The following is a 71,653-nucleotide window of genomic DNA, read 5'->3' as shown; positions in this document are numbered from 1 at the left end:
ACACACACCACACACACACACATGTGTACATTACACAGTGTCCCTTGGTTTTCCTTTTCGTTTGCTCAGCAGAGCCCTGCCATGTTGTATGTCTAACTCTGTTGAACTGGACACAGAGATGCCAACATACACCTGAGCTCAGAGCCAACTCAGCATGCCAGCAGGGTCACAGGGTCATAATGTGCAGAAAGCAGCTAGAGACCCCACGAAACTGCCACTCTCAGCTCCTTGGCCAGTGGCTTGTTGGCCACATGCCTGGTCCAATGGGCCATCTTGTCTGTGGCTTTGCTGGGGGGAGGTAGGGTCCCCTTCCTACCTACATGTGCCCCCACTCCCCATTGCGGGACCCTCTCCTCTAAGTTGCACCCTGAGTCTGGCCCTGTCTGGCTGTGAAACTTGGGCAAGGCACAGAACCATACTAAGCCACTGCCTGAACTGTGACGTGGGTGAAAGCAATAGAAGAAACTGGACATGGTGGTCCAGGAGTGTCACCCCATCTACTCCACAGGCTGAGGCAGAAGAATTGCTATTTGGGGAATGGCCTGAGTGAGTTCAAGATCAACTTGAACAAGTTAATTGAGTCAAATATAAAAGTGGGCCATAATTCAGTGGCTGAGCACCCCTCAGGATACACAAAGCCCGGGGTTCAATTCCCAAGAAAGGGGCATTCTGTTAAGGCATTGGGGGTTCACTGTAGCCACGTGCTGGGTCCCAGGGACTCTCCTGGGGAAACTGCCTTTGTCACTACCTATTTAAGGATTTCATGGATTCCAGCACCGTCATTCCTGGTTACAGGAAATACAGTCTGCACAGCTGCACTCAGCCTGGATGAACCCCGGATGAGCCCTGGCATGGCTGCCCCAATCTTGACATTTCTAGGCCATTACTTAGACATGAGAGAGCACTGTGCTGAGCAGAGGAGACCACCAAGGATTTCTGCACTTCACAGAATGGAGACTCCTTGCACCAGAACCACATTTTACAAGTGCCCTTGCAGCTAGGTGGTGTCATGTGATTATCTCTGGCCAATAGACTAAGAGGGAACAGTGTGCATAACTTCTTGTCGTGGTTGATAAGCAAGTTGAACTTCTCCATCTCTTTCTCATTCCTCCAGTCAGGTGAGGACACCCTAAGGCATGTACTGGGGACTGCAGAGCTCGAAGATGAACACATCCAGGTGCCTGGTGGCTGCAGGCCAGCCAGAGGCTGTTGTATTAATGGAAAGTCCATGATATGCAACATCCAGTGTGGACTGGGACAAGTTCCGCTGTGATTTTCCCACTTTACAATGGTGCCAACAGGAGTCCCTATCGTACACATAGAACTCGCATCCTTCCCTGGGCCAATGGGATATAGGGTCTTCTCTGCCAACAGTGGACTACAGCAGTGGGCTGCAACACAGCCAGCCCCACCGACCTGCACTGAGCATGTGCTGGGTGACCAGTATCTTGGATAAAGCTGTTCCAAGAATTGCATGAGCTTTCCAACACTTCAGTCGAAAATTGGCTTTGTTGGAAATGTTCTGTGAGCTAAAGTGAGCATCCTACAATGTAGGGGAGGGGTTTAAGCTATAAATATTTTACATCACCTCAACTTAGAATACTCTGAGCATTTTACCAGGGGCAACCCCATCATAAACCTTAAGGTTTTCCAGCTGTGTAGGCATTATCCCATTCAGCAATGAGATAACATTCAGCAGCTCCTAAGGCCAGCCATACAAACTGCTCCCTACGGACACTCGCATGTGCCAAGCCCTTAGCTGAGTCTTGTTCATACTCGATTTACACAGCCCCAGTTCCATCTGCTAAGCTGCTGGATGATGTTGAAGACCATGGTTCAGAAGTGTGGGATGGATCGGGAACACTCAAGCATTCAAAGTGGTGGTAAAGCCTACAGTTCAGGAGCAGCAGTCAAGTATCCTGCCGGGTCCCAAGCTAGTGAGGGGAAGTGGCAAGATCAGAGCCCAATCAAATTTTTCTCTTTGTTTTTGCAGTTTTGAAACTGGGTCTTACTGTATAGTCCTGTCTGGCCTCAAACTCATAATCCTCCTGCTTCAGTTTTCTGAGTGGTGGAATTAGCAGACTACACCACAGTGTCTGGTGGCTCTGAGAAGCACTACACCGTGGCCATGGCTAGGATTACTATTAGTGCAGTAAGCAGCAATAGCTGGCCTAGGGCTCAGGGTTGCCCAGCACCTGGCCCGCTGCCTCAGTTTCTCTGACCCTGCTTCTGTCCCCAGTCCTATAAACAAGCTTGATATTCCCAGGCCTGATATGATGCTAAATACATCTTCTTGACAGCCCTGTATCTTATGCACCTTCAGGGTGGCTTCGGCTTTTTGCCATCCAAAACACTCCTACTTAGTATTGAGGAAAAAGACATCTTTCCCTAGAGGTGAAAAAAACAAAGACAACTGAGAAGTGAGAGTTAAATAAATTGCAGTGCCTCCCTGCGGAGGAATACTGTGCAGCAGTAAAAAGAACAGTTGGATCCAGGCATGGTGGTGCACACCTTTAATCCTAGTACTGGGGAGGCAGAAGCAGGTGACCTCTATGAATTCCAGCTCAGCCAATGCTGCCTAGTGAAACCCTAGCCAAGAAAGCAAGGAAGGGAGGGAGGGAGGGAGGGAGGGAGGGAGGGAGGGAGGGAGGGAGGGAGGGAGGGAGGGAGGAATAGGAAAAAGGGAAGGAAGGCATGATGACTTGGGCTGATAACTGTAAACAGGTTTCTCTGTCCTGCCTCATCCCTCAGCCACTTCTAAATAATCACTCAGGGGCTTTAATATTAATTATGAACTGCTTGTCCTATTAGTTTTGGATTATTGCTAACTAGTTCTTATATTTAAATTAACCCATTTCTATAAATCTATGTATCGCCACATAGTCATGGATTTTACTGGTTCACTGGCATGTTGTTTCTTGGGCAGCTGGCTTACATCTCTCTCGACTTTACCTTCTTTCTCCCTGTATTCAGTTTGGCTTTCCCACCTAGCTATAATCTGCCTTACTATAGGCCAAAGAAACTTTTATTATGAACCAATGAGAGCAACATATATTCACAGTGTACAGAAGAGTTATCCTACAGTAAATATCAAAATCATAACCCTGATGCCCAGAGAGTGTGTTTCTCTCAGTTGATCTCAGATTCAAACAAATTGACAACCAAGATCAACTGTCACACCCAGGGTATTAGTCAGGGTCAGAACTGATGGAATGAATTTCATGTGATATATATGGGGTTATTAAATTGGATTACAAGTTGTGGTTCAGTTAGTCCAATAGTGTCTCCTGACAAGGATCCAGTTGTTCAGCCCCCAAGGTGAGGCGACTCAGCTGTCTTCAGTCTACACTGGGATCCTGAAGAAGTGGGCTCAATGCCAGTGAAGGAAATGCCTCAACAGGACAGGTAAGCTTCCCAGTGAAAGGACAAGCAGGCAAAAAGCAAAAGCTTCTTTTTTCCATGTCCTTTATACAGGTTGCCACCAGATGTTATGACCCAAATTTATAATGAGTCTTCTCACCTCAAATGATCCGTTCAAGAAAATCCTCCCAGGCATGCCTAGGTACTGGGGTTTGAGTTAATCCCAGATTTGGTCGAGCTGACAACCAAAGTTAGACATCCAACTCAGGGAGTCTGGAAGTCACAGATGCCCACCTAAGCCTGGCATCATGATGGGTAGCTCTCAAGGTCTTGAAAACAAGTGACCGTGTAGTATGGGAAGTCAGGAGCTGTCTAGGAGTCAAGAGGTTAGGACCTAGCAGACTTACAGGGACAGCAAAGCCACAGAGTGGAGTGGGATGAGAGCCTCTGCTTAAGACCACACTCTCAAGGCTGACATTCTCAAGGACAGAAAAAGATAGGGCAATGTAGGTGTGTGTGGTGACCCATACCTGGGACCCCAGCAGGGGAGAAGAAGAGGCAGAAAAGAAACCAGGAGTTCAAGGTCATCCTTAACCATACAGCAGGTCTGAGACCAACCTGGGTTGCATGAGGCCCTATGTCGAGGGCTGTTTTTAAAGACAGAAAGAAGGCAAAAAGCAGTAGCCAAGAATTGTGTGTGTCACACTATAGGATGAGAAAACTTTCCCTTAAAACTGAATAAGTGGACCTCCACCAGAGCAGGCCCAAGGCAGCAACCTCTGCTGGAGCAGGCCTGAACCAGTGACCTCCACAGGAGCAGGTAGGTACAAGGGAGCAACCTCTGAAGGAACAAAGTACAGACGGGGCATGAGTCAGGGATCTCCGAGGGAGCAGGCCTGAGCCAGTAACCTCTGGGATTGCAGAGCTATCCCCAGGAGCTCCAAGCAACCTCTGAGAACAGAGCGACCTCCAGAGTGATTGGAACCATGACTTTGACTGAACCATGAGGAGCAACCATCTGAGCCTTGGATCTACTGGCACCTGCAAGATTGATCACCAAAGACACATCCCCAACTACACCAATCAGAGGAAAAGATGGGTAGACAAGGTAAGAACACACTCAACACCACAAAGAGCAACACAACACCAACAAAAACAGGTGGCTCTACAAAGGCAAAATTTGAACACCCAAATATAGATGAATCAGAAGAAAAATGACCTAAAAAATAACTTTAGGAGAATGTTTGAGGCCCTTAAAAAGGAAATTAAAAATTTCCTCAAAGAAATGGAGGAAAAGACAGACAAAAAATTGGAAGAAATCAACAAATCCATTAAAGAAAACCAAGAAAAAGAAATCAAACAGATGAAAGAAATGATTCAAGACTTGAAAACTGAAATAGAGACAATAAAGAAAACACAAACCACAGGAATTCTGGAAATGGAAATTATGGGCAAATGATCAGGAACCACAAATGCAAGCCCTAAACAGCAGAATACAAGAGATGGAAGAGAGAATCTCAAGCACTGAAGATACAATAGAGGAAATAGACTCTTTGATCAAAGAAAACATTAGATTTAATGTTAATGTTAAACAAAAGTTTAACACAAAATATCCAGGAAATATGGGACACCATGAAAAGACCAAACCTAAGAATAATAGGGATAAAAGAAGAAGAAGAACTCCAGCTCAAAGGCACAGGAAACATATTCAACAAAATCATAGAAGAAAACTTTCCCAACCTAAAGAAATATATGCCTATGAAGATACAAGTAGCTTACAGAACACCAAAGAAACTTGATCAAAAAAAGTGCCTTTGCCACATAATAATCAAAACACTAAGTACACAGAATAAAGAAAGAATATTAAGAGCTGCAAGGAAAAAAGGCCAAGAAACTTATAAAGGCAGACCTGTCAGAATAATACTTGACTTCTCAATGGAAAGAATGAAAGACAGAAGATCCCGGTCAAGTGTTATGCAGACATTAAGAGACCATGGATGCCAGTCCAGACTACTATACCCAGAAAAGCTTTCAATCACCATGGATGGACAAAATAAGATATTCCATGACAGAACCAGATTTAACCAATACCTAGTCACAAACCCAGCCCTACAGAAAGTACTAGAAGGAAAACTCCAACCCAAGGAAGTTAGCTACATCCATAAAAACACAGACAATTGATGATCTCACAGCAGCAAATCACAAAGAAGGGTAAAACACATAAAATAACATCACCAACTAAAATAACAGGAGATAGCAATCACTGGTCATTAATATTCCTGAATATAAATGTACTCAACTCACCTATAAAAAGACACAGCCTAACAGATTGGATATGAAAAAAGAATCCATCCTTCTGCTGCATACAAGAATACCTCAACCTCAAAGACAGACATCACCTCAGAGTAAAGGGGTGGGAAAAAATTTTCCAATCAAATGGACTAAGAAACAAGCTGGTGTAGCTATCCTAACATCTAACAGTTCAGACTTCAAACTAAAATCAATCAAAAGAGACAAAGAAGGACATTTCATATTTGTCACAGGAAAAATCCATCAAGAGTAAATCTCAATACTGAATGTATATGCCGCAAATACAAGGGCACCCTCATATGTAAAAGAAACACATCTAATGCTTAAATCACACATTAAACCCCACACACTAATAGTGAGAGACTTTAACACCTTATTCTCACCACTGCATAGGTATGCCAGACAGAAACATAACAGAGAAATAAGGGAACTAACAGATATTATGACTCAAATGATCTTAACAGACATCTATAGAACATTCCATCCAAACATGAAAGGTATATTACCTTCTTCTCAGCACCTCATGAAACCCTCTCAAAAACTGACCACAATCTAGGTTAACAAAACAAACCTCAACAGACACACAAAAAATGGAATAACCCCATGTATCTTATCATTTCACCATGTCTTAAAATTAGAATTCAGGGGCAACACTAATTCCAGAAAGCCCACAAACACATGGGAATTAAACAATGCTCACCTGAATCATCAATGGGTCAAGGAAGAAATAAAGGAAGAAATTAAAGACTTCCTAAAATCCCTTCAATGAAAATGGCCACACAACATACCCAAATTTATGGGATACAATGAAAGCAGTGCTAAGAGGAAAGTTTATAGCACTAAATGCCTACATAAAGAAGCTGGAAAAATCCCACACTAGTGCGTTAACAGAACACTTGAAAAGTCTAGAAGAAAAGAAGCAAACTCACCCAGGAGGACTAGATTCCAGGAAATAATCAATTTGAGAGCTGAAATCAACAAAGTAGAAACAAAGAAAACAACATAAAGAATCAATGAGACCAAGAGTTGGTTCTTCGAGAAAATCAACAAAATAGACCTTTATCCAAACTAACCAAAACGCAGAGAGAGAATATCCAAATTAACAAAACCAGAAATGAAAATGGGGACATAACAACAGACATGGAGGAAATCCAGAGAATCATTAGATCATATTTCAAAAACCTGTACTCCACAAAATTTGAAAACTTAAAGGAAATAGACAATTTTCTCAATAAATATCACTTACCAACATTAAACCAAGACCAGATAAGCAAATTAAATAAACGTATAACTGCTAAAGAAATAGAAACAGCCATCAAAAGTCTCTAAACCAAAAAGATGGTTTGAGCACATTCTACAAGAATTGTAGAATTCCACAAGATTTTCAAAGAAGAACTAATGCCAATACCCCTCAAATTGTTCCATATAATAGAAACAGAAGGAACATTGCCAAACTCTTTTTATGAGGCTACAATTACCCTGATAACCAAACCACATAAAGACATTACTAAGAAAGAGAATTACAGACCAATCTCACTCATGATCATTGATGCAAAAATACTCAATAAAATGCTAGCAAATCAAATCCAAGAACACATCAGAAAAATCATCCACCATGATCAAGTAGGCTTCATCCCAGAGATGCAGGAATGGTTCAACATACGAAAATCTGTCTATGTAATCCACCATATAAACAAATTGGAAAAAAAAACACATGATCATCTCACTAGATTCTGAAAAAGCCTTAGACAAAAAACAATATCCCTTCATGATAAAGGTTTTGGAGGAAGCAGGGATACAAGGAACATGCCTAAACATAATAAAGACAAGATACAGCAAGCCAACAAATAACGTCAAACTAAATGGGGAGAAACTTACAGCGATCCCACTGAAATCAGGAACAAGACAAGGTTGTCCACTCTCTCCATATTTATTCAGTATAGTACTTGAGGTTCTAGCTACAGCAATAAGACAACAAAAGGAGATCTAGGGTATAGAAATAGGAAAAGAAGAAGTCAAACTTTGCTATGTAGTGGGAGCTGCGGGCCTGCTTTTTGTCCTGCCCAGCTCCCACATGGTTAGCTTTATACCCGAAATAACAACACACAAACTATTTTTTTAAACACTGCTTGGCCCATTTCTATTCATGTGTGTAGCACCCCAAGGTGCGCTTACCGGGAAGATTCTAGCCTATGTCCATCCTGGGTCGGAGCTTCATCGTGCCTGCCCTGGGGAGCAGCTGCATGGCATCTAAGCTCACTTCCTCTTCCTCCCAGCATTCTGTTCTGTTTACTCCACCCACCTATGTTTTAACCTATGAGGGCCAAGCAGTTTCTTTATTTTTTAACCAATGACCTTCCTCCATCATTGCTATTTGCTGATGATATGATAGTTTATATAAGTGACCCCCAAAATTCTACCAAGGAACTTCTACAACTCATAAACACCTTCAGTAATGTAGCAGGATACAAGATTAACTCAAAAAATCAGAAAAAAAATAAAATAAAATAAAATCAGTAGCCCTTCTTTACACAGATGATAAATGGACTGGGGAAGAAATCAGAAAAACATCACCCTTCACAATAGTCAGAAATAACATAAAATAACTTAAAGGAACTCTAACCAAACAAGTGGAAGACTTGTATGACAAAAAGTTTAAATCTTTGAATAAAGAAATTGAAGAAGATACCAGAAAATGGAAAGATCTTCCATGCTCATGGGTAGGTAAAATTAACATAGTAAAATGGCAATCTTACCAAAAACAATCTACAGATTCAATGAAATGCCCAGCAAAATTCTTCACAGACCTCGAAAGAACAATACTCAACTTCATATGGAAAATAAAATAAATAAATAAATAAATAAATAAATAAACCAGCATAGCTAAAACAATTCTGTACAATTAAAGAACTTCTGAAGGCATCACAAATCCCTGACTTCAAATCTACTACAGAGCTACAGGACAAAAATCAGCCTGGTATTGGCATAAAAACAGACAGGAGGACCAATGGAACCAAACTGAAGACCCGGATATAAATCCACACACCAACGAACACCTGATTTTTGACAAAGAAGCAACAAATATAAAATGGAAAAACGAAAGCATATTCAACAGATGGTTCTGGCACATAGAAGAATGTAAATAGATCCATATCTATCACCATGCACAAAACTCAGTCCACACAGACCAAAGACCTCAACATAAAACCAACCAACTGAACTTCATAGAAGAGAAAGTGGGAAGTACACTTGAATGCATTGGCACAGAAGACCACTTCCTAAAAATAACCCCAGCAGCACAGACACTGAGAAAAACAATTAATAAATGGCACGTCCTGAAACTGAGAAGCTTCTGTAAAACAAAGGACACAGTCAACATGACAAAGCGACAGCCTACAGAATGGGAAAAGATCTTCACTAACCCCACATCAGACAGAGGTCTGATCTCCAAAATATACAAAGAACTCAAGAAATTTGTCATCAAAAGAACAAACAATCCAGCCGGGCAAAAGTGGCGCACGCTTTTAATCCCAGCACTCTGGAGGCAGAGGCAGGCAGATTTTTGTGAGTTCGAGGCCAGCCTGGTCTACAAGAGCTAGTTCCAGGACAGGAACCAAAAGCTACAGAAAAACCTGTCTCGAAAATTAAAAAAAAAAAAAAAAAAAAAAAGAACAGACAATCCAATAAAAAAATTGGGCACAGATCTAAAGAGAGAACTCTCAACAAAGGAATCTAAAATGGCTGAAAGACACCTAAGGAAATGTTCAGCATCCTTAGCCATCAGAGAAATGTGAATCAAAACAACTCTGAGATTTTCTCTTACACCTGTAAGAACGGCCAAGATCAAAAACACTGATGACAACTCATGCTGGAGAGGATGTGGGGAAAAGGGAACACTTCTGCATTGCTGGTGAGTGCAACCTGGTACAGCCGCTTTGGATGTCAGTGTGGCGATTTCTTAGAAAATTAGGAAACAACCTTCCTCAAGACCCAGCAATACCACTTTTGGGTATATATCAAAAGGATGCTCAATCATGCCACAAGGACTTGTGCCAAACTATGTTCAGAGCAGCATTATTTGTTATATCCAGAACCTGGAAACAACCTAAATCCCCATCTATTGAAGAATGGGTAAGCAAAACATGGAACATTTATGCAGTGGAGTACTACATGGAGCAGAAAAAAAAAATGACATCTTGAAATTTGCAAACAAATGGATGGATCATATTGAGTGAGGTAACCCAGACCCAGAAAGACAATTGTCATATGCACTCACCCATAAGTGATTGTTAGACATAAAGCATAGAAAAACTATCCTACAATTCACAATGCCAGAGAACCTAGACAACAATGAGGACCCTAAGAGAGACATACATGGATCTAATCTACATGGAAAGTAAAAAAAGACAAGATCTCCTGAGTAAATTGGGAGCATGGGGACCATGGGAGAGGGCAGAAGGGAAGGGGAGAGTAAGGAAGGGAAGTAAAGAAAAATATATAGCTCAATAAAAATAATTGAAAATTAAAAAAAAAAAAAACAAATAAAAAAAATGAGAAAAAAAACCCTGAGTAAGCATGGACCCGTTTTCACTTAAGTTTGGTGTTTTAACCTGTACTGTTTTAGTAGAAATGAGGTACTAAATGAAGCTGTCCTCTATCTCTGCAAACGAATGCCCACTCTCTTGCTAAGGCAGACACTTGCCGACCACAGCTCCAGTCCCCCAGAGATACAGCCACACCACCTATTGAGCTTGCGTGTGGACATCAGAAGACATGTGGGAAACCAAGCTGCCGTAAAAATTCCTGCAAAGGCTCAGGACAGACTGTCAGAGTGAGAGTGACCACCTCTGCAGAGGAAGAGGCTCTGGAGTAGGGCAAAACTGTAGTTATTCACATTTTTAAAAGACTCATGTATTTTTATTTTATGTGTATGGGTGTTTGACCTGTACATTTGTCTGGGCACCACATGGGTACAGTGCCCATGGAGGCCAGAAGATGTTAGATCCTCTGGAACTAGAGTTATAGATGGTTGTGAGCCACCACGTGGGTGCTGGGAATAGAACCCAGGTGTTCTGCAAGAGTAGCCACTGCTCTTAACCCGGGAGTCATCTCTCCAGCCCCTCTCAAATATTTTTACACAGCTAACTATGGTAGTTTAAACAAGTCCACACTTCCTTCTTTAGTGGTAAAATGAAAAATACCTGAAAAGGAAAAAAAAATAAAACAGAAGGAGAGGGAGCAAGAAGGGGGAAAAGGAAGAAAGCTGGTTTCTGTAGCCTCAGTGGCCCCCACACTGCCCCCACTCAACCCTGGCCACAAGCTGTAGGGTACTTCATGGACAGGACTTGACCCTGACTTCTGACGGCCAGGGGCATTTCTCATAGAGAGTTATCAGGTGCTCTCTCTGTCCAAACACCTTTGCTTGCATAATTTTGGTTTTAATGTGTACTATGTGCATAGAAAGGTTGGGGGGGGCACATGGGGTGGATGAACTGGACGGAGAAGACTGGAAGAGGCCACCCACTTATTCTGTAGGAAGGGGCTACAGCATTGCCCTATGTTCTGGTCCAGGTCAGCAAGGTTTTTCCATAAGGTTCTTCTCAGCAGGGAACTGATGATCTGACTCCCTGGCACATGGTGTCTACACCAGACTTTTTCTGCCCAAATCCCTTGGCTGGTTACGGGGCTTCTCTCCCTGTGTCTAGTGAGCTTGTCCTCTCTCCTCTCCAGCCCCATGTGTATCTGACTCTGTCCTGTCATCCTGAGCGCCGCTTCCCCCACTGGACTGGAAGGCTCCTGTGGGTAGGGATTGGGTGTCATATACTAGCCAATGTGCCAGCCATCAGTACCAGGGAGTCTTATGGAGTCTCCTCCTGTGGGGAGGCATCAAGAACTATGAAGGGGCCCAGAGTGCTTAGCTCTCTCTTGCAGCAGGCCTGGGGACAGCACAGTGTCAGCCCCCTTCCAGAGCATCATAGGAAGAAGCAGTAGACAGAAGGGAGACCAAAAAACATTCACTCCCTACAGCTCAAAGTCGCCTTCCCCTCCTGACTGCCACCCCATAGAGGGAGCTGTCCTTGCTAGAACCTGTCTCCCAGCCAAGGCAGCTGCCCACCTAGGGGCCGTAAGGTTCCAGCCATGGGAAAGGCTTTTATCACCTCCTCTCATTGTCCTGTGGCCAGGCCTGCAGCTCCTGCACTCAGTTGCCATCTATGCAGCTGCTGGTGAGTCAGGTGCAGGACACAGGCCAGACAGACTCTGCTGTGTCCAGGGCAGGGGGCACAGTCACTGAGTCTCAGTGGATCCCCTGGCCATAGCCGGTATATCCATAAAGCAGCCAGAAGGGCCTCCTTCAAAAAGTGACCCTGAGCTGAGAGCAGGAGATGAGAAGGCGGCAAGGGTATGGAAAAGTGCAGGAGAGCCCAGTGAAAGCAGCTGACTCTCTCCATGACCTTCTTTGGCTTTAAGCCAGGGTCTCACGATGTGACCCAAGCTAGCCTCAAACTTCCGATCTTCCTGCCTCTGTCTGGCAAGTGTTGGGATGGTGCACACCTGGCTACCAGGTTACTCCTGACATGGTTAGACATGTCTGGACTAGGGTGATGGATTATCTGGGGCAGGGTCTTCTCTTCCCCTCCCCCACATTCTCCAGCTCATGCCTGGTTTAGCATTTGTGTGTTGCTGAGTGTTTTACATCTGCCTCCAGGACAAGGACCTGGAGACTCAGAGAAGCTTAGAGAGAAAAAGGTCATCCAAGGTCACACAGTCAGCCCAGATCCCCTGCCTCCCCAGGAGTCCTTCCCCTCCCCTCCCAGGCCTATGGACACCTCAGGAGAGGGAGGGTAGACAGCCTCGCTCCCTACCAGCCCATATATAACCCTTGCTGCACACCTTCCCCACGTTAATAAATGGGGAACGGAGGGCTCATAAATCCTGGGGCTGCCAATGTCCCCAGGACCACAGCGCTTTCTCCGGCCACGCACTAGTACTCTTTACAACCCATTAATTAGTCCCTCTAATAAAGTTTGACAAAATGATAACTTGCCCATGAAAAGCGTAATAAATACATTTTCCCTAACTTTTGACCATTCAAGCATGGCCACCTCATAAACCCTCTGCCATGGTTCACTGCTTGATTGTCTCAGTATTTCTCCATCAGTGTAGAAGTTGGGGGCCTGGGGCCTACTGGACCCAAGATAGGCCTGAAGGAGGGACCCCAGCACCTCCAGGGAGGCAGCCAAGGTCAGCACCTTCCTGTTCACAGACCTTCAATGGTTCTCAATACTCACCAGATCAGAGGCTTCTAAATGCTCGTATACCTCCCAGCAACTATAGTCCCAGGCTTTAGCCACAGGGTCCTGAAGGATCCATTTCTGGGCATTATGACTTCTTCAGACCTATTCCCTTTTAAAGGTTTTGTTTGTTTGCTTGCTTGCTTGCTTTTTACAATAAAGCTTAATATCACTACAGAGAAACAGAGAAGCCATCCAATAAGCCCCGTAAAGAGAATAAACGTGAGAGGCTGGGGTGGGGCTCAGTGAGTGGAATGCTTCCTGTATGCCTGCAGCCCTGAGTGCTTCAATCCTTAGTTCTCCAGGTAGCACACACCTGTAACCCCAGGACTCAGGAGGTGGAGACAGGAGGATCAGAAGTTCAAGATCGTCCTGGACTACACAGTGAGTTAGAGGCCAGCTGGGCTATATGAAACCCTGTCAAAAAAGAAAGGAAGGAAGGAAGGAAGGAAGGAAGGAAGGAAGGAAGGAAGGAAGGAAGGAAGGAAGGAAGGAAGGAAGGAAGGAAGGAAGAGAGGAGGGAGGAAGGGAGGGACGGAGAGAGGGAAGGTGAGAGGGAGGAAGATAAAAATGAAAATAAAAGCAAGTAACAAAGTCCTGCACAGCCCAGCCCCGCACTTCCCTGGTGAGCTGTGCCTTAAGCAGCTCCCTCCCCTCTCCGTCTTCCTTAAAGAGAAATTTGGACCCGATAAAAAGCCTTTAAAAACATTAGCACTGGGGCTGGAGAGATGGCTCAGAGGTTAAGAGCATTGCCTGCTCTTCCAAAGGTCTTGAGTTCAATTCCCAGCAACCACATGGTGGCTCACAACCATCTGTAATGGGGTCTTCTGGCCTTCAGTCATACACACAGACAGAATATAGTATACATAATAAATAAATAAATAAATAAATAAATAAATATTAAAAAAAATTAGCACCCTGCTGACTTTGTAGAACAGGGTCTGGAATCAAGTCTATAGGGGGATTTCCTGTGAGTGGCAGGTGGGCCTGGGATGCGGGTCTGGTTGGAGGAGGAGCACAGGGTGTGTTAGCAGCTCACTGTGTCCTTCAGACCAGATGGACCCAAGCCCCTCCCACTGTCCATAGATGTCAAAGGACTCTAGCTCATCAGCCAGTGGGAGCATGGTAGTGCTGAGGAAAGGCAGGCTGTAGGCAAGTGTGATGTGAACCCCAACGTCATCTCCACCCCATGTCCAGAGAGAGCCACTTCTCCCTTCCACTCTCCCTCAGCTTGGAAGCCTGACCAGGATCCAGACCCAATCTAGAGTTATCTGTGCCTCTGTCCCATCCCAGTGACTTGCATGGGACTCCTGGCCTCTGCCCCTCTCTCATATCACTTTCCTTATAGAACTGTCTGGGGCACTGTTTCAGAACAGGTGGCTCCAAACATCTGAAACCAAAATCTACCACAAACAACTCCTTCATAATGTTTAAGTCAGTTTATGATTTTGCATTGGATGGCATTTCTGGCTATCTGCGTCCACATGAGGCCCATGCCTGGAGGTTGGGCATGTCTGCTGGGGGTCTCATTCCTTAGTCTGCATCCCAGCATATGGCCCTATACAGAGAACTCAGCCAGTACCAACTGAATGTGTGAGTCGGTGGGAATCAGGGCAGCCAATAGTCCATCACGCCATTTCACGGATGAGGCCTGAGAATAAAAGATTAGAGGGTCTGGGAGGCCTGATGAGAGGCAAGACCCTGGACTAGAACCCCTGAATCACCTCAGGGCTTCTGTTCTGCAGCCATTAAATCTGTCCACTTGACAAATCCATTCAGCACCAGGGCACCCATCCTGCAGCCTCCCAGTCACTCTAGGCTGTGCAAACGGGTGTCTTGCCTCTTGCGTCTTCTGGTCCTCCTGTCTTGTGTTGTGACTGCTTGACTCCAGTCTTAGCCTGTTTGTTCCCTTTCCTTTGTCCTTTAAGCTCTACCTTCAGATCCCATTCTAATTCAGTCATTGCAACACTCAGATTCCCTGATTGTATTTCTTCTGGGAACTTCCAAATAATCACTTTCTTAGAGAGGGCTGCCGTGCACCCAGCAGCAGTGCTATAGGCAGATTCCAGCGGAAGCCCTACTCATCTCCCTGCACACAGGAACACCCAGAGCCCACTCCCTGCTGCCCACACTCACACTCTCAGGAAGGGACAGAGATGCCTCCAGGCCCCAAGCTGGCTTGCTGTCCCCTTTAATTCCAGCAGAAGTGTGAACTACCTTCAGCAACACTGGCATCAACCCCCCACAGGCCTGGGGATCCATCTCTTTGAAGGAATTTATGACCATAATTTAAGAGTGAATTATACCGGCTGGCACTGGGGCAGTGAGAATTGCTGGGCACATTAAACCCACCCCAGACGCCCCTCAGTGCTGAAGCTGCCCTTTCAGAGCCTGTATATAGATTAACAGAGAGCAAACCGGGGGCTGCGGTCAACACGAGGGCCACTCTCCGGGAAGCTGGGGCAGGTCCAGGGCCATTCTGGTGCCAGCAGCTCCACTCAGGTAGACAGGAACTCAAAAACCTGTGTCCAACCCAGACCTCCCACCCAGAAGCGTATAACCATAGTCAGATTAGAGATGCTCAGACTGATATGAAGAAGACTCAAGCTGGGATTTGAAAAACAAGGGAAAATTGTTACACACGCTGGTGGCCCAGAGTCCAAGTTTAAGGTGACGCAGATACCGGCTGAGAACCCCCCTCCTTGTTCACAGAGACTGTACCCACTGGGCCTGCATGATGGAAGGCAGAAGAGCCCTTCCTCCAAGCACCTCTGGAAGGACACTGACCTATCTCCAGACCTGCCCACAGCCTGACAAAACCCAGCCCCTGTCACTCCTCACCCACTCTGCCCTCACCATTTGCTGACTCCTGGAAATGTGCTCCCCAGGAGGCACCCACATGGTGTCATGCATGCACACACATGCATGTATATGCATATATACAGTCACACATGCATACACATACACTCAATTGCACACACTCACACATGTGCACACACTCCCATGCACATATACACATATTCCTGCACACACACACACTCAGGCCCACACACACTCTGATGCACACATGTACACACTCACATGTGTGCACACACTTGCATGCAGTCACGTATACACATGCACACACACACACACACACACACATAGTCCCTGTCCTGATGTTTCTTGTCTCACTGTTGGTGAGTTTTTGTCACTTGAGAAAGTTTCCCTTTGTAAGTTCATTCAGGGAATGCGTACCAACCAAAGCAGGGCTGGTGCCAGGAGATTCGCAGGCACCAGGGTTTGGAGGCGGAAACTGATGCAGGGCTGTGGAGAGGTGCCGCTCCTGGGATTGCCTCTCATGGCTTGGCCAACCTGCTTTCTAAGAGAACCCAGGACCTCCAGCCCAGGGCTGGCACCACCCATAATGGACTGAACCCAACTATATCCATCATTAAGAAAAGCAGCACAGTTTTCCCTCAAGTGAGGTTCCCTCCCACCGAATGACTCTACTCCACCTTGCGTCAAGGTGACATCAAACTAGCTAGGACAGATGGCCCAGCTGAGAGCTGGGCAGCCCGACTCTGGCTATGTCTCAGAATGAGCCACTGTGAATGGAGGCTGAAGAACCACAGACAAGTGTTATCTCAGGCTGCCGAGTCCAAGATTAAAGCTCTGGAAGTCCCAGGTACAGCCGCTTCCTCGCAGTTGCTGGCCTGCTGTGTCCTTGCAAGTCAGAAGGGTCAAAGGTACTCTGGGGCACTGGTTCCACCTGGAGGCTCACCTTCCCGACCCTGTCACCTCCAAAGACCCCACCTCCTGGACCTCACTCTTGGCTTCTGGGTCCATGTTCAGCTGTAATCGTCTACAGCATGCAGAAGAGGGTGTGACCCAAGTGGAGTGTGAGGGTGGCTGCAGATGTGCTGTGTGCAGAGGTGTGGCAGATGCCAGAGTGCCTGTAAGGATAGGGGTGTGGCTCTGCATAGAACTGTGCAGCCATGAGGTCCCTATGCAGAGCTTACAGATCCCATGTGTGGGTCACACAGGAAGTAAAAGACAAGAGAAAGATGAGAGTGAGGGAGTGGGTCCAGAGTGTGGGCAGGAACAAGCCCCAGTGGCTGAGCTGTGCTGAGGTCTGGGGCTGCTTGTTACTGAGGCACGGCACATCCTGTACTGACTGAAAGATCAAGTGAGGAGACGAGGGAGTGGGAGAAAGAGCAAATAAGACAGAGTAGACAGAGCCTGAATGAAACTCTTCCTGCTGTGCACTGCTGTGTGGGTACTTTTGTTACTGTAGCATGACCCATCCTGTGCTGACTGATGTGGGACTGTGAGTTCCTGTGGATGAGGGAAGGCTGAAGGTAAGTGTGAGTGTAAGTGTGCATAAGAGTGTGAATGAGGATGTGAGTGGAGGTAAGGGAGGTCTGAGGGAAGGATTAAGAGCTCCAGGAGGACCCTTGCCCCAATCCTGATGATTCTAGGGCCCTGGACAGTGGTTGTGCTTGACTAACACACACACATTCACACACACACACACACACATGTACACACACTGGACACCACAGGTGTGCTCCTCCTCATATTTCTTGACTGCTCCTCCCTGCCCACACCACCTCCCTCCTATACCACATAATCTCTACCCGGATGGTCAGCTGTGGCACCTCAAACTATACACATTACACGTGACCAGACTTCTCTCCAGTCACCTGAAGGCTCTTCCTAAACCTCCATAGGGCCCTGCAGGAAAAACCCTGGGAGATGACAGAATTGCTCAGGCCAGCAATGCTGGGGCTGGGGCTTGTGTAAGAGACAGAGCCTGCAGATTGTGGGGCTGATATTTGCTGACTAGAAGAGATCAAGGGAAAGAAATGATGCTCAAGGTCCCAGCACCAGTGGTCAGCTGTCCTCTTCCTCCTCTAAAAGGGGCTTGTCAGTGTCACACTGCAGCACTCAGAGGGTCACAATGAACACCAAGTAGGCGATGATAGGAAAATACGTGGAAAAGGATAAAGCAGGATCAACAAAACCCTTTTGAAGGGAAGATGTCCATGCACTGGGCCTGGGGACCCTATGTTCTCTCTTGCTCAGGGCTCTAAGCTCTGCCAGGGTGGGCTTGGTTCTGTGTTAGTTTGGTCAGTTTTGAGACACGATCTCACTGTGTGGCCCAGGCCGGCCTCCAACTCAGCCTCCTGAGCACTGGGGTCTAAGATAACTGACATGTGTCGCATGGCCAGTATTTAATAACTGCATTCATGGAGCTGTGTTTATCAGCCCCTGGATTGTGACTTGGGGCAACTGACAAGTGTCAAGGCCTTATTACCACCCCTGATATGTCCTCACTTGACTGCAGATTTTTTTTTTATTTTGTCTCAAATAATAGCAGAACCAAGAGAAGGAAAGCAGCTAGTTCTTCACGGTTCTGACTTGTACTGAAAGGGTTAATCTCGAATGGACTATACCTTGAGGTATAGATGGGTTTTCTACTCCCTGGGTAAATACAGCATTTGCTCAGTGCTAGGTATGGAAAGCCACCTAGATGGGGAGGGTATGTAGGGGCCACAAGCCCACATACAGGGTATTCCATAAGGAAATTGAAGACCTGCAGATTTGGTTGTCTACAGGGGTCCTAATCCAATCCTAGACAACATGACACAGCAATCCACAGATAGTATTCTTGCCTGCATGCCCAATCCCGCACTTGTCTCAGACATTGCTAATCAACCCCTGCATGCTTTTCCAAAGAGCACTGATTTCAGGCCCAAATTCTCAGAGCAACATTCCAGTCAATCACTCTCCCCTGGCACTGTCTACCCACAAAAGAAATGGAAGTTACTTTGGTCTGTTCCATAGAAGAAGCTAAGGATGCCCTGTCTGGGGGAGCCCATGAGGCCTGACACGTCTGACAGCTCCAGAAGAGCCTTGCTGCAACGGTGGGAGGGGGAGCCATGGGGCACAGCTGGGCAGCTGGCACAGGGCACCCCATGTCCCCTGCCCTTGCTGACTGAGCTCTGCCTACCGCTCCCCACAGCTGCTCTTTTGAAAGCCTTGTATGGGAAGCCATAGATGCAGCTCCCCATTTCCTTTTCAGGCCATTGTCCCCTTACTGGCGCCAGCCAAGCTCCCCTCTTGGTTACTTAATTAACAGTATTATTAACGCCAAGAGGGAAGTCATTGATCCTCCATGGGGCAATCCCAGCTCTGAGGATGAGTCCAGCCACAGGCCTCCAGGAAGCAAGGTTGGTGCCAGATGATGCCCCTCCCCATCTCTGGGGCCAGCCCTCTGCCAATGCTCAGCTATTCTTCTTGGCTCCACCCCTTTGAGTGCCACTGAGGCCAGGAAGGCCTAACTGGCAGCAGCAGAGCTGGCCCATCAGCAGTGCTCTGAGCAATAGGTGCGGGGCAAGGATTGAGGAGGACAACAGAGCCAGCCTGTGGTGGGCTCGGAACCCGGTGATCTACCTCGCCCACACAGAAGCAGCAGGACGTGGGCTACGTGTTCGATGCTGTGTGAGCTTGGAACTACACACTGCTGTCTCTGTGCTTCAGTGTCTCCTTGGCAGTGGGGACACTGTCTGTTCCCTGCCTTGGTGCAGCCTAAGGCACACTGATGGTAGTCTGCGTTCATGCAGGGCCCTGTGCCCCAGGGTCAAGGTGAAGGAACTTGGGCTCCAAGGGAGGGAGCTTCAGTGTTCTATAAGGCAGTGCAGATGGAATATATTGCTGTGGGCATATTCAAAGACATAGTCTACCATGTTCTTCATTCAAATCAGGAGTGAGGGGAGTTGATTATCACTCCCATTTGATCAGGGATGCTCAGAGAAGGTAAGTCATTTACCCAAAGTCACACAGTAAAGTGACTGAAAAGCACACAGGAGTCCGGCTGCACTGTGTAGCTGTCTCCAGACTTATTTTGTAGCTGTAACATCTCCCAACACAGTCTCCACTGCAGACTGAAGGCAGCGAGAACAGGCAAAGCAATGGGGCCCTGCCCTGCTCCTAGGTTCTCTCCAGAATTCAAATTTCCAAGGAGTGATTGAAAGCCCAGAGGAAAACTTCCCTGAGCACCTCACCAAGTGAATGGGTTAGTGTTTTCCTCTCTAGCCCATGTGCCCTGGTGCCTTGTCTCATGGTCCTCTGACCAGTACATGTTGCTGTGGCCTTGACCCATCCCAGCCCCAGTTCTGCCTGGAGATGTTTAAGACGAGAAAGGCTGATGCGCAGTGTGGTGGATCTAACCAAGTGACTCTCACACAGGACCATGAGCAGGAACAGTGGACGCCTGAATGGGATGACAGGAGTCAGCAAGAACAAAGTTGGGGTGAGGGAAGGGGGCTCATTCTGAGGAGGAAGGAGGGTATCAACTTTGAGAACACCATAACCAGATATGATCTGTGTGCCTGTATACATGTATGTATGTAAGCATGTATGTATGTATGTATACATGAGTGTGTGTGTGCATATGTGCATGCAGGTGTCTATGTGTGTGTGCATGTGCACGTGTGTATGTATGTGTGTATTGTGTGCATGTGTGTGCATGTATGTGTATCCATTTGTGTGCACATGGGAACAAGTATGGAGACCAGAAAACAGCCTTGGCATAATTGCTCAAATACTGAAGGTTCCATCACAGGCTAGGGCAGCGAGCCCAAGGGCTGTCCTCTTCAGTGCTGAGGCTATAGCTCAGCCACACCAGCTTCTTAAATGTGGGTTTCAGGGATCAAACTCAGGTCCTCTGGCTTCAAGGTTGTCTCCCCAGCAGATTTAACCTTTTGAAAAGGAGTGCCCCCAGCCTTGGTGGCAGTGGGTCTAGGGGCATGTGAGATTATGAGGTTCAGTCACTGAAGCAAGGGGGCAGTCAGTTCTTACCCCCCCGCCCAGGGAACTCTGAGGAGCGCAGTGAAGGTGGCTGTGACTCGGGAGCCCGACATCACTCGCCTGAGCGTCATTCCTCAGAATCTGCTTTGGTGACTATGACATGAGCATGTTTCAACTATAAAAAGCAGGGTTAAAAATAGGTAGCTTGACATGAGGCTCAGGGAAGAGAGACTCCCCCGCTCCACGCACAGGAGTGACGTGGAGTCACCCAGGCTTCCAGAACTGTGCCCATCACTGTCATTGCTGCCTCCTCCTCCCAGCCACAAGGACCTCAGCTTCGTGGATTTGCTGACACCCGCTCAGAAGCCCTTCTACCTCTTTGTCAGTCATCTCCGTGAGGCAGTATAGCAGAGGTGTCTCCCAGCTGCCATCTCCCTCCCCACGAGGCTCCTCCAGGCTAAGGAAAGCATGATGCTGGCCTGAGGGTCAGGGTGGTAACCCATGAGGGTCCAGGGGACATTGTTCACAGCCTGGTTCTGGACACTTGCATGTGTATGCTCAAATTCTGTCTCTTTCTCTCTTGCTGTGTGATTTTGAATAAATAGTTAACTTCTCTGGGCCTCCATTTCCGTATTCATTAAAAGTGGGGTTCAGAACAAAGAAATGTTGAATACCCTGGTAGGGAACATCACCTGGCAGGATGGTTTTGGAATCCCTGTGGCTGCCACACAGGTCCGTGAGTACCTTCTACCCGCCACTGAGATACTTAACAGAGAGTGGAGCCAGTGGGGAACAGCCAGGATCCTTCAGGATGACTGATTGGTGATCCACTTAGTGTAATAAAACACATGACTCAGTTCCTGTACACGGCATGGTGAGGGGCTGTAGGGGTGGACACTGAAACAGCCTCCCTCAGTGGTACAACATCAGGGTTACACACTCGCCTGCCAGAACTGGGTGTAGGGACTAAGATGGCCTCTCTGGTCCTCCACGGTGACTCCTGCAGACACCAATGCATGTCAGATGACTGAGACCGCACATGCTCTCACTGCCCTTTGTCCTTGTCATCTGAATGAAAAGCAATGCAACATCCTCAGGTGCCCGGTACCAGATACAGCTGGCAGCTTAGCTAAGCATTGGCCAGGAAGCACTGAGCTGGGTTCCATCCCATGCCCAGGGCCATGCTGATGCCCGGTGATCTGAACAAACCATGGCAGCACTGAGTCCTCTCCCATCTGCCTCCACTCTCAGCAAGTCCTTCTTCAGAGATGGTAAAGTCAGAGTAGAGATAGAACTTCACAGATGGGCTTTCTGAGACACATCTTACCGTAGCTCATGAGTACCCAGGATGTTATGCCCAGGAGAATAAATGTGAGTCTACTTAAAATAGGGGTTCTCCCCAATAAAATCATCTCAAGTTGAAAAGTTTGGAAGGAGCACAGCCATTGTGGAAAACCTGGACCATCTCACTTCAGGGTGTCCCCAGAGACTAGAACTGCATGCTAAGTTCTTCACATGCTCTTTATGAGCTGAGACACCTCAGTGTCCACCAGCAGACAACCGCAAGAAGCCAGTGTCGTGCCGATACAATGTGGAGGACTGCTCAGCCATAGAAAAGAATGAAATCCTGCCATTGTGAAAGTGTGGATAGAAGTGGCAGTCCTCAGGTGAAATTGAGTAAGCTAGACACCAGAAGAGACATGTCATGTGACCTCATTCATGTGATGTGTGCTATGTCAAAGTTGATCGAGAGTAGAACCGTGGCCCCAAAGACGAAAAAGAGAGTGGGGAGGGAGGGTAGAGAAACGCTGCTGTTTGCTTGGGGGGGGTCACTCCATACCTTGCTAATCTCCACACACATGTGTTTATGTATCAGGTAAAAATAAATATAATGCAGGGGCTGGGAAGATGACGCAGCTTGTAAAGACTTGCCTTGCAACATGAGGTCCTAAGTTTGTCCCCAGAATCCAGGTGAAAAAGCAGGGCATGGCCGCACGTACTTGCAATCCCAATGCTGAGGCAGAGATGGACAGATCCCGGGGCTCACTGGCCAGCCAGCCCGGTCAAATCATCAGGCTCCAGGCCAGCAAGAGACCCTGTCTCAAGCAGAAGATAGGCAGTGCCTGAGGAACAACGTGCACAGCTGAGTTGACCTCTAGCCTACATGTGCCCAAACATAAGTTAAATTCAACTAAAGAGACAATTTTTTTAGGAGCAAAAAGCAACAGAAATGGAAATTTGTGGATGGTACCTAAGCCACAGAGCACCCCAGTTCAGCAGCTCTATGATGGCTGGCATGTCCCCGAAGGGTCACCTCCTAGGCCAAGGCCAAAGTCAAGACACAACCCGACTGTCCCAGTCATGGTGTCTCAGAGCACTAGGTGGAACATTTGCAACCAAGCCCTGGTACATCGAGGGCCATTTTCTCCGAGCTAGCAGAAGGGCCATTATTATAGTCATGTCCTGACCCCCCAGCAACAACTGCTGGCCCCACATGTGACCCTGGGGAGGAAGAATGAGTGTCACAAGCCTCCCAGAAAGAAGTAATTGACAGCCCAAGGCCCAGGACAAGCAAAAGGGAGAAAAAAAAGTTTCTTATCCACTCACCCACCCAGTAGCACTGAGATCTCTCCCATCCAAGTACTAACCAGGCCCGACCCTGCTTAACTTCCGAGATCAGACGAGATTGGGCTCATTCAGGGTGGTATGACTGTAGACAGCACTGAGATTTCTATCCAAGGGTTCCAGGCAGGAGGAAGCCAACAGCCCACTAGGACCTTGTTCTCTGGGCCCCCTTTCTGGAGTGCCTAGGTGCGTGCTGCCATGCACCATCCGTGGAGGAGACCGCACCTCTGCTAGAATGTGAGTGATCAGTGTGGTCCCAGGGCAGTCATGCAAACTGGGACTCCAGCTACCTCTGCAAGGACTCCAAGGCAAAGAGGAGCTCCCTGAATGCACAACAGAGTGGTGGCATCGCTTCTCTTGCCTTGATAAAACTGAAGCCACGATGGCAGCTGGATCTAAGCCCAAGTAGTGGATGCTGGGATCTCCCCAGAGTGTCTGGGGCTTCCGTGATAAGCAGATGAATGGAAACACAGGTATCTTGCTCTGTCCCCTGCAGGGTCCCACATCCACACACTCAATCAAACAGCCTGGCTCAGTGCTCAGAGCTGAATGGACACCTCTCCTCCCTGCTGTCTTCACTGCTTTTTACCTGGAGAGCTCAATCAGGTGGCCTGCACTCTGGGTCACAATCAGTTACTTCCCTCACGGCTGAGAGGAACACCTGTGTTTGGCTCACAGTGTGAGGATGTGGTTCACCAAGACAGGGCAGCATCTGCAGTCCAGAAGGAGATGGGTGAGCGCTGGTCCTCAGCTTGCTTTCTCCTTTGTACTCAGTCCTGGACCCCAGCCCATGGACGCCGCTGCCTATGTTCTGGGTGGGTCTTCCCATCTCAATTAACAATCTAGAAACACCCTTACAGACACACCCGAGGCTTGTGGCTTTGAGGAACCCTGATCTTGCCAAGTTGAGCATCTATAGTAACATCACAACCACTACATAGTTCAGGCTCACCTCCAGCTGGCTGTCCTCATGCCTCTGCTTCCTGAGTGCTGGGATTACCATCCTGCGCCACCAGTCACTATCATTCATCTGATCTGTAGGCCAGAACTGCATGTCACTGTGGCTGTACATACTCAGCTTTGCACCTCAAGTTCCTGCCTATCACCTCTCCTTGGCCTGACCCCAGTTGGACCTCTCCCAAGAACATGTGCAAATCTGTGCAACTTTGCTGGACAACAGGCCATCCCCAAACCTCCTGGCTGAGAGCAAAATGTGTTTATTTAGCTCACAATTCTCCTGGGCTGCAGTTGGGCTGGTGGAGGTTGGCCTCCAGCAGTGAGAATCAGCTGAAACGACAAAACCCTCAAGGTCCTGCTTGGAACTGGAACAAGCACACTTCTGCCACATATGACTGGCTAACATACAACCAATCCAGGACTATGCCCTTTCCCTACCCCTTCGACAAAAGTTGTGTGTTAAAGGGTTAAGCTTCAGGGGGTTATCTGGGGATACATGGTTAGAAGGTAAAGGTCAATGAGGTCATAAGGGTTGAGCCCTGATTAAATATGGCTGTGGCCTTGGGAGGAGGGACAGATGTTATATCTTTCCCTCAAGGAAGGAATTTTAGCCGCAGGCCCCGTGTGGCATTTCCACAGGCCCTGTGTAGCATTTCCACAGGCACCGTGTGCATTTCCACGGGCCCTGTGTGGCATTTGCATAGGCCCTGTGTGGCATTTCCACAGGCACCATGTGGCATTTCGACGGGCCCTGTATGGTGTTTCCACGGGGACCATGTGGCATTTTCGTGGGCACCGTGTGGCATTTCCACAGGCACAGTGTGGTGTTTCCATGGCAATGTGTGGCATTTCTAGTGCTGTCTGGGTTTCCTGTGGTCTGGGGTTTGTTTGTTTTGTTCTCTATGCACCGATGAGTTGCACTGGGGTTGCTAACAGGAGTATGGACAGCTCACTGGTGGCTGTACCACTGAAAAAGATGTCTCTCCCCAGTTAACATGAACCTCAGCAAGAGCAGAGCTTCACCTTGATCTTGGGGGTGCAGTGCCCCCAAACCAAAGGAAATGTGTTTGTGTTGTTTACACTGCCCTGTCTGTCATGACTGCAGCCTGGGTGTGCCTAGATTTGAGGAACAGAAAGTAGAGGAGCCACCACCCACGATGCAGAACACACACCGGCTTTGAGATAACACAGGAGGGAGGCTCTGTGGTCTTCAAGCCATTTGGCCTTTGGTAAGTCACCTCTCAAACCAAATGGGGATGAAAGCACCAGCTCTGCACTCTGCAAGCCATGAGCAGCTGAGGTGCCTGCTCTTCCATGAGGTGAGTGGTAAATACCTGTGCACCATCAGGGACCCCTGGAGGAGAAGTCATGGCAGGGGATGGCTTCAGTATAAAAGGCAGCCAGGTAACCTAGCGTGGACGCCCGGCAGCATTATACCTCTGTATGTGTGTTTGTAAGCCAGTGGGTGCTAATACGCTCTCCAGAGCTACTGTAGAGGCTACAGCCCTCGGAGCAGTTCTCAACCTGTGGGTCTCAACCCTCCTGCATATTGAATGACGTTTTCACAGGGGTCTCCTATCAGATATCAGATATTACAATTCATAACAGTATCAAAATTACAGTTATGAAGTAGCAACAAAAATAATTTTATGGGTGCGGGTCAGCACAACATGAGGAACTGAGAGCCACTGCCCAGAGGCTTGGCTGTTGCTGCATTGCATGGACCTCGGGGAGACAGCTAGTTCTGATGAGTAGCAAGAGCTGATAGGAATGCTGTCCCAGGCTTTGAGAGTCAAGGAGAGCCACCTAGGTGCTGTGGGAGCAAGAAATACCCTCTGCAGGAGCAGGGTGGACTCCCAGGAGACAGACATGGGGTCAGCCCGCTGAGGAGAAATGGCTGGGAGTGGGCCAAGTGTAACCCCAGATCTCGGAAGCTAAGTCAGAGGGTGGTGAGCCCTAACTGGGTCGCACAAGGGATTCAAATGAGAAAAAAAAAGATGTTATATTTGAGCTATTATCACCAAAATCTCCACATGAAGAGAAGAAGTGGGGCCACTTCCGAGGACATCATCTGTTCCAGACTTGGCTTTTGTCCTCTTCTGTGGCTTTGCCTCGCCCTTCCCTCTTCATCTCCCCGTCACTCAAGGCTCACCTCTGTGGAAGAAAGCTGGTTACACAAGACTCCCAGAGAAGGGCTCTGATTAGCTCATTGTGAATTATGAACCTGCATTAGAACCAATCAGGTTGTTCTCTGAAAAGTGGATAAGGATGCTTCTCGGCTCCGTAAGAAGAGAATGGAAGCCTGGGAGGAAAGGAAGGTGGTCTGGGGCATTCTGGGTAGATAGCGCCCGAGGTTGGGCCTGCTCAGCACCTCCCACATTGCTGGCCTCCTTTAGTTAGTCTTTAGATTTGGCAGGGAGGTGGTCTTGTTGTTGTTTGTTTGGTTTGTTTATTTTGTTTTCAGGCAGAATCTCAGTGTCCCAGGCTGGCCTCTAACTTCCTCCTGCCTCCATCTCCCTCGAGCTGGAGTTATAGGTCCTCCCACAGTTTACTCAGTGCTGGGGCATCCACCCCAGGCTTGGTACTCGCTAGGCAAGTACCCACCAGCTGAGCTGAGTCCACGGCTTTGCTTTTCATGTGATATAAACCTGATCTCCTGAAGGTCTTTACACCCAGCCAGGTCGAGTCCCCCAGCGTCTTCCATCAGCTCATATACTCTGGGCAAACTCAAGGAAGGGCCATGGCGCCTGTTTCCTGCTGCTGGTCAGCACCACCACTCTTTCGGCTGGTTCCGGGAAGCACTGACCATCCAGGAGGCGCTAGTCCTGAGTTTTCAGTCCTGCAAGGCATCCAGCCTTCATCCAGCTCCATTGGCTGTGTGTTCTGGGAGAAACTGGATCTATATGCACCTAATTATCCCATACTTGGCTGCCAGGAATCAGCACTGAGCGCTGTGGGTTGTGGAAAGCCCATTCCTCCTTGGACCAGGGTGTAGTCACAGGCACCAGTAGACGGCAGGACCTAAACACAGTGTATCCATCACCTCCAAAGCCTGGCCCAGGTGGTCAGGGCAGGACAAAGACTGAGCAAAGCTGCACACTGACATCTTTGTGCCCTGGGCATGAGGACACCCTCTGTCATATCAACCCCAGCCTAAGCTCCACTCTGCTTTAGTTTCCACATCTGAAAACGTGGGTTGCTAACGGCAGTGGTCTGTAGGAAAGGGGCCTAGTAACGGGCACAGGGGAGGGTGTGGAGTGTCCACGTGAAGTTCCTGATGCTGGAGTTTACAATGTCACCACCACTGACTCAGTGCAGGATATTTTCCCAATACTATGACAAAATACCTGAGAGCAAAAGAACTGCAGAGAGGAAGGCGTCATTTAGCTCATGGTTTCAGAGGGTACAGCCCGTGGTGGCAGAGGGCATGGTGGAGGAGACACTTACGTCATAGCAACCAAAAAGGAGAGTAAAGTCAGGAATGCAGGCAACATGTGCTGGGATTCCTTCCCATTTCCCTTTGAGTCCATCCATCTCAACCTGTGGAAAGTTGTCACCCACATTCAGGGAAGATCTTTCCCCTCAGTAAATTCTCACAGACATGTGTAGAGGAGAGGTATGCTTTGGTAATCTTCAAAGCTTTTTAGACCAATCAGGTTGATGACTGAGATGAACCAGCACAACCAACACCATCATCACCATCACCACCATCATCACTATCACCATTACCACCACTGTCACAATCATCATCATCATCACCATGATCACCATCACCACACCATCACCATAACCAACACCATCACAATCACCGTCATCACCATCACCACCACTGCCATCAACACCACCACCATTACCACCACCATCGCAATCATCATCCTCATCAACATCACCATCAACACCACTATCATTACCATCACCAGTACCACCATTGCTATACACAAAGCCAACTATGGCAAGCTGGCACTGGTAGCTTCACCTCTATTGCTTACCAAGGACACTGGTGGGCTCTATCTTGCATCTGCCTCTATTCCCTCTCTTCCAGACCATTGCTCCTGCTCACCCTTCCTGGCACCCATACAGTGGACCATAAATATCTTCACGTGGTGCTGAGACTTCCCTCTGCCTTCTTACCCTACACAAGGACTTCCTTTTTCAGACACACCCACCCTCTGGATGATCTCCAGGACACTGTGCCAGCATGCTCTTCCAGCTCCCATAGGTGCTGGCCTCCTGCAGAAGGGTGCCCAAGCTGACTTCTTCTCCCACAGCTGCATGCTAGTGTAGTTGCCCATAGTGGCTTGGATGTGTTAACACAAGAGAGACAAGCAAGTAAAGAGATGTGGTTATAGACCTTAGCACAGGCACAGGATACCAGTCAGGGGCTCCCTTGGGAATTAAAAATTATCACAGTGGCTGGGGTGTGGCCCTATGGAAGGGCAATTGTCTCGCATACACAGGCCCTGGGTTCCATCCCTAGCAGCAAAAAACATACAAAGATAAACACAAAATTCCTCTTGTCCATCCCAGAGGGGAGACACCTTACCCTTCAGGACCCACTGCCCAGGGCCATGTGACAAACAGGTCCCTTGGAAGAGACTCTGAACAGAGAAGCCTGTACTTTCAAGTCTTTTGCCTTTTTATGGTTGAAGTGACATCATTTCTCCTTCTCAAGCAGACATTCCCATGCAGATCCGCCCCCACCCCTTCCTGTCGGTTGGGAGGACCGATTTCCTGGACTAGACAATGGCTGCTTGTATGCACAGACTGTTAGCCAGGAGACGGTAGCCTGCACAGCCAGGAGATCTGTGCCTCCTTCAGCCCAGAACTGGGGACAGGAGCAGCCCTGCACAGGGACACTACAGACCTTGGATCAGGAGCACACGGGCCCTGCGCAAGGCTCTTGGGAAGACGGAAGCAGGCTTTCTAAGCAGGTCATGTGCAGGCAGTCCTGAGGACTGCAGATGCTTCACTGTACAGACTCCTTCCATTTCTTCCTTAGTGGGAGTCCAGCCTGGTGTGTCTGCATGTGGGGAGTTACAGTTCAGAGGTTGCCTTGAATCTCAGAAGAGGCTTTAAACTTCTAAACAGTCTGGAGACTGTGAAAGACTATGGAGACTTTTGAAGTTGGGCTAAATGCCTTTTGCATTACTCTGTGGCTGCAAACCTACAGGGCTAGGCAGAGAAATGTGGTGCTTTGAAGGAGAATGGCTCCTCACATTCATATATCCGAATATTTGGTCCCCAGTAAGCAAAACTATTTGAGAAGGATTAGGAGGTGTGGCTTTGCTGGAGGTGGTGGGCTCTGAGCTTTCCAAATCTATGTCAGGCTCGCTCACTCTCTCTGCTTGTGGATCTAAATGTAAGCTCTCAGCTACTGCTCCAGTACCCTGCTCCCACCATAATGTAATGGTCATGGATTCACCCTCTGAAACTATAAACAAGTCCCCAGTTAAATGCATTCTTTTATAAGCTGCCTAGGTCATGGGTCTCTTCACAGAACAGTGACTAAGATGGGATATTATTGTTCAAAATACTGTGAAATACTACTCAGTAATAAATATAAAAAAAAACTTATTGTGGGTGCAATGACCTCAAAGCATTGTACAGAGGAGAAGGCAGACTTGGATGAGCCCAGGCTGTCCCTGTCCATTTCCATGCCATTAAAGAAACCAGAACAGACTCAGCTGCTCCATGGTGACAGAAGCCACAGTGTTGGTGCTGGAGGTAGTCAGGAAAGAACTTTTTAGAACTCACTGTGGTGGTTTGAAAGAAAATGGCCCCCAAAGGAAGTGACACTAATGGGAGGTGTGGCCTTGCTGGAGGAAGTGTGTCACTGGAGGCGGGCTTTGAGGTCTCATATACGCTCAAGCCACACCTAGTGAGTCCCTGTTGCCTGCATGTCAACACATAGCAGCTCCCTCTCCAGTGCCACATCTGCCTGCATGTCCCCATGCTCCTCACCATGATGGCGATGAACTAAGCCCCGGGAACTGTAAGCTGCCACCTCAGTTGAATACTTTCCTTTATAAGAGTTGCGGTGGTCATGGTGTCTCTGCACAGCAATAGAAACCCTAACTAAGGCATTCATTCTGAAGGAAGTCTGGGCTACACAGGTGTGCCTGCGAAGACAGCATATTACACACTTAGGATCTGGGTGTTTTGCTTTATATAAATTATACCCCAACTTTTTACTCTGGCTTTCCTTTTGAGTGCTGGAATTGAACTCAAATGTGTGCTCTACCACTGACCTACATCCCCAGTCATAGCCCAGATTTAAAATATGACATGGGGCACCACTGTGTTTAACAAACCAACAAACAAACAGAGAGAAACTGGCTTGGGAAAAAGGTGCAAGGTTGACAACCTGACAGGTCCCTTTTCTAATCTTTTAAAAAATAAAAGTGACGTATCTTCTGAGTACGTACCCATCCCTCTGAGGAAAGAGGTTCTGCCCTGGGGCACACTGGGGCGACCACATGCTCAGGTGCCCAGGCCCCTTTCCTGCATGCAGCCCCACCTCCACTCTACATGTTAGGAAAGCTCTCCATCAACACTGCCTACAAGAAGAGAGCATGCACACAGCACTCCTTCACTCTGTATGGATGGAGGCTGCACTAGGTCCTAAAGCAGGTATCGGCTTACCGCAGGGACAAGCAGTTCTCCCCAAAGCAATGCCTGCCACTGCCGTTCCTCCGGATGCTTCCTCATGGCATCCTCACACTGCACCATTTCACAAATGAGAACAAGGAGATGCCCAAGGCTCAGCCACATTCTTGCAGCGTCGCACAGCTGAACACAAGACTCCAGAAAGGTCGCCATCCCACAACCCTCCAGGGTTTCCCACGCCCCTACCCCATCACAGGGGTTCTTGACTGGGGCAGTCCTTCCACATCAGGCAAAACTGGAGGTGTTCTGGTTGTCACTATGGGGAAAAGGAATCCTGATGAGACCCGGTGGGTTGGAACTTGGGGTCTGTGTGGTGTGAGCACCCTGCCCTGTAAAAGTAAAAGTAGTCAGGCCCAGAGGGGATAAGCATCACGGCTGTGAGGCCCTGGGGTAACCTGACTCAGAACACACACACACACACACACACACACACACGTATACATGCATGTGCACAGTGCACACATGCACATACTCACTCAGGATAGCACCTGAACCTCCATTCCAGTGTTCCAGAGAGCATTAAAAGCCAGGGGGCTGGAGAGATGGCTCAGAGAATGAAGTACTTGCTGCATGGGGGTGAGTGGAGGTTGGATGACTAATGTGTAAGGCGGACAGGTGTGAGAGCGGCCAGAGATGGGGATTCTCAGAGCAACCTGGCTAGCCCAACTAGCCAAACTGGTGAGAGCCGGGCTCTGTACGTAATTGAGTGATTGAAGAAGGACACCTGACGTCATTGCCAGGCCTCCCCAAGTGCATGTGCACACGCATGTGAACACACAGGCACACCAAACACAATACATGTGCAGAAAGTAAGGAGCCTATGAAAAGAAGCAAATCCCACCCACAAACATGACCCAGACACCATTAACATTGTATTTATTGTTATTTAAGCCGCTCAGCAAAACATATACACGTATATACAGTATGCGTGAATACGGAAGACTCAACTTTACATATTTTTTTTAAAAAAGAAAGAAAAATACCACTCAGTTTCATGAGCTATTGTCACTGTCTTCCAACCAAGCATTTCAGAAATGGTTTCTTTAAGACTCAAAAAAGCTTACAGGCTCGCGCACGGCACCGCAGGGTTAAGGGTTCATATTTTACATGTGCAATAGCGATTTCCTTCTCTGCTGGAGTTGGCTGCGTACTGATTACAGGGTTCCCAGGCTTTCGCGCTTCAGGCGTGGTTTTCTTCCACTTTTATTCGTTCTACTAAACCAAATTTCATGACGTGACATCCTTTTGCTTAAGGCTGTTTCACCCTGGGGTTGTGGGGAGTGAGACTGGACACTCCTGGGGCTTGGAGATGGCCTGAGCCACACACTGGCGGCTGCACGTGGACTGATGCTGGGAAGTTTGATGATGGACGTTAGGACATTCGTTCCCCAGCCTTAAGCAGTGAAGGAGAAGTCATTCTTGTTTGGGAGTGAAAAACTGGCTCTCTCAGACCTCTAGACGTTGCAAACTCTGAGAGTTAATGTAGAGTCTGGACCCAAACCTGGAGGGTGCTCCTGTGGCCCGCGGAAGGGGAAACCATCCCCTCACTGCTTTGGGCACAGAACAGAGGGCCCTTCCTACTCAGCAGCCTATGTCTCCTATTTATGTCTGCCCTCTGAGCCCCCCACACTGCCCAGGCAACAAGTGCAGACCCTGGGGCTCCAATCTCAGCCAAGAGGAGGAGGAGGACACGAGAGAGAGAGCCAGCTCTTGGCAAGTGGCTCCCACAGTTGAAAGTCCCTTGACACAAATAATGTGGGTGTTTGGAGAGCCCCGAGCCTCAGGCCTCTTGCTAAGAAAAGGAAGGGGATCTGTCAAGTTGGGGTGGGGGCTGAGAAAGGAGCAACTGGGAAGACACACTGATAACTAAGGCTGAGCTAAACTAGAGCTGGCTCTAGTCAGACCCTCCCAGGGACGGACAGTCCCACAGCAGTGGGCACAGAGGTCGGTCAGGTGTAGATCACACCCTGACGTGTCCACATCAGCACTGAGATCTCTGCTCCTCTCTGCTTGGGGGCAGGAACTGCCTCTCGAAGGGACACACTGGGCAGGACTCTGCTTTTATATCAGAAGGGCAGGAAGGGAACATGAGGTCCAGGAATGGACATCATGAAGCCACTCATTTCCTTTTCCTTCCCCTCATCCCTGTGGGAACTGCAGGACCAAAGAGAGTGTCTCAGCCTGAGTGTGGCTGCCTTAATCCCTCCTCCCAGGGATGGACTCCCAGGAGGAGGTGGGAGAGCTGAGGCACCCTGGCTGCCACCTGGGAGAGCAGGGCCAGAAAGTCACTAGGACAACTGACTGCCTCTTCCCTGTCCCCTCTGAGGGTCACAAGGCCACCCTGCTCAGCACAGAGAAGGCAGAGTGTACAACGGTGAAGTCAGTAAAGGAGAAGGGAGTTCATGGCCCTGGCAGACTCCTTCCTCCAAGTGGCTGGACACAGCATCCCAGCATCCAGTACCCAGCCCAGGAGGGACCGAAGAACAGTCCCCAGTGGGAGAAACAGAAGCTAGCTGAAGGCTAAGGGCCAGCGAGGCAGCGGAGAAAGCCCAGTCCCTGGAAGTTCCTCAAGCTGCTCGTGTGTCTTGCTGTGGCAGCCCTGCAGCCTCCACCTGGGAATATTCCAGAACACCACTCTCCAAGATCTCCATCTTAGTGATAAACAAAGCAAAGGGGAAAGAAAAGGGGAAGGGGGAGAATAAAAGAGAATAAAAAAGAAAGGAGGGTAAAAGGTGCACCCCGCCTGGGCTTAAACAAGGCAAGGGCCTTCTAGAACACACTCCAAATACAGAAAACGGGGTTCTCTAGCAGGAAAATGGCTTGAGCCAGTGTTTGCTGTTGGCCGAGGACTGGTACTGGTGTCACAATGTGGCACACAGTTTCTTTAAAATAAACTTTTGAGGTTCTCTTTATCACCTTCCCCAGCCCCTTTCAGTGAACCCTTTCCATTCCGAGTGCCACTAAGCAGGTACCAACCTAGACAAAAACATGAGTCTGCTCAGCCACAGAGGCCCTCATGAGTGGGTAGGGCAGGGGCTCAAGTCAGGGCGGCCACAAATGTCCCGAATCGGTTGGAGATGTCAGAGTGCAGAGACCGCCAGGTGGGTACGGAGGTGCGGGCCTTGGGGTCACCATCTGTGCAGTGGACAGTCAGGCACTGCAGGTGGCTGCCAGGCTGGGTGGCTGAGGCCTTGTTGGTGGGGAGGTCATGGGCTGTGGAGAAAAAAGACACAAGTTAGTGACCACTGGGGACCCGGTAGGGGTGACGGCAGAGGGGTGATGAGAAGTAGCCTCTAGCCCTCCTTCATGGCTGGAGATGGTTGCAGAGGCTTGGCTGTGAAAACGGCATAAGAAAAGCTCACCACACCACACCCACACCACCACTAGGTCTGCTGCTCCCGAGAAGCAGAAAAATGGGATAAAATGACATTGGAGTTTGCCCATCTCTGGTGGACAAAGATTACCAGACACCAGGAGAGCTAAGAGCCCACCTGAAAACACATCGCAGGGTGCACAGGGCTTCACTGATATCCTAAAGGAGTGGAGGACACTACCTCGTCCTCTGGACAGACACGTGCTGTGGGCCTCCTCTACACTCAGAACTTCCTGAAATAGACAGACCGCATAGCACAGCCTAGAGCTAAGGGCAGCCAGGTCCAGAGGGTGGGATGGCCTATCTCAGGGGACGCTGGCGGGATGGAGGAGGGGTCAGTGCCAGTGGAGTGAGAGCGCTGTGTGGTCACCCACCCAGAGGCATCTGCCCTCTTAGGGAACAGAGAACGGGCTCAGAGGAGGTGGCTTGGGGTTGGCTGGAAAGGTGGGGAGCCCATGGCCACCCTACTACATCCCTCACCATCCCAGCCCTGCACTTTAAAGACAGGTATCTGTTGCCCGCATGGACACAGAAACCTGCCTGGAGAATACAGTTCTAGCCTACACAGGAACTCAGTCCCGTCCTCTGGAAACGGGATGATCCAAGGACGCTGGTCTCAGATGCCACAGTGATCAAGGCTAGAACAGCATCCAAGCATTTGTGTAAACTGTAAAGTGCCATGAAGTAAGTGCTCACAGTAGCAGAGCTCCCAGACCATATCAGTAGACAAGCAGAAGAAGGAATTGGGATGGGGGCCCAACTAAGACCTAGGAGGCACACCCAGATACTGACCTCCAGGACCCGCTCATCCCCATCATTACAGCACAAGCTGCCCACCCACCCCGCCCAGTACCTAGGCTTAAGAGGTGTCTTCCACCAGAGCCTGGCCCTAACAGGGTGCTAAGCCCCACCCCCTGGATCAGACAAGCCTCTATGACTTAGGGCTCCACTCCAGGGCTTCAGAACCTGCAAGGTGGAGAGAAACCTGCCTTGGCTTCTGCCCTCACGCACTCAGCTCAATGGACAAGCACTTATCTGGGACCTGTTATATCCTGGCATGGTGGCCCATGGAGCCTCCCGAGTGACACCAGGCAGCAAACAGCACTCTGATCAATCAGGGCGGCGCAGGAGGGGCGGTCTCACTGCTGAGTGGCATAGCTCTACTGCTTTTTCTCTTGGGGCCTTGGAATGGTCCCTGAGAAGGTCACAAGGGAGCCACCCAGAAACCTGTGAAGCCTCTCACTTCCTAAATCTTGATCAGGTGGTCTGCCTCCTACCCACGACATGGACTCTTCACTCATCTTGTAAAAGAAACTGAGGTTTCAAGCTCAGGACAGTTTGGATTTTGCCAGTGGGCCCATCCTCAGTGTGCCTCAGGATGGCAGACAGAGGACCCAGGTCCCTGAGCACATGCAGGCTCCAGCTTACTGTAGCAGTGCAGTCCTGGCTCTGTCTGAGCCACTCACGCTTCACCCCCAGCAGCAGCCCTGCTTCCTGTCCCGTGTTATATTATTCCAGAGTACAATGTCCCATGAGGTCATCCTCTTAAGAGATTCATGCAGCCATGCCTGCATCCCTTACACAGAAAACCAGAGGCTCTGAGGAGCAGAGTCTCATCAAAGCAGAGATGAGTCAGGAGGGGCTCAGGGCAGGAAAGAGCCAGGCCCAGGTCTGACTGCAGGCCCCGGAAGGTGATATGACAGAGGTATTGCTTAAGCATATATGAATGTCAGGCTCGGGTAAATCCATTCCCGGGCCACCCTCTGCTTCTGGCCACTCTCTGCTCCCATACCTAGGCTGACGCTTCTTAAACTATATCTGAATCTCAGAGCCAGGCAGTTGCTGTACCTGGGGTGGAGTCCAGGATTATCTGATTCTATCCCCAACAAACCAAGAATGTGCTGCCCTTCCTCCATTTTGGCAGAAGCACCTGTGCCTCAGAGAGGGTGAGGGGGTGGCCTGATACCACAGATCATAGGTACAGAATTCCCCAGTGTCAGCAGGACCTTGTGAGGCCATCAACCTCAGCCCAGTGTCCACACAGTCCTTTGAGGAGAGAATGCTGTTCTCTGACGATGCAGGCTCAATTGTACTCATCCACCATCAGTGCCATTACAGTGGGGGGAGCCACCGTATCCTAGGATGGTGGCCCTCAGACTGTCGACTCATGGATGACAAATCTATCCCACGGAAGTTGTTCAAGTCCCAGCCTGTCCCAGCCAAGAAGACGCTAAGTTCCCAGGCCTCAGGTGATGAGCACACCCAGGCCTCCATGTCAGCAATCCAGAGATAACACTGTCCCCGCTCACCAAGCCCCTGGGGCTGAGGGACACCTGGGACTCCTGGGTACCCAGTGCTAGCAGATGTCATAGATAGGCTTTCCTGATAGGTGAGGGAACCCCCACACCTCAGCTGCTGGCCTGTCTGCAGTACCTGTTCCCCCACTTGTTACTGGAAGTGCTATTCTAGGTAAGCCAGGCTCACAGCAGCTAAGCGACCACAGAGCAGAAGCACAGGCCTCATGCAAACAGGTGAGAATGGAGGGGGTACCATCGTCTCTATACACCCTGCATGAACCTCATTGACAGCGGCATTCCAGGAGCGAGTGCCCATAGCTGACTGGTCAAGAGAGACCAGGAGAGTTTGGACTGCACTTCTGAGACAAGATAGATTCCTCATGCACATAGCCAGGATCAAGGCTGGCTCTAGGTGGCCCCTGCAAGACCTCTCAAGGCCCTTCCTCACAAGACCAATCCCTGACAGCAACAGATCTTGCCCTGGGTCATCACTGCTGATGGCTTTGCCTCATGGCACTGAGGTCAGAGCCAGCTCGACTCGCTCACTGTAGCCACAAAGACTCAAACAGGCTTCTGTCTCAGGCATCAGACCACAGTGAGACAACAAGACATCAGCCACAAAAGCGAAGGAGGAAGTCCTGCAGTGAGGCCAGGAGACGATGCCGATGTCGCCTTACTTCTCCTGTGGGCCCAACAGCAATGGCAGGCAGCTCCTGTGCAGTAGGGCACCTCTGGGTCTCACCCCTGGACTTCCAGACCCTGGAGTCTAAGAAATGGGGAGCAGTCGTGCAAAGGGACCAGGGAGGTCAGGAATGTGAGGGGCCTGACTTGCCTTGAGCAGCTACTGGAGCAAGCTGGTGGCTGGCTGCCTGTTTTCTTCCCTCTCCATTTCCTCCTTCCTCCTCCCTCCTTCCTCCCCCCTTCTCTTATTCTCCCCTTTGCTTCCTGGGCTTCCTCCTCTATCCTTCCATTCTTCTAGGTCAACACAGCAATCCTGGCTGCACCCTGCTCTGTACTGAAGCCCCAACCAGGATTCAACGTGGGGACCATGCTCAGACATCAGCAGCCTTGTTGGACAGCCATGCTCCTGCCTCAGTGGCTCTCCAGACCCATTCTACCTTGAGTCCTGGGATGGGGAGTCTGGCCTGGCCTTCTGTTCTCTGCCTACCTGAGGGATGACCAAGGTACGGGACATGGGTGGGGTCCAGCTGGTGCCCAGATTGAGGGTAGGCACAGAGGGGTGGTGGATGAACCCACCTCTGGGCAGGCCCACATGATACCCAAGCCCCCCAAAGGCCCAGGACTTGCACTTGCTACTCAACAGCCCAGGATCTGAGGGCACCAGACCTAGAACAACGAGGCTTTCATCTCTTGGGGGCTCCCTACGGCCAGCATGAGGCGGAACGGGTATTTTTAACTCCTGGCTTATGTAAGAGGGAGTGTGGGCCTGACAACAGCTAATGCCGCCCCCCACATTCACCTCGCCGAGTCCCAGAAGGGAAGTGTATTTTGAATTTCCTTTATTTGGACCCTGGAGGGGTAAAGGGAGAGGTGCTGACTTCTGTGACTTCTGCCCTTCACGGGGCCGGATCACTTCCTGTTCTTGAGCAGCCTGCAGCCAATCTGCTCTCCGCATCCACAGGCCTGGACAGACCTCCCTCCTGCTTAACCCTCCAGAGCTTCCCAGACCCAGGACTGAGCTGTGACTTTACACAGCCTCCCGGTCACACTGGCCACTTGGCCTCTGGCACCATCTGTTTCTCTCCTACTGTGTGCAGTCTCTACACAAAGTCCTTCCCCATCACACCCACTCTCTGTCTGTAGCACCCTCCCTCCGCACCCCTGCTGGCTCCCACCTTCCTGCCCAGCTGTCAAACCCATGGGGGGTCTCCAACCCAAGGTCCATGACCTCCAGCCCTGCTGGCACAATTGTGTGAACAGCCCCTCCCCACAGGCTAAAGAGGATCAAACACCTGGAGACAGGGCTCAGGTGGACAAGTTCCCAGCCGCAGAGCCAGCTGCCTGCCTAAGATGGATGATGCCACCCAGCTCTGTAGCAACACCACCAGGTAGAGGTATGTGTGGTGGGGACAGGGGAGTGGCAGGGTGTTGGGTGAGGACGTGCAGGTTTGCACTCCTGAGAGCACACTATGGAGGCCAGAGGAGGATGTCTGGGTCCTGCTCCATCACTCTGCCTTATTCCCTGAGACAGGGTCTCTTGCAGGAGCTGGAGCTAAGCTAGCTGGCAGCAAGGTTCATCCATGCTCCTGTCTCTGCTGTGCATGGTACTCGAGTTGCAGTCTTTGCATACACATGCCTAGCTCTCCACCTGGTGTAGAGACCTGAACTCAGGCCCTCACGTTTGCACATCAAGTTGCTGTGCTGCCTGAGTGTCTCCCTGGCCCAACAATATTCCATCTATCAGGACAAATAAACATGCCCATTTCTTTAGCAATCCAGCCTTATGGCTTCAATTGCAAGTATGGATTTCAGAAAGGGCGGATGTCCGGGTTAAGATCCTTGGGGATGCCTGCTCCTCTGTGAGGGGTACTGCTTCAGGGGGACAGTGGGAATGGAGACTGCCTGCACCCATAGCTCAAATGTTCCCCCAAAGGAGATCTACATGGTAGTCATTCCCATGCTCTGCAGACCAGGCTCTGGGTAACCTACACATAAGTGCCAGACTGTGGGGCTAAGGCCGACACAAATCAGCTCCCTGAATCTCTGCATCCTACCCTGAAAACCAGGATTGGTTATTCCTGACTGACAATGAGGGGACATTAGGTTTTGGCTGCTCCATGGGCTATGCTATGTACAAGAGTCAGGGCTCACGCAGGACTCAGGGTTGTGGGAGGTGTGGGGGCTGATTTAAGGACAAGTACAGAATTTTTCAGGAGAGGAAGAAAAAGGACATTAGAGGCCACTGGGGACTCTTTCTGAAAAAAAAAAAAATCTTCACACAGCCTTGGGCATCCAGAACCGGGAGTGAATTATACTGAGGGGTGGGGATGAGGAAAGCAAAAGCTCAATGGGATCAGTCATGAGGCATCTAGGAAAGAGTCTGGTCCTCCTGGAAGCAACGGGGAGCCAGAGAGGATTCAGAATAAGGGCAGAGTGTTGGGGATATGCCAAAGTAGGTAAGAGTTCACATCTTCCTTACCCCAGTCTTGACACAGGACTCTTGACTTGGAAGAACCCACAATCCCTCGTGTCCTTCAACCCTGAGCAAGCTGGAGACTGGAGTCACTGTCACCACCTGAATGGCACTCTGGAAAAACTCTTGCCTGATTAGGCCAACCAGGAACCCTAGGTGGTTCACACCTGCAGCTCTGATCCCCGAACTTAGGCCAGCTCCCCTGCAGCCACACCAGACCTCCCTGAGCCTCTGCCTCCTCTCTGCATAACAGATGCAATCATCATGGCTTCCACCTCACACCAGCATGTCCTCACTGAAGTTACAGGGAGGGAAACCGGGGCCAGGAAAAGAAGCACTGAGATAATGGTGTATGAACAGGGTGAATCTCAGTGTCCGGTCAGTTTCCCTGTGTGTGCAGGGAGATCAGAGATACGGACAGGGCAGTTAGGAGACACACTCATGCAGATATTAACAATGACAGGCAACAATTGTGGCTAACAGCACCCCAGTCTATTCCTCTGCACCCACTGGGGGCCCTATCTTGTCTCCTCGTTCCCTGGCCCAGTCACAGAGATGCTTGCTTAACCCAGGCTAACTGATCTTGGCCCATACCTGCAAGCCAAGTTTTACTAGCACATGGCCTGGTTTGTGGCTATTTTTCTGTCATTGTGCCATGAGTCTGGGCTTTCCAGAGAAACAATAGTTAACAAAAAAACCTGGGCACCCTGTGACCTAGGCAAAATGAACCACTGCATTATACAACCCGCAAATGTCAGATCTTAACAGACATCTCTACAGAGATGCCAACCTTCAAACCTGAGGCTCAAGTCTATACAAGGGTGAAGTTACCATGTCTACTGGGTGCTTAATACACACTCTAGACATGTGAGGATGTTACACCATGACAATTAGGGGATCTGATATGCCCTTATCGGTCACTGTGGCCCCACCTTTCTTTTGACTGTGAATACTTTCTAACCTCAATCAACCGGAGTTGCTCTAAAAATGTTTTGAATATCTTTTTTTTTAAAAAAAAAAAAAAAAAAAAAAAAAGAAGGAAGAGGAGGACAGAGAGCAGAGAGGGAAGGAGGAAGGGAGAGAATGAGAGGAAGGAAGGACGGACGGAAGGAAGGAAGGAAGGAAGGAAAATCATTATTCCAGGAGTTTCCCTAAAAGAAGAGAAATGGGCTCTTTGAGATGGAGCAAGGCTGCCACGTCCAGCCAGAGAAGCATCCTGGTAGCCCAGCCCCAAACTGACACAGCCAGTGATGACCACCTGGGAGCAGAGCAGACAGGGTCTCACACAGCCCAGGTTAGCCTGGAGCTTTTTTAACTTGACCCCCTAATGCCCACCTCCCCAGGGCTGGGATTATAACTGTATGACCAGGCCTGTTTATGTAGTCCATGGTTTTGTGCATGCGAGGCTGGCATTCTGCCAGCTGAGCCATATCTACAGCCCCAGCCGACCCTCCTGACAGCCTGTGAGAACCAAAGCCACACGGCTAGATGTGAACCCAGGTCTGCGTAGGTCCAGAGCCCTTTGGATGTTTGTGCTGAGAGCACTCGTCCCCAGCTCCCCCTCCCAAGGCTGTGATAGCCAGCCTCTACTGACACTCTGGAACTGAGTGCCTGGTTTGATTTCCTCTCACCAGGGTCTCCCCTCCCATGACCTCAGGGACACTGCTTGCTGTCTCTTAGCTGCTATCCCTTTTCTAAGAGGAAGGTGAGAGTCAGCTGACAGAACTGTGACTCCGTGACCTGCAGAAGCCCCCAGTGGGTGTTTCCCACCCCCAACCGTCCTGTGGACTGCTGGGAAATGTTCCTTAATCTCTCCCTTGGGGTGGGGGAAGGCTTGAAGCCCTGGTGACTGGCTTAGCTCTGAGTTCCCACTGGGCCTGCAACACCCAAGTGCAGCTTCTGGCATCACCCGGGAAGGCGGGGTGTGGGCTCCTAGAGGAGCAGAGGCCCCCGAGGGCAGCGGCAGGTGCAGGGGTGGGGGCCAGCAACTGAGTCAGCCTGTCCTCACCTTGTCAGATTTCCCCCTGGACAAGACAGGTGACACCCACACTCCACCTCAGGAGGGATTTTCTCTGTTTGGCTTATGTCTCTAGGACACACACGCTGGATTAAAGCCCAGAGCAAGGGCAGAGGTCAAAAGTTCCTTGTGCCTGTGACCTTCTAAAGAAGACAGAAAGAGACCCCAGAAGGCAGGGTTGATAGGTGCTGTATCACGTAAGCAAGGGCTAGGCCGTTTAAGTCATGGCAGAAGAGCAACTAGATCCATCAAAGACACGCTGCAGGTGCAATCATGGCCTTCACAGCCCATTGTCACCAAGGAGTGGCACTACACAGGCCTTCATTCACCTGCGGGGGTACTGCTGTCCCCTTTCTCCACCTAACTTACTCTCCTGCATGCCCTTGCCTTAGCAAGGCTGTCCATGCCCCATGTTGCACCTGGCGTCACCTGTACTGTAACCCCAAATTCTCATTCTCACCTGTACAACCCAACAGTGTGACTTTTATACACTGAGGGCCTTGTCTTCTGCTCCCAGGGCTGGCATTAGTGTTGCACACAGTAGGTCTTGTAATTTGCCAATTCCTGAGAAAGCCTTGCCATCACTCAGGGCCTCCAGGTCAACATGAATAGAAACTTGCAGAAGAAGTTACTGCTGTTGGCTGAAGACACAGGACTTCCTGAAGGGCCACCACTGTGCTTCCCCAGGTTTACAGACAGGGGACACCGTGCTTCAGAGCCTGGGCCCTAGAATGCTCCCTGTGAGCTTTCGATACAGAGAGGAAGAAGAGATTAGGCTAGACCTTAGCATGGGCTGACAGGTGCCCTGGAAACACCCTATGTCCACCATGCCTGGCTGTGGCATGGTTCCCTGAGATGATGTTCTCTGAGTGATATTTAAGTTGACTTCAGGCAGGAGAGTTAGTTACCAACAACTCTGCAGCCATCTCTGGACCAGGGGAGTAGAACTGGTGTGTGTGTGGGGGGGGGGGGGGGCTGTTGAAGTGTTGATTCTGAATGACAGAGAGAGGAGAGAATGAAAACAAGAGCTGGAGAGAGACAGAGACAGAGCTCAACTGAGTAGGGAGCTTCCATTTAGCTGACGTTTCCGAGAACGGGTGCCACCTTCCCCATTCCTAAGCATCATGTACACGCACTCCCATTCAGGAGGACAGGACAACTTGTTCAACCCCACACATCTCCATCACACACTGACATGAGACCTGGCCAAGCCCTGGCCAGCATCATCCCCCACCAGAGGCAGGTGAGGGAAAGGGGAGCTGGAAGAGGTCCCGCTGTCCTAACTCCAGGCAGCCTGCATTCCCTCACAACTACCCATTGTACATCTGGAACTAGCAGGCTGTTCCCTGGGGCCTCAGGCAATGAGAGCCTACACACAATCTCTGCCCAGACACTGAGCGTCAGACCCAGGCCGCTGCCCAGTGCAGCTCAGCACTCTGGAAAGTGGCTCTCGGCCCCAGAGAGAAAAGCAGGCCCCAAGCAGGCAGCCATCCACCCAGGAACACATGCAGAGGAGTTGGCTGTTGGGGGCAGAACCAAAGCCACAACTATCTATCTCTGTTGCCAAGCAACAGACTCTCACCTTAGGACTCACCTGAGTTCTTGGATTAACACTAGAAAATGCCGGGTGGTGGTGGCGCACGCCTTTAATCCCAGCACTCGGGAGGCAGAGGCAGAGGATCTCTGTGAGTTCGAGACCAGCCTGGTCTACAAGAGCTAGTGCCAGGACAGGCTCCAAAGCTACAGAGAAACCCTGTCTCGAAAAACTAAAAAAAAAAAAAAAAGAAAAATAGAAAATGACCTTGGAATCAAAAACCCCTAGAGGCCAGAACTGGAGTATCCCAAAGTTACCCTACATGTGTACACACTAACCGTTCTGACATTTCTAAGTTAAATGAAATTTAGAAATGGCAATGGACCTAGCCACACCAGCCTGTCCACGACTACAGGAGGCCCGTGGAGACTACATGGATCGTGGGCCACGCCAGCCTGTCCACAACTGCAGGAGACCCGTGGAGACTACATGGATCGTGGTAGTGAAGACATTTCCACTAATCCAGAATAACCTGCCAAGTCCATTCCAATCTGTGTCAAGGGCATGACAACTATTTTCCCTCAAAGAAGCGCTACTATTTCCTAGCAGGAAGATCCTTCCACTAAGGGCCCACGGGAGTTTCCTAGGGTTATCAGATATCCTTATAAACCACAGCACTGACTCCAATGGACCCCAGACCCAGCTCCGGTTTTTGCCCATCACAACAAAGGAGAACTCGAGTTCCAGAGCAGTAAAATGACCAAGCCAAGGTCAGCTGGTAGAGACGCACTTCATGAGGCAGGTGTCACTGGCAGAGCACGCCTGTAATCCCGGCACTCAGGAAGCTGAGACAGAAGGTCCAAGAATGACCACCCTGGGCCCCATGCTGAGTTTAAACCAGTCTAGGCTTGACAGGACCCTCTCTCAAAGCACACAACCTCACAATTGCCTTCTACTACCCCATCAGGTCTGGGCTGTGAAAGCCTTGGGTGACTTAAATCCACTCAGCAAAGAGCCTTGGAGATGCAGAGGCTGAAGGGTGGTGGTGGTGGTGATGGTGACGACAGTGATGTTTGCAAAGACAATGTCAGAAACAACAACAGACTGCTACTCTTCTCTTCACTCCCTAGCCGTACAACCTTGAACAAACTGACTTTTAGGGGCCTCTGTTTCCTCCTGTGTCAAATAAGAATCAGGATAGCAGATGTCCCCAGTGATTCTGCAGGAGTCACCAATGCTACAGCAGGTGGTTGCCATCATAATGATAATCACTATGACACCAGTATCACGGTCACTGTCGTCATCCCCACCACCGCCGCCATCATCAACACCATCATCGCTGTCATAGTTAGGGTTTCTATTGCTGTGACAAACACTGCGACCAGAATCATAGGGAAAGGGTTTATTTCATTTTACACTTCCACATCACAGCTCATCATCAAAGGAAGTCAGGGCAGGAACTCGAGGCAGGAACCTGAAGGCAGGAGCTGAAACACAGACCATGGAGGAACACTGCTTCCTGGTTTGCTCAACCAGCTTTCTTCTAGCACCCAGGACCAGTTTGCCAAGGGGTGGAACCATTTTTAGTGAGCTGGGCCTTCCTACATCAAACATTAGTTAAGAAAATGTTCTCATATTTGCCTATAGGCCAATCTTATGAAGCCCATTTTCTCAATTAAGATTCCCTCTTCCAAGATATGTCTAGATTTGTGTCACATAGACAAAAACAAACCAGAAGAATCACTACCATTACCACCTAAATTGCTGCCACCACAACCACCACCACCACCACCACATCATCACCACCACCACCACCATCATCATCATCACCATCACCAAGCAGTATAGTTTGTAGGCTGGGGTTTCCTGCCTAACCTGGGCTCAATTTAAGGCTGAATTATGGAAAATCACGAGGAAGGCCTAGCTTTCTCAGTTGGCCCCAGGAGGCCTCACACATAGAGCCACGTAGCCCAAACAAGGCCCCAAACAGGCCGCCCATCCCAAGCTGCAGACCCCTTCTGGCCCTCCAGGAGCTCTATTGGGGAAATAGGCCCCCTGGGGAACCAGGAAGAAAAAGGAGACCCTTGTCCCAAAGCTACTGCTGTTGCCAGCCTACCCCGAGGCCCAAGGGGGGGTCTCGAGACACTCTGAAAGGCTGCTGGGGCTCATTCAGATGCATGCGGGTGGCTGCAATGAGTTCATTTTACCTCAGTAGAATATTAAGCAGCTCCCAGGGAAACGTGCTGAGCTTGATTTCAGAGCAAGTGAGGAGGGAGGGAGAGAGGAAGAGAAAGCATGGACCAGTCAGAGGAGAACTTGATTCTGTCTCAGCCGCTACAGATCCTCCCAGGCTGAAGCAGGCCAGAGACTGTCATGGGAGGGCGTAGGCTGGCCTCTCAACAAGTCAATGCTTCAGTCAGGGTTCCTAGCTTCCTGGAGAGGAAATCCATGGGCCGATTCCATAGGAGGGGAAACCGAGTCAGAAGGGAACAAGTGATTTCCTAGGGGCTTCCTAGGAGAGTGAGAGGATTCAAATACAGGCCCACAGATATCATCTTGGTCCTTCTACTGACACCTCTCTGTAGGCCTTGAACTGATAAATATGGCGCCTCCTGCTTACTCAGCCACTCCTGCACCCCGTTGTCTGAAGTTTAAGTCCTTCCATCCATCTAGCCTATCTGAGGATAGCAAGCATGTCTAAGTACAGCTTCTCCGTTGCAGATGGGGAAACTGAGGCACAGCCTATAAGGTAGCTACTGCCTATCCCTCCCTTCTCTACCGCAAATGCACTACCAGCTCAGCACAGAAGCCAGCATTTCCTCCCTATACTGAAAAACAGAGCAACGAAGTGATTTACCCACAGCTGCACAGCCGAAAGACTGGACTAGGTCAGAGCTCCCTGCCTCTAGCTCTCCCTGGCTTCCACGGGGCCCTTCATGCTTCTGGCTATCCATCGAGGGGCTAATCCCAGCACGGCCTCCTTACTTTGAGTCCTGACACCGCCGTCAGATCTGTCTCAGATTTGTCTCAGATCTGAAGACAGCATTCATTATTATATCTAGGCTGCTGTAGAGAGTGGTTCCACCAGCCACTAGTCAGCCCCAGGAGCTCTCTCCCTTGAGCCACATTTCTCAGATCACCCACCTCCAACTTCTCTTTGGTGGCATCTCCAGGCCAGAGCTTAGTGCTGCTATAGGCTGGCTAAGGTCCCCTCACTGGGGTCTGAGGACACTGAGGGTAACGCCATGTGTCCTCAGCCACACTTGCTGACTGCCCACTGAGTGATCACAGAGTAGCTGTGAAGTCCATCTGCAAGTCCAGCTCCCTCTTACAGAATTCCGGGGAGGGGGGCAAGAGAGGGTCTGAGGACTGAGACCTGGAGAAGCTTCATCTGCTGTCACCTGTTACAAGCTGGGAGACCGAGCCCAGCACCACCCTGCCAGGACCTCAGTTCCCCTATCTGTAAGTCGAGACACAGCATAGCTTCCAATGAGGGGTGGACTTCACCTGAGCCTTGCATATGGCCTGGTGGCTTGAAGCTGTGGATGTGGCCACACCTGCCCAGCACGACCATAACCAAGTCTGAATAGTGGTCAACACATGTGGGAACCTTCTGCTAAGGTGAGCCGCTATGCCTGCTCCCACCGTGAAACTGTTGGCCAGCTTAGACGCAGTTCACTGTCCAAGGACAGATACTAGGGAATTGGAGCCTGTGTCACAGGCAGGGTTGAGTCCTCTCTCAGCAACACTGACACAAGCATATTGGGAAGAAGGGAAGCGGGAGCAGGGGGCAAAGGAAGAGGCTATAGATTTCCTTCAGCAGAACTCAATTACCTGCTCCAAGCAAACTTAAGAAAAATCTAGTATCAGGCCTCCTCTGACATCAGCCAATGCTGGTGTGCTCTTGAAGAATTAACCCTGGCAGGGTCTTTTTCTTTGGGTCTCCCTGGGCAGGGACCACCCATTTAAAAGCCAAGATGGCCTCTCTGAGGGAGAAACCTAGCTGCCCCACTTGAGGTCATCTCTAGTTAGAGCCAAAGACGACGACAAATTCATCAAATGTGATTTCTGATTAAGCTGTGGGTCCTGGTTTAATTGCCTTCAAATGCAGGCAGGGAGGCCCGGTCACATGGATTTCAACCTGACCCTGTTAGAAGATAATAACAACCAATAAAACACACAGGGAAGACTAACACGCAGTGGGAGGCTGGCCAGCTTCAGGGCAGGCAGGGAACAGTGCCTAGAGCAGTGGTTCTCAACCTTCCTAATGATGTGACCCTCACAATACAGCTCCTCATGTTGTGGTGACCCCAACCATAAAATTATGTCGTTGCTACTTCATAATTGTAATTTTACTACTGTTATGAATCATAATGTAAATATCTGTGTTTTCCAATGATCTTAGGTGAGCTCTGTGGAAAGGGTCATTCAGCTCCCAGGGGGTCACGACCCACAGCTTGAGAACCACTGGCCTAGAAGAAGGCATGGGGGCTGCCCCAATCTCTGGGCTCGGGCTCCTCCTTCTTGACATTGCATGGCTCCAGGTTCCCCAACAGCCCTGATCTCTGCCTGGTCATCTTGGGTACATACTGGTTTTTGCTGGGATGGCTGCTGCAGGAAGGAGAGAAGGAGAAAGGGTGGAGGTCTGGGGAGACGGCATCAAAGATACCTAGTCAGCTCAGCTCCTGCCCTGAGAGTGTGAACTCGAGGCTAGCCTGGGCTATGTCTCGAGAGGAAAGACCTGCAGGGTGCTTCTCCCAAGCTGCCTTGGTGACAAGGCAGTGACAAAGCAGCAGGGGTGGCCTGTCTCCTCACTGCCCATGCCCACACGCGGGTGACATTCTCATTCTGTGAGATGCTCTCAGCGGTCTCCCAGGGACTTTCTACATCAGTTTCCTTGAATTAGCAAGGGGCAGATTTTCCAAAGCCATACACAAGTGCAGATTGAAGAAGCGGATACACAGAGCAAGGAGTTTAAAACCAAGGGATGGGGCCAGCGAGACGGCTCGGGAGGCAAAGCCACTTGCTGCCAAGCCTGGCGACTTGACTTAATGCCCAGGACAAACAGTAGAATGACAGAACTGACTCCTAAGAGTTGTCCTCTGGCTTCCATGTACACACACATACACACAAATAATAAATGAACAACAACAAAATAAAACACCAATTTCCATTCCTCCACAGATGCGTTTTCTTACTGGCTTGCACTTGAAAACACACAGCAAACCTGGAAAGTCCCACAGCCCAGCACCTCTGTGCCTGCCCAGCACTGGGATCACCCCCACCTGAAACAATGCGCTGGGCTCTCCCTGGTCCTGCCCAAGATCCCTGGGCAGGAACGCTGACTCCCTTCTCTCCGCAGCATCCCCCACTGCCCACAGGTTCCAGATTCTACACATAAGTGATGAAAATTATGTTTCTACGAAGGCCTGGAACAGCCGAGCCATGCCAGGCATCGGGATGAGAGCTCTTCAACCCCGCCATACCCCACGTGACCCAAAGCTGAGGAAATTGAGGCTTGTCCAGCAGGACACCACAGCCTTTGAGGCTTTCACTGTCTTCCTCCCCCAGGTCTGGGACACAGCTTTCTAAGCTTCGGGGTGCAAAGATGGCCGAGAGCTGGGGCTGCTGTGCTCAGCATCATCTGGACCCACCTGAAATCAACAGGAAGCAGCCCTGCCGGGGTGGCCCTGTGCCCTGCTCCTTGGGAGAGGCCAGGATCCATGTCTTAGATCCCAGAGGCCCAGATAAGGCTGTCTTTGCCCCAGTCACACCCCATAATGACACCGATGCCAGAGCTCTGAGCCTGGCTCTGTAGCCTGTGGAAAATACTCAACAAAACTGGACTAGCCCAGGGTAGGGAGTGTGGGAGAGCAGTGTTACCTCCAGTACATGCTAAGGAAGTACAGCCTCCTCCTGTGCCCTTGTCTAAGCATGGCTCAGAAAAGCCAGTGTGAGTCTGCATACCATTCCTCCAAAAGGTATGGACTTGGGCAGATCACACCCAATCACTGAGCCTTTCAGCTGAGGGGCTCACATTCCTTTGTCACACAGAAAACTGGGAGAAAGTGAAAGAAAAGCTTCCAGAAGGTGGTCAGGGCAGTTGCTTGGGTGGAGCCTGTGCCTCCCTGCTGAGACCGCTATGGACCTCAAAACAAGGGCTGAGGGACCCCTGGACCAGCAGATCAATTTCAGCTTGCCCAGAGCAAAGGACCACGGACTCCCCAGGTGAGGTAAGCTGGGCCCTATCTTGGTGCCTCAGTTCCTTCTCCTGGGAGTGACAGGGATATCCCTTGCCTTAACTGGTGGCCTGGCTTGGAATGAGAAAAACATTCTGGGTCACCTTAAATTAAACCCCAGTTAACTGAAAGTCACCTTCCAGATCCCCAAACATCCTCAGCTCTCATCACAGCCACAGTGAAGCAACACTGTCCCAACTGTGTGCACAAACCCTCTGGACTCTGCCATTGTACCCTTGAAGCTGCAGGGTTGGACATAGCTAGCTTCAGGACACCCAGCAAAAGAGCATTTACACCACGGACATCGGCAGCTTTGCCTTTACCCCAGAATGCCACTGTTCATTTTTTCTCACCGCCCAAAACTCAGTACTGGTCTACAGCTCACACAGACCTCCCTTGCTCTAGGCTTGAGACTTGTGCATGTCCTTCCTCGTTTTCAGGCTAGCCCATCCAGTGACGCTGTCTTTATTGCTGTCCGTGGTCTATCTCCTATCCTAGAAGGCAGACTGCACCACAGTGGCACTTTGGTCCCATGGCTCCCCTCAGTCCCACCACAGGGTGAGGGCTTGGTGTGTGCCTGCTGAATGACCCAGGCCACTCACTGCTATCCAGGCATATCTCAGCTTCCTGAGCACTACTGATGGGTGGAGCTAGATGGTTTTACTGTTGAGTTGGAAGGGGCCACACCCATGTCTAACAGCCTGCCAGCCTTCGATCCATGAGACTCTAGGAGGAGCCTGACTCAGTGTGACAACCAGAGCTGTATCTAGATGCTGCCAACATTTCCCTGAGGATATCACCCTGGGACAGGCCACCTTGACAGCCCAGTTTGCAGCTGTGAACACTGAGGCTCAGAAAAAAGGCGGAGCTGGGTTGAGGGTCAGAGAACCATCCCTTCCCTCTAAACCCAGCATCCCAAAGCTCTCTGCTGCCTCTCTGCTGCTTAGCCCACACCCACCTTCGGGAGGATCACAGGATTACAGGGGAAGGAACCAATGCTCAGAGAAGCGGCATTCCCATCCAAAGCCACACAGCACAGGAGGATCTACTCCCTGAGCCCAACAGGAGCAGAGAGAGGCCCCACTATCTGTCAACACTCTGCCCCCAGGTCACTCTCTGTTCAGTCCCAGTTCTGCAGGTTGCTGAGGCCCCACCTGAGGTGCTAGACACCAGGGTTTGTGGGTATCCTGTCAGCTCCCAGACTGTTTATGGCTGGCTCTGGCTCCTTGCCCAGAACTGGGAGGCTAGGGTCGGGGTAGCTCATGAATTCCTCCAACAGGAAGGGTGACCGTTATGCAGACCAGGGACGGCTTCCCAGTCGGGTATTGCTGTCAGAAGGAAGAAAAACACCTTCATGCTCCCAGCTGCCCGCGACCAACAGTGCCTGACAGCGCCGCCAGCCCAGCCCACCCCACCGATGCCGGCATGAGGTCTGTCCAACAGCCCCAACCCAGCTCCCAGGGAAAAGAGAAAAAGGTACAGGCAAGACTCCGTTGAAGTGCATCCCTCGCTGGGAGCTACGCTGTGTGACCTTGGCTGAGTTGCCTGGCCTCTCTGGGCAGTTCTCTCAGACAAGAGAATCTGTACGTGGCTTATCTCCCACCCTCCAGACTGACGGTGAGGCTGAATTATTATTGCCTCAGTTTCCCCAACCCTCAGATTGGACAAACAGCAAAAACGAAGCTCTGTGTCTTCCATCTCTGGAAGTCTTAACCGCCAGACAACCAGTCGAGCAGTGGAGCAGGCTAAAGGCTGGCGCTGTGAGGAGGGGCCCCGACTGGGGCTCTTTGAGGAAGAACTATTATTAGTCTCTTCACCAACGAGAAAACAGAAGCACAAAGAGGCTGCGTAACCTGCCCAACGATAGGAAGGATAGCTGCTGGCTTTGGAGCCTTTGCGACGCTGTTCCCACCACCGCCACCACACTCTATGGTCTTCCTGGGCTTCTCTGGGGGAGATCTTTTCTCCTTTTTCTCTGTATCAAGGATGCCAGACAGGCAGTGAGGAACTGAATATTTGAGCCAGGCCTGGGGAGTCTCTCATGTGGAGAGATGAGGTACCCACAGTGTCCCCAGGAACCAGACCCATCTACAAGGGCAGAAAATGCTGAATGTCCCTAGGGGATGCATGTTCTAGGGCAGTCTAGAAAGGTTTGGAAATTTCTAGTTTGAAACCTGACTTTGGTCACTACAAAACTTAGCTGGATGAGAGACTACCTCCCCAGTGAAAAAGAAAAAGCCACAAGCAAGGCTCGGTTGAAAGTCCATCTCTCACTGGGAGCTATGTTGTGTGACCATGGCTGAGTTGCTTAGCCTCTCTGGGCAGTTCTCTCAGCTGGAAAATGTTTCAGGACAGGGAAATTAAAGACAAGAATAAATTTCTCCCACCCGAGAACTTTTGCTTTAACGTGGTTTCACACATGGAGACAGAGGGGTATTCTTCAGCCGCAGCAATACCTCCCAACATGAATACCTGAACAAAGCAAGCCCACCAACCAGTCCCAGGGAATCCAGTGGCAAGCACTTTGTAAGCTGCCTAGCCTGTACCTGATCCCCTGCCCAGACTGGCATTCAGGCAGGCGCTGCTAGACCTGGCCCCCAGAGCAGCCCCTTGCTGGGCACTCAGGACAAAACAGTCCCCTTCCCAGCTGTCACCTAGGAAGGAGCTGGCCTGCCTTGCCAGCAGGCAAACACAATCAAAGAGAATCATGGGAACTCCCCAAGCTGGGGGACTGTGGGGGGTGGGGGCAGTCTCAAGGGCCAGGCCAGGGCTCAGCCTCCAGAACTCGGGGTTTAGAGCTAATTGCTTTATGCATCAAAAATGCCAAACACCCCAAGTCTACAGCAGGAAAAAGGAAGGAAGCTCAGACAGGCAGATTCAGCCCTCCACTGCTTGTCTTAGGCTACACATTCACGGGTCAGTCCCCAGGATCCCCAGCAGGGAAGGGTTGGGGTACTGTATCTGCCTGCTACGGAACACATCCATTTTACCCCCAAGTTCAAAATGAAACTTGTTCCTGTTTGGGAAAAGAATTTCATTAGGGGGAAAATATAATATGAAAATACCCATTTCGAATGAATGTGCTATTAATTCTTAGTACTCCATGCAGAAGGGAAAATTGCATTTTTATCTAAATGGTTTTTCTGCATAAGCCATTTACAATGTACTTCGCTTCTCTGTAATAGGCCCTGCTAACCATTAGTGCCGGGACACCCAGGCTGAGAGCTGAGATCACCCTCAAACACATTTACTATAACCCCTGAAATGCTATTCAGAGGGGAACTCGGCAAACAGGTCCCAAATCCTTCTAAAGGAAGAAACAAGATATTGCCGAGCAGGGGGAAGGGGGGGTGTTGAGGAAGAGAGCAGACAGTTTCAGCCAAAAGCAAATGTCCTGGCTCCCTCTCACCAGGGGACATGCCAAATCACCATGGCTTTTTGGTTGTGTGGTTCTAGCCATGCAACCACTCCCTGTTCATGCGCAACGCGCCACGGTATACACGTCTCCATCAAACAAGCAAATAAGGATAGGATGAAATTCAGAACATCAAAACAAACTATTTTTAAACACTGAGCAAACAGCAAGATTGTAAGACTGCTATTTTCCACTAAACCACATTTCTCTAGATTTGGAAGGCGCGGGTGTGCAAACAGCACTACCTAATGCCGCAAGGAGGTGCCGGGCTATTCTGAATTCCGCTACTCCGAACAACAGAAAACACTCCACCGAGAGAAGCGGGATTGGTGGGGTCACAGGTCTGTCCACACAATCTCCACAGCATCTCTTGTCAAGATGCCTCAAACTTCAAAAGCAGCAATTCTCCCTGACACACACACTTTTTTTGCCCCCCCCACCAAAGTGTCTTTTCGTCTTCTTCTTCTTTTTATTTAATGTTCCGGCTCTTTCTCCTTTGGATTCCCAAAATAACTACTGAATACCAAGTGTGGGGAGCTAGATTAATTCATTAAAGAGACGCGAGGCTGTGGCAGGAGCTGGGCGTGGGGCTCCTTCATGGCTGTGCCTCTGGCTGCTGTCTTCTGGCAAGACCTGGCCCATAAATTCTTACTACCAACCAAGAGCACAAAATGTCATAATCACACTTGAGACAGGTAACAGGTGTGCCCCACCCTGCCGCAGCACTCAGACAAGGAGACGGGCACTGCAATTACAGGGTTTAAGGGTTAGATAAAGACCCTCTCCGAATTTAAAGCCAGACACCAGTGTCCATTAGACTTTAACAGACCCACATAAAAAAGAAATTGTGTCCTCATCATTCCAAATGCCTGCTTCCTCAGAGCCTTGAGGTCACTGACAGTTGGCACAGTGCCAAAACACCCAGGCTGGGCCTGGCTGTACAAAGATGGGGTCTTTGGGAGGAAACAACATATAAGAATCAAAGCCAACGGGGATCTAGGAACCCTCAGGAAGATGCTTGCCACCGCCTAACTGGCTTTAAAGTGTGACATTTCCTAACACCATCTTAGAGACAGGCAAGGAGTGTGGCGTTCACCGACAAAGAGAAGGGGCAGCGGTTTAAATGCCCACGTCCTGTGGAGTCACAGTGTTCAGAAAGGTTCTGGGTCAGTCTGCCATCTTCTTTCTTTTCCCGGATTATGAGGCCTCGGCATGGTTCCCCTTCCTTCTTTGGAACGTGACCCACACATTTTTGAAGTTACACACAAGCAGAGAGGCCCACACACCACCATTCCCACCGATCGCCACAGCAGAGGGATGATACAGGGAGCCCCAAAGCACGTTGAGATGCCTCAGCTCGGGGTCATGTCATCCATTTCCCAGTCTTTTAGAAATTAATGCTCAGAAACTTCCCAGGGTCCCAGGATGGAGGCATCAGAAGAGGCCTATGGCTGTCTCCAAGGTCCTGGGTAGTGGAGACAGCTGAAAACCGCCTTCTCTCCAACTGCGTACAGCTGAAGGCCACTTGCTCCCCTCTCCCCAGCTTGTGAAGGAATGGGGGCTATTCTGCAATCAGTGACAGGGATCCTCCATTAATGCATACATGTGTATACATGTACACACACACAAATATATGTACACACATGCAAATACTTCTAACCTCACACAAATGCTTCTCACGAATCAAACACAAGATAAATGCAACTTAACCAAACTGAGCCAAAATAATGAAATACACAAGGAAATCCACCAGCCCTTTCCCTGAGGCCCAGCAGGAAAGCCAATTCAGCAAAACCTGCTCATAACAAGATCTATGGGCCTCTACCTCACACCGAATAGAGCCAAAACTTTGTCTGAGCTTCGCGGGACAAAAATTATCTTTTCATTTCCTAGTAAGAGTTCATCTCAGAAGGACACACACACCACATACGCATGCTCCAAACACAACCCACAGGAGATGCGCAGAGCCTGGATCATCTAGAAACAGCTGCAGCATAAGGACCACGCAATTGCTCCCCTTCCAAAAAGCCTCTTTGGCCTCAGTACGAGCCGGCTATGCACCAGTCAGCTGCAGAGATGAAAAGACACTTGTTTCAACCAGCTAGGACTTTGACCAGGGCATGAGGGTTCCTGGTCCCTTAAAGGCCAGGCATAAGTCTCTTTGCCATGCTCCTTCCTATACCTGGCTTACCCCAAGTTAGGAAATGTCCCTTCTGCTGGATCTGTCACTAACTTGAGCTCCCTCTTGCCTCACTCAGAGAAAAGATGGGACTATCTCCTGAGTTGGAGGCCAGTGAGGGCACGCTGGCTCCTCAAACTGTGAAGGACCTGCCATGGGGATCAGGGGAGGTAAGAACAGCTCACTCAGCCTCCAGGGGAAAGGACGCCCCCACCCTGGTTTATGGAATGACCCCAACACTGCATCTATAGCACTTGGCTGGATGGGCATTTCTGTGGCTCGGCCTCCCACAGCCGTCTGCAGTTATTATATCACCCTGCACTGGTTTGGTAGCTCGCTGCTAACAGGCCTTCCGAGCAAGATCCTCCATATCTATGTGGGGAAAGCCGGGCACTGTCATTTGTGATACATATGTCAGTCTCCAAGCAAGTCCCAACTCTTGCCTTCTCTGGGAGGTAGAAATGATTCCCACCATTAAAATTATTTTCCACACCCAAATCTCGAGCTGCAGTAAATAACACTGGACTCTTAGGGTGTACTTCAGCCTGTCCTGTCTGTCACCTCTGTCGCAGCCACTCCTCTCACCGCAGAAAATAGGCTGTACCCCAGTTCTCCAAACTGGGAAAGGCGCTCTCTCGCTCGCACTCTCTGTCTCTCTTTGTCTCTCTCTCTCTGTGTCTCTCTCTGTGTCTCTCTCTCTGTCTCTCTCTCTGTGTCTCTCTCTGTCTCTCTCTCTGTCTCTGTCTCTCTCTTTCTCTCTCTCTCTCTCTCTTTCTCTCTGCCTTCTGGCTCCCAAGAAAGGGGAGAAACCACATGAGGGGAGTCTTAAAGCAGTTAAGAGTTTTCAGACAGGAAAGGACCCATCAGCTTCTCAGCAGATTCTCAGCCTAGGCTGCTCGGCTGCTCGGAGGTCTCTGCAGCCTCACCCACCTCCTCTGATCTAAGAGATCGTCAGAAGTATCTTATTCCTGGTGGTCACTGTCAATCATTTAACAATGCTGTATTCCAAGATCCAAGGATGTCACGGTAACTGGGAAGAGTCCTATGCCCTGTGCCCCGAATGTGTGTGAGTGTGTGTGTGTGTGTGTGTGTGTGTGGTGTGTTAGGTAGGGTCACATGAGCACATGCATGGAAGAATTCATTAACTGTCACCTCACGTTCCAAGAACTCCCAAATACAACCAGGAAAGCTAGATAAAGCATGCTGGGATCCCCAATTTCAAGATGGACTTGTGGCCCCAGTCACTCCACGTAAAGCCCAAGGCATCAGAAAAGCCAGAGCATCTTGTCAGATGCAGAAAAAATGCCTTCCCCACCCATGCCTTAGGGTCAAAGGAGCCCTTTCTGCTTAAAGACTCTTTACTTATGCATCAGCACCGCGGAGGAAATAGCACCGGCATGGGCCTCTGGGTTGCTGCAGGCCAGCTGTGGGAAGCGGGGCCAAAGCTAGAGAGACTCCCGAGTGCCTCAAAGTCAGTTCACAATTCCTCCAAAGCCTTTGCTATCTGGGAGTCTTGGGAGAGGCTTGGAAACACAGTGCTCCTCTGAGTGTCTTTAAAGCCTCAAGCTTTCCAAAGACCCTCAACAGCAACATGTCCCCAACATGCTTTTCCAACTCACCAGCTAGCTTACCTAGAGCAAACGTCAGCCCAGGTAGAAGAGACTATAAACCCTAAACCAGTGGCTCTCAGAGCCATCTGAATCCTAGGATAGTGTTTCTGTGAAAAGCCCAGAACTCTCCACAGAGATGCCAAAAACAGGAAGAAAGATGGAGACTTCTAGTCACACAATTGATCCACAAGCGAGAGAGAACGTGGCATGGCAGGCATGTGACCCTCCATGCTGTAGAGGCAAGACTGTAAGAGTCGGCCTCTACCGTCAAGGATGTAGGCTACACCAGCCTGAACTGCCTGAGTATTTTCCCCCTCCTTTTTCAGAGCAGTTCATTTTACATAAGATGTCTCTTCCGGGACATTCAGAAAGAACCAGAAAGCAAGTAGGGATGTGTTAAGATCTCCAAACTGCTCAATTCAATCGCCTTCAGTTTAAAGGGCATTTGGGTCCTCCGATGACGTATAAATCGTGGAAGGATTTGTTCTCTCTCTCTCTCTCTCTCTCTCTCTCTCTCTCTCTCTCTCTGTCTCTCTCTCTCTCTCTCTCTCTCTCTCTCTCACTCTCCCTCTCTCTCTCTCATCTAGCATTGCAAGGAACAGCGGTAATACAGACGGGAGCTAAAGACCACCCAGCTTTCTCTCATCCCTGGATGCTGTGGCTGAGATGGGGCCCCACTCAGTAGGTTCAAGGGTATCTACAATGTGGCTGCTAGGTCCAAGCTGAAATTATTGGGGATTTGAAACAGTTACAACACTCAGAGAACCTGTGATAGTCCTGGACCTTGTGCCTCGGCAGGGCACCACTGTCTACAGCAAACACTCAGCTGGCGTTCCAAACCTCAAGCCTGATGATTTAAATGCAGATGAGAAAATACGGCAGGCCTCAGCTCCCTCTTGTTACTATACCCCAAGAAAATGATGGTTTGGGGGGGCCAGAGAGATGAATCAAAGGTTAAAAGCACAGACTGCTGTTCCAGAGGACCAGGGTTCAACCCCCAGCACCCACATGGCAGTTCACAATTGTCTGTAGCTCTAAGATCCTACATCTCCACACAGACATACATGCAGGCAAAACATAAAATAAAAATAAATTATTTTTAAAAATATATTTGAGTGCTCTGGCTTTGTAAGAACCAAGAATAATAAAAGAATAAAGTTGTTAGTTTCAAAATATATATATATATATATGTCTTTTAAAAAATAAGAAAATGATAGCTCTTAAACCTGTTCCCACCCAAGAAAATTGAACTCAACTCCACTTTCCACTTCTGAGCACATCCCTGTAGAGTTTGGGCCCTGGGAAGGCCATATCCACAAGGCCTCAACAGAATGACTCAGACCCAATAGAACAACTGATTGTCCCCAAATGAGACTGGCAGGCAGTTGTCCCCAGAAGAGACTGCGTGTTGCATGCAGGCCCTTGGAAGATGGCAGGAAATGCCGGCCACCTTGGGCTGACAACCCATCCAGACAGATGTGTCAGGATCCCCGCAGCTGCTTGTGCTCAGAGCCCCATTCTAGACTCCACAGTCCCCTGGAGCTGCTCAATGTTGGGGGTCTGAAGGGACTGTTGTGCCTTTGGACACAGAGGGTCCCTGCAGGCTGAACTATGACTAATTTGAGAGCCCAGCAACATCTCTGCCACATCATTGGTACCAAAAGATTTCCATAAACAACCAGCAGTTTCTGATGCCCACAACTGGGGAAGGAGGGGTGGGAGAATCATGGATTCAAAGATTCCTCCCCTCACAAGAACCCAGACGTGGCTGAATTCAGCCAGGAAGACACTTCCACATCACATGCTCACACACAGAACTCGGCAAAGGGTGCATGTGTTTGTTGCTGAGATACGTCGGTCTAAACCCACCCACAGACCAGTGGCAGAGGTTTTGTAATCAGGATCTTCAAAATCAATGCTTTTAAGATTTGCGCTCATTCTGGTCCCCTTACAGAATCAGAACCTGTCAGCTGTGGCCACTGAGATGCAGATTAGCTCACTTATGGGAAAATAGATCAGGGGACAACAAAAAGAGGCTACAGATCTGAGTGAGGGAAGCACACATAGACATGCGCCTGTCAGGGTACGGGTAGAAGCTGCACAGAGGCCTGTTTTCCTTTGCTTGTCACCCCAAGACTAGACAGAACACTGAACCTCACTTGGGCTACACACTCTCCAGCAAGCCGACTTCATCTGGTCTCAGTGTGTATGAGAAGGCCAGGAAACTCCTCTCCATCACCCGCTAAGGGCTCTATCAACGAGGCTGCCATGAGCAATCAAATCCCACACTCAAATCTATCTACCCAAGGCACACCTAAAAATAGATGCATCCTTACAAACCTCCCCTCACCAGACAGATGCTGCTTATGTGAAGGTGAGGAAGCTGGGCTATTCTGGCTCCTCCTGGCCAAAGAACAAACCGAGAATTAGCCAAATAGGTTGGAAAGCAGGCCGACATGCTGGTTACAGGAAAACACGCTAGCTGAGGACCCTTGGGCAAGGGAGGAGTTGGCCGGTTCTCCTGCGGTCCCCACTCACTCCCCAGACATTTGATCCCATTATACAAAGCTGCAGGCTTTTCATCTCTAAAATTAGCCAAACAGAGGTAAATACAGTATTCCTAACTGACAGTATTTATCTCCTAAATGGTTTTGGCAAAGCGGATTGCTCCCTGGGCAAGGAACACAATCCAATGTTATTGTCATTCAAGTGGAGAGGAAAGGGCCACGAGTGCCTCCCTGGGTTCCACAGTGTTGAGGAGCCCCTGGCCCCCTTCAGCCAGCCCTTCCACCCTCTCGTTTCACCTGGCTTCTAGCATGGCATATTAAAGATGCATATTTTATATCAGGAGAGTGGATCGAGTAGCTTGTTGGTGAGGGGAGCTGTATTCTCAGGACCGATTAAGACTCTTTGTAGAAATCTAAATACCTCTGTCAGCCAAACAAAATCATATCAGGAATCATAGAATTTCAATGCTAGAAAGAGAAATGAGATTAAGCCACCCACGCTCCTTTCCTAGAGCCCTCGATAAAACAGGAGTGCATCTCAACAGCCTCTCACTTCCGGTCTGCAGGGGCCTCGCAAGAAATCTAAATGAATTTATACGAGAGAAGGCTGTCACGAGGAATGCCTTTTCCAGCAGCACAAGCTGTATGTAACTATAAGGGAACGGTGCATATTGGAATGCGCCGGTACTTAAAAATATAAAATAAATTTAAAAAACACAACAGAAAAAAATGCAGGAGCAGAGACAACAGCAAGTTCAACTCTACTGAGCTTCAGCCCCTTAAAAATCTGTTGTCCTTTATTAATATTTAGTAGAAATGTGTAATTGCAGATGTGTGCTTCTTGGGGTTTATGTCGGGAGGCGGGCAAGGAAGACAGGTTTATTACAGCCATGAAATATTAAACAAGCGTGGAAGAACAGTAGTTAGATGCCTTCCACTAGCCAGGGAGTGGGCAGCCAGAGCACTGGCTGCACAAAAGGGGCCCTATCCGTTTACCGTACCCTTGATTAGCACCTGAGGGGCCTGGGGTTACATCTGCTGAAGGGGCACAAGTCACATGAAGGCGTACAAACTGTGCTGGGTGACGCTGCAAGAGAAAGGCAAGGCAGCGCCGGCTCACGTTCCCAAGGAGAGTCCAGACGAGACTTCAAAATTTCCTCTCTAGTGCAGGAATGATGGACACATGGCTCCATCAGCCACGGCAAACCTGGCTTCCTCAAGCCCACCCTGTATCCAACAAGATCTAGCGTTCCATCCCTGTCCTAACTATACTTTCTCAGCCTTGCCTGTGTTCCTACAAAAGCACAGAGGAGCATGGAGTTCCAAAAAACGTCTCCCAAGTCTCTGCAAAAACACAGGACTTGAAAGTTGTGGGGCGGGAGGCAAGGATTAGGTGCGCAGTGCAGACAGAGGCAGCTCCGGCCTCACTGTGTATGAAAGGCCCTCTGGCCACTGGGTTTAACACACAGGGCTACCAGCAGAAAGACAAAAGTTTGCTGAGAGCAGAGTCAGTACACATCATGGAAAATTCCTGTCCTGAAAACCATGTAGCGCAAAGGAAGCAAGAAAACACATTTCCCCAAGTCAGTGCCCACTGTGTATCTTCTACCATCATTTTCCCTTCCTTTCTGTCTTAAAACTCCCCAAATCTACACTAAGCCTATTATTACACATAGGTAGAGGTCCAGTCAACTATCTTAAAGCCATCTTATCTTTGCTGACATAAAATGTCTGAACCACCTCAAACACCCTTCCCTTCACTCCAACTTTAGACAGGAAGCCTCATGGATAGAAGTGGAGTCTTCTTATGAGAAGGTATTTGTCCAGTTGGTTGAGAAGTTAGGGCCGTGTCATCTAGAGAAGCTCACTCTTCTTATCGCCACATGACCTTCTAGCCTCTCCAAGGGACCATCTACAGCCTGAAGAGCAAGCGAGAGGCTCCCCTGTGGCTGTCTTATATCTCCTTCCAGCGCATACCTTTGTAAAACACTGACTAGTATGCTGTCATCTGAGCAGAGAATTTCAGAAATGGAGTTAATATTTAATCACATTAGTACTGGCATGTTTTCCAGAGAGACAAAATATCATTGCAAAAATGGCCTGAGAGAATGGTGAGGGAAAGTTCAAGGCCCATCATCCTCCCTAGATATCCCCACACCAGCAAACGGGGCTGGGCAACTTTTAAGAAACAGACCATTTTCTTTTACTTTTTTCTGACTTATTTCAAAGTGGCTCTTTTCAGTCAGGGCTCTCAGAAGCTGACAGAGAGTCATGTGTATTTATTTGCACAGTCTATACAAATGGAACTGTGGGATGTTATCATAATGAAAACTTGAATCATCCTTATTTACTACCATTAAGGAAGCCAGAGTCGGGGAGTCCCTATTAAACTCCAGCTCGCAGCCATGCAGCACATTCAAAAACCTCAGTTCCTTGAGCTACGTAGGGGACTATCTATCCTTCTATATCGAGTAGAGAACAAAGGGGGTCAAGTGGGTACTCCCCACCAGGCTTAGGAGACAGACAGTCTTTTGGAAGTGTGTCTCCTCACAGACAGGAGAATGCCCTCCAGTTTACAGAGGCAATCAACCCAGAAGTGACTAGTACATGTTTCCATATGTGTATGGTACCGGGACACTGAAACAACCTAAAGAAAGAAAGGAAGGAAGGAAGGAAGGAAGGAAGGAAGGAAGGAAGGAAGGAAGGAAGGAAAATATTCTGTAAAGACATGTCAGCACTTGAAGCCTGCACCTCTCCCACTGAGAATGAGGTGGAAAGATAAAAAAAAAAAAAAAAAAAAAAAAAAAAACCTCCTTAAAGCCCCAATACTTCCCCACCTAGAGGGTCCTTCTAACAACTAGAAGGAAAAATACTAACGGGTTTTCTTTATTAATTCTCTAATTTTTAAAAACTTTTCTTACCCCTTTTGGCCATTATGTTTTTAATTACTTGTGGGGGTGGGCACAGACTGGACCAGGAGAAGTGACAGCAGTGAGTTCTGAGTCAACTGACCATCCACTGGGCTAGATCAAGATTTACATACAAGAAAATAAGGGGCGGCAGGAAACTGTCCGAGTCAGGAGAGCTGAGGGTCCCAAACTAACCAATTTCTGGCCTTGCCTGGGAGTAATCTGTAGAATGCTGATGCCGGGCTTGGTGTCTGCTGTGCATGCTAAACACCCGGCTTCAAATGAGAGCGTATGCCTGGGCATCCCAGGCTGGGCAGTAACAAGGAACAAAGAGAAAAGCAGTCAGACACACTCGTGAACCCAGACAGAGTTCGAACACCCCAACTCCTGCGTCCTTCTCCCTAAAGGGGCCTGTCATATTTTCTTAAAACTTACCCTCCCCAGATCCATACTTAAAACACAGTGGGAGGGTTCAGCACAGACCAGAACGCTGAAGAGGAGTGATCAAGGGTACATTTTTTAAAAAAGGGGCTTAAATTGTCAGCCATGCGCCATGGTAATATTCTGTCCAGCAAAGCCCAATGAGGGAACTCAGATTTAGAAGCAGAGTGGGGAAGCAGGCAAAACGATGCTGCCAGTTTTAAAAAGCTGCAAGCTATGTTTCTGCAAAGAAAAACAAAGCCCCATTCATATAAAATGCAAACTTATTGCAGCCTACTCATCTTTAGATTTAAGAGTCCTGAGACTTTTTACTGGCCCTGTCCCTCCCACCTTAAAGGCCTTCGGGCCTGGTGGGGAAGGGGCGTTCAGTGTGCAAATGAGACCCGGGACTGGACATCTGTCACCAACGCCAAGTGAGATCTACACAAGCGAAGGTCCTTTGTGTGTTAGGAATAGTCATACCCCAAACACACATGATGTCCTGAAGGAGCGGTGCACTCACTGCCAGTGGAACCCAGACCCAGTCCGTGGCTGCCCAGTCAAGCGGATACACCTGGGATTGGTGGCCGCCTAGAACCCTGGCTGAGAGCTATTCTCTAAAAACAAATGACCAATGAGGCCTGGCCTCTGAGTGACGCTGCCCACACCAGGGCGGGGACTTTGCAAAAGTCCTAAACCAACTCCTGCTGAATGCTAAGGAGGAAAGGGTGGGGGGCAATGTAGCTTTCCAGCTGTCCTGGGGGAGGGGGTAGAACACCTAAGCAGTGGGCTGAGTGCTGAAGGCAGCAAGTCTTAGTGTGAAATGACGAGGTCAGCTTGTCCAAGACCTGAACCCTGAAAACTAAAACTGGGAGGTGGAAGGCATAACTACGGATGATCCTCCAAAGGGGACCGTAAGTTCTCGCTATCAGGAAAACCAAAATCTACCTGAGAGCCCAGCAAGGTCCAGCCACAGGTTGCCTGGGTCTGTGGAGATGAAGGCCAGCCCACACGAGGGCTGGGACCAGAAAACAAGCAAGGCGGGTACATATACCTTCTTTGTTGTTGGGGTTCTGGGGCTTGGCCTTCTCCCAGGGTGCCAGCGTCTTGTCTTCATCTCCACCACCCACCAGGGCCTTGTCAGGCGGCATGTACCAGGTGGTGCTGTGCTCTGCCATCAGAGAGTCCAGGTCGATGGTGCTCATGGCACTCTTGACGGCCTCGGAGCAGCAGCTGCCCAGTTCGCTGTCGCCATTCTGTGCCCCTGAGGCCCCTACAGCACACTCAGCCTTTTTGCCACCCTTGAGCCCCAGGGGCTGGTCCTCCGAGATGCTGAACTGCTGTCTCTGCAGCTGGATCTGGGCCTGGAGAATCTCCAGGGGATGGATCTCGTCGGGCGGCGGCGCACCGCTGCTACTGCTGCTGCTGCTGCTAGTTGGGGTCCTGACCTGCTCCAGACCTGGAGTGCCAGGGTGGCCGGTGCCCACGCCCCCACCATAGCTGTCAGGGGTCGAGGTAGAGGTAGACAGGATACTCAGGCCCAGCGCGGGAGCCTTCGGTGCATGTTCCCCAGTACCCACCCCTCGAGGAGGAAGTTTGGGTGAGCTGGTCACCAGGGGGCTTCGGCTGGCTTTGGCCAGGACTGTAGTGTTGTCAGAACTGGAGGACACTTCGTCCTCGTTCGCATAATTTGTGCTCACCTCATCAGAGGCGAACTCACCCACGTGCGGGGAACTACCATCCGATTTGGCTGTGCTGTCCAGGGACACCATGAGGTCCGGCTGGTCCGCAAGGAGCAACTCGGCTCCCTTTCCCCACGACGGTGACGTGAGGGCCTTCTCGTGGGGCGTGGGCCCGCGGGCCTCATTCACAGAGCTTCCCGCAGCAGCTGAGCTAGGAGCCTGCTGTTGCCCGGGGCTCACCCCTGGTGCTCCTCCACTGTCAGGAGCTGCAGAGTACTTGTCAAAGAAGGTCCCGGGGCTCACGTGACCACTGTCCCTTTTTCTGCGTCCCCTTCCCCGGCCACCGCCCCCGGGTCCAGGCTTGCCATCGTTCCCCGATGTTGATTCCAGGGTATAGTTGGGGGAGAGATTGGTGCCATCACCCTGGATGGGTGGGTTGGGCGGTCCTGAGGATTTGGAGCCGCCACTACCGGCCCCGGAAGGGCCTCCGGGTCCAGGGGCCCCAGTAGTCCCTCCAGGGAAGTAATCCGAGCCCGGGTTGCCGGCTGCGGCCGCGCTGTCGGGCTCATTCTGGCTCAGTTTCCTTTTCCCTTCGGGTGGGTTCTTCTTGTTGAAAGTCACGTTGAGATTGGGAGCACCCAGGCTGGCGATCATGTTCTGGCAAGCGGTGGAGAGCGCAGCCAGGCAGCTCTGGCCGAACAGGTTGTCCTTGGAGCTGGGTTTGTTGAAGGACCCCAACGACAGCGCGCCCAGTTTACTGGCCGAGTTGCGCTGGCTGGGCTGGAAATCCGGCTGCGGCGGGTAAGGTCCCCCGCCAGAGCCCGAGCTGCCGCTACCCGCGCCCGCACTCGGGGGCGAGTTCATGCCTGGAGCGCTGTGCGGGGTGGCCTGCCGGCTCCCTGAGCCAAATGGAAAGCCGGGCTGGCCCCCGAGAGCTGGCGCAGGAAAATCTGGAGGCGGGGGCCGCCGCTCAGATGGAGCATTGGGCAGTCCAACACCAGCCCCAGGCGACTGCAACTGGCCTAAACTAGCCAAGCTGCCCCCAAACTGCAGCCCCGGCGAAGCCAGAGCGGGCACGTGGCCTTCCCCCGGCATCCTCAGAGGCTCCTGCAGAGAGCCTCGAAATAGCACCCCTGAGCCACCCGGGGCAGGGGGAGGCGCTAGGCCAGGGTCGTGCGGGCCGCAGTCTGCAGGCAACCCCGCATTGCCCATCCTCCGGGGCAGCAGGTCTCCTGGCGCGTGTGGACCGGGAAACCATGCACTCTCTTGTGCCAGGTGGGACGCCTGCTGCTCGAAGCTGCCCAGACGCCCCGCACCCGTGCTGCTGCCTTCTCGTTCAAAGTTCGTCTGAGGCAAGCCGCTCATCGAACCTCCATGAACCAGGCTGCCTGGGCCTACGTCCCCAGGATGACCTAGCTGGGCCAGGTTGGGCTGTCGCAACCGTTGCTGCTGGTTCCGAGACGCCATCTGTTTAATTATGAGGGCCGCATTCTGGCGTTGTTGTTGTTGTTGCTGCTGCTGCTGCTGCTGTTGCTGCTGCTGCTGTTGCTGCTGCTGCTGCTGCTGCTGCTGCAGAGACTGGTGTTCCGGACCCGGGTGTTGCAAGGGCGGTCCCGAGGGGAAGCTGTCCGGCACAGGCGGTGTGAACTCGCCTGGGAGGCCTGGGTAGGCAGAGGGAGAAAGTTGGTTGTCCAGGGCGCCGTTATGCATGCTACCATTCCACGAGGTGCAACGGTCCACGCCTGCGCTGCCCGGGAAGTCAAAGCGAGGCCTCTTGGCCACGTTCATGTAGGGGGGCGCATCGAAATGCTGCAGCCTCTGGTTGGGCGCCTGCTGAGGAGGGGGATGCTGCATGCTGAAAACAGGCTCAGAATATGGGTGCATGCTCCGGTTCTCTAGCCGGTGGATGGGGTACTCAAACTGCGCGTGCTGGCTGGGCAGCATGGGGCCCCCGTCCTGCAGGCCGCCGCTGGGTGTGCCAGCCTCGCCCTGCTGGGGCCGCGGGAGAGCAGGAGGGCAAGAATTCTGTCGGACCAGAAGCCCGGGTGGTGGCGGCTGCTGCTGAGGGGGCTGCTGCTGCGAGGATGGTGGGGCCTGCTGGGGAGGCTGCATTAATGGGTGCCGGGAGCCCACTGCAGGCTCCAGACTCACAGGCATCTTTCGGGCCCCGCCAAACCTCTCGAAGAACACTCCGTGCTGAGGTTGCTGCTGTTGTGGTGGTGGCTGCGGTGGCTGTCCGTGCATTTTGGACAAACCTACCATGCCTGCGGCTCTGGGCATGGCCGAAGCACCCGGGAAAGCGCCCCCGGGAACCTGGCGACCCGCCGCATAATGTGGCAGCTGTCCTTCGGAGTCGGAGGGCGAAAACATGTCAAAATGTCCTGAGGGCGGCTCGCCCGGGTAATTGTATTCCAGCGAATCTACAGCTCCTTGGTTCGTCACCCTCCGGGGCTCCAGACTGTGAGAATCCGAGCCGCTGGACGCCGTCAGGCCGTGGAAAGAAGCAGCCCGGTTAGGGCTCTGGTCCAGCGGCAGGCACGGAGCAGGCACGGCGTGGCCCGAAGTACCCGAACTGTGGAAGTCCGGGAGGTTTCCTGGCCGCTGCGGGCCGAAGCCCTCCGGCCCCTGGCTCTCCGCCATGTGCTCATAACTCTCTGCGAAGGGCGGCTGGCTGCCCAGGCCGCTCGCTGCACCTCCGTAGCCAAGAAGCCGGCCCCCGTGCAGACACGAGGCACCTGGGTCCGGACCACCGAAGTTGCCCCCGAAGTGGGGGTGATGCTGGTGGGGGTGGTGACCTCCGGGGTGGCTGTGGTGAGGCTGCTGACCACCGAAGAAGCCGTGCACAGGCTGCGCCTGCAGCCCCCCTGCGTGCAGCTCTGAGTGGCTGCGCGCGTGAAAGCCGTAGGGCTCCATGTTCAACCCCAAGATAGGGGGTTCACCCAGAGCGCTTATGGCAGGTTCCACAGGGCCAGGAGGGGGCCCGGTGTGGAAAGAAGGAGCCTTAAAGTGGGCGTTCATACTCAGTCCGGCTTCGTTAAAGTTCCCCTCGCCCTGGCCAGCGTGCCGGCTGTTGATCTGGGGCTCGAACTGGTCCAGCCCAAACATACTTGGCTGGGGGCGGGGGGATCAATAGGGCATGACAGCCTGCTCCGCGGCGCGCCTCGGGCCAGCTACTCGCTTCAGGCCGGCTCCTCCGGCGCTCCCGGACGTTCTCACCCGGGCGAGGCGCAGCGCTCACCGCCACCCCGCCGGGCGCGCGGGCGCTGGCTGGGAGCTCTCCGCTGCTCTCCGGAACCTCGAAATCTACCCAGGCGGGCCTCTCACGTCTTGCGAGGCCGGGGTGCCTCCTGGAGCCTTGTCGGGGGGCCCATGCCCCGGGCGGATGGCACTAGTGGGTATGCGGAGAGGAGACCTGGCGGCCAACCAGCTAAGACAAAAAGTTAAGTGGGGTGGGGAGAGGAAAAGGGGCGGGAGAGCGAAATGATCACCTTTTGGAGTCCGCTGCGCGGCGGCTGGGGCCGTAGGGGAGCCCCTTGGTCCCTCCCCTGCCCCGAGTCCCCGAGCCCGGGTCGCACGGGTTCCCGCACCTCCAGGCGATCGGCGACGAATGCTTCAGCGGCTCGGAAGACAGGCGGCTCCGCTCCTCATCGCCGGTGCTGGCTCCGCAGCAGGAGATGCGGGCGCCGGAGCGGGATCGCAGGCTGCGGGAAACGCGCGGCTCCGCGGCTCGGGCTCGTCCGCCAGTCGCCGCGCGAGTTCGCGGGCGTCTGTGGCCGCGCGCGGGCGGGAAGGCGTGGGGTCGGTGGTTCCGAGGCTGCGGTTCCCGCCTCCGCGCTCCGCGGGTCCCTTCGGACCCAGGAAGGGGCCGCGCGCGAGCGAGCTGGGCGCGCGGGGCGGGAGGGGCGTTGCGAGGTCCGGGCTCCCGCTCAGCGTCTGCCTCTAGCCGGCGCCCGGAGAAGCAGCAACAAGTTTTGCGTTTCAGCAATCCATTCCAGCCATTACCGATGCACCAATCAGCGCCGCCCGAGCGGGCCCGGGGCGGGGCTCGCTCTTAAGGTGGTCCCGGGTCCGGGCTGCGCAGGCCTGGCCACCGACCCGCGCTACTCCGAGTCCAGGCTACGGCGATGGGGGTACGCCCTGGGTGCCCCCGGCTGGGGAGGGCGCGAGCAGAAGACTACGGCGGGAGCCGGGCTTTGTCCGCCCCTTCCCATTCACACTGTTTCCAACTCCCCACCCCCAACTGGAGCCAGCGCGACCTGCCGGGTGGGCAGGGGCGGGGAGGTGGGCGGTGAACTGTGCGGGGCGCACAGACAATGGGGTCGCCTGGCAGAGCCCCGGGACTCGCCAGGGAAAGTCGCTAAGTGTCGCCTGTGCTACAGCCCGATGCGGTGCCCCAGGGAGCCGGCCCTGGGAAGTTTACGGTGTGATCGCCGAGGGCAAACACAAAGTGAGGTTGTCTCCCAGAGCCAGGACTGGCTTGCTGCTTCCCGAGTCGCCCACCGTCCGCGGCTTCCGGTTTTCTGCCTCTGGCTCCACCGAGAAAAAGCCACGCACACTCGGCCGCTTTCTGGGGACACTTTGGGTGAGCCCGGCGCGGAAGCAGCGAGGCGAGAAAATGCGGAACCCCGAGGGGAGCGACGCGCAAAGCGCACACAGTGGGGCTCCGACACCTTGCGGCGGCCACAGGCGCGCAGGCCCAGATCCTGGAAGGCGCGAAGTTGGACTCCTTAAAAGATCAATTAAACTGAAGAGGTCAAGGAACGGAATTGGATTGTGATACTAAAATCAATAGGAGTAATTTAATATCTGCCCTGTTTCCTATGAAATATTTATCCCAATAATCTTAGTTAAAATGTTTAAATCTTCCCGATCCTCACGGAGACTGAAATCTGACTTGCAATTAAAAGTTGGAGGTGATGGGAGCTAGAGGTGTTGATTATTTGGACGCGCGCGCACCATACACACCCCCGCGCGCCAGCACGCGTGTGCGTGTTTTCCTCTCAAAGTGTAAGTAGGGGAGGAGGGACAGAAAGGCTTTTAATTTTCCATGCCATGAAATAAAGCGAGACAATTTTGCTGGCAGGCCAGGATTCTTAAAAGAGAAGGGGGGGGGACTTTCGTTGAAGTGCCCTGATATCGCTATTAAATCTAAATAAAATTAAGCATGGTGTATAAAAATGCCTTTTCCCCCCACAAAAGAAAGTGTTTATCGCCCAAGTCTGTCTAGCGTTTGCTAAATTACGCATGAAATCTGAAATGAAATAAACGTTATAATAAAACCAACCCTTTTTATTTAAAAACCTCAGATTAAGCACTCCACTCTCGCGAGCATGAGTTAAAAGTTACCGTGTCATTCGCGGCGAATTCATCACTCCCCGGAGCTTCTAGTTGGAAAATGGCTCGATTTGGGGGAGGGGGGGGGACGACAGGAAGCCCCAAGGGACTTCTGAAGCAATCACCCCCTACACACACACACACACACACACACCGCCCCCGCTCCTTCTCCCCGCCAAACACACACTCACCCCGCCCCTGCTCCTTCACCCCACATACACTCCCCCACCCCCACACACACTCGAAATAATGCTCGGAAGCTGCAACAAGCTCAGGCCTTTTCTGCAGTCTACAGATTTTTTTTCCTTCTGAAATTAAAAATGAAAATTACCCCCACCAAAAACGGGGCCCATAAATAAGCATTGGGAAGAAGTATTTGTGCAGGGTGGTGGAGTTTTAAAAGGATTTTTCTGCAGGATCAGGTTGTTGGTCTGTGATTAAATATTGATTTTGTGTAATTAGTTTTCATGCGAACTATCCTCTTGCTGATAGCTTAGAGGTTTCAGAACTAGAAAAGAAATGGAACTGGACATGGAAATTATTACTTAGCAAAGTGACAGGGAAGGAGAGCGGGGAGACAGGGCTTGGCTATGCAGGCACAAAGGAAAAAGGACCCGGTTAGACACCTCTGAGGGAGCCTTCAGCCCACAGCCAGGGGCCGCTGGACCTCTTGGGCAGGAAGGGGGAGAGGCCAGGGTAGATCTCAGGAGGATGCCCCAGGTAGCTGTGACACATGACCTTGTGCCCATCTTGAGGATGGTAGCCTTCTCAGGAGGCAGGGATGGAATACCTTGTCCATCATGTCAGGAGGGGACAGGATGTTTTGGGAACTTTGTGGAGTACTAGGGAGGGATGGCAGGAGCTGGGAAGAAGTTCACACAGGCCTGCTCTCTGAGGGGCACTGGTCTGAGGTGTTGGGTGGGGGTCCCCGCATTTGACTGAATTTCCTGTTTGCACTGAAGGGAGGAAGTATAAGCATTTTTTCCGGGCTCTTTCCCAGAGTCAACACTTTGGGATGTTTCGGTGTCTGGAGAGAGAATTGAGTTTGGAGGGGGAGGACTCCTTTCTTAACACTGTAAATGGACTATACTTGCATTTGTGCTTGCCCTGGGAGGCTAGCTATCTGCCATCGGTGTGCTTCTGTATATGGCAGGTGCATGCACCTTTGGACGTCACTGTGCAGTGTGTGTGTGTGTGTGTGTGTGTGTGCTCACACTCACGCACACACTCTCACGGGTATTGTCTGCTTTCAACCGCCACTGCCTATCTCTCTGGGTGTGCAGCTATTTATCTCTGTGCAGTTGCATTTACCCCTTGAACGCCCTCACCCCTGCCCTATGTATCTTTTGTACTGCTCTGTGAAGACATGCATGTCTGCCTGGGCCCTCTGTGCACCAGTGTTTGCACCTCCATGGTGTGGGCACCCCTGTATGGGCCTGTGTGTGCTCACACCTCTGGAGCTGGCTCCTAAGTTTCTTTCAAACAGGCACATTGCCCCCTAGTGCTCAGACAAACTCAGAGTCCCTCCTGGCACCAAGCCAGAAGCTGCAGAGCCTCGGGCATCCATCCAGGCCTCCTCTTTCCTCTCCTCCTTCCTGCACCCCACCACCACCACCACTACTAAACATGTTGGCACCAGCAAAGGAAGGAAGGGACACAGATAGTCTGGGGCCCTGGGGCTGCTGAGGATGCTCTGAGCTGGGGACGTGTGAGGAGCTGCCTGGAATGCCCCGCAGCTGCTCAGAACAGCCTCCAGCTGGGGCTGAAGAGTGACATCCACATACAACAAAATGAACACACGCAAAACCCATGACCTTGTGAGCAGGAGACACAGCGCTCACATTTGCCCATCAGCCGCACACAAACATACAAAGGGGACCCGTCAGCACACAGACACACAGTGGACATGTCAGAAGCCTGGTGACAGGGCAGGACGGTATCCTCTCTGCTGCCTGAGTACAAGGGTCCTGTTTATTTTC

At 50.8% G+C, this 71,653-nt stretch overlaps 1 protein-coding gene across 2 annotated transcripts; it reads right to left on the bottom strand.

The window, feature by feature from the left end:
• Positions 1-31,864: 31,864 nt before the first annotated feature.
• On the bottom strand, positions 31,865-68,588 carry Mn1 (MN1 proto-oncogene, transcriptional regulator). Of its 2 annotated transcripts, none has more exons than XM_057765315.1 (2): positions 63,713-68,588; positions 31,865-34,217 (listed from the first exon to the last, which is right to left on the bottom strand). In XM_057765315.1, exons 1-2 carry the CDS (start codon positions 67,443-67,445, stop codon positions 34,042-34,044), a joined length of 3,909 nt encoding a protein of 1,302 aa, XP_057621298.1. In that variant the 5' UTR covers positions 67,446-68,588; the 3' UTR covers positions 31,865-34,041. The 2 variants fall into 2 exon arrangements, with proteins under 2 accessions (XP_057621298.1, XP_057621299.1); XM_057765316.1 differs by having other exon boundaries at positions 34,195-34,217; positions 63,607-68,588.
• Between the last annotated feature and the right edge of the window lie 3,065 nt (positions 68,589-71,653).

Source organism: Chionomys nivalis, chromosome 3, assembly GCF_950005125.1.
Source record: "Chionomys nivalis chromosome 3, mChiNiv1.1, whole genome shotgun sequence".
NCBI classification, from domain to species: Eukaryota; Metazoa; Chordata; class Mammalia; order Rodentia; family Cricetidae; genus Chionomys; species Chionomys nivalis.
Note: the sequence above shows the minus strand (reverse complement) of the source record. Positions and strands in the feature narration are given on the sequence as shown.

What these genes read in the sequence shown, in the direction of transcription:
- Mn1 (XM_057765315.1), bottom strand. Translation starts at nt 67,445, where the DNA reads ATGTTTGGGCTGGACCAGTTCGAGCCCCAGATCAACAGCCGGCACGCT. An exon ending in GAACCCCAACAACAAAGAAG is followed by an intron (nt 34,218 to 63,712) that starts GTATATGTACCC and finishes TTTTCTCCACAG; the next exon opens with CCCATGACCTCCCCACCAAC.